At 40.2% G+C, this 72089-nt stretch overlaps 1 protein-coding gene across 1 annotated transcript; it reads right to left on the bottom strand.

Moving 5' to 3' along the window:
• Positions 1-34237: 34237 nt before the first annotated feature.
• On the bottom strand, positions 34238-67309 carry LOC148025834 (clathrin light chain 2-like). Its single transcript, XM_087693087.1, has 3 exons — positions 66611-67309; positions 65916-66069; positions 34238-34941 (listed from the first exon to the last, which is right to left on the bottom strand). Exons 1-3 carry the CDS (start codon positions 67150-67152, stop codon positions 34585-34587), a joined length of 1053 nt encoding a protein of 350 aa, XP_087549213.1. The 5' UTR covers positions 67153-67309; the 3' UTR covers positions 34238-34584.
• Positions 67310-72089: the final 4780 nt, after the last annotated feature.

The raw sequence follows: 72089 nt of genomic DNA, 5'->3' as shown, positions 1-72089 counted from the left end.
ACACTATATAGTCATATATAAGTGAAGATAACAAAGAAGAAGGGTACCATTCATTTGTACTCACATTACTCTCTTGTGTTCTTCTCTCCCTCAAACCTCTTGCACTCCATAGCTTCTATCTCACATCCCACCATTTTTTATTTGGAAAAAAAATAAAAATATCACATAAGAGAGGTAGTGAGAGTAGAAGATTAAAATATCTTGATTTGGTTCATAGTGATCTATGTGGCCAATGCACATGATTTCATTGGGCAGATGATTGTACTTTGTCACTTTTACAGTTGATGCCACAAGGAAGGTTTGGGCTTATCCTCTTCTCAATAAGAGTGATGTGTTGGATGCATTTCAAAAGTTACTGGAATTTGCAAAGAATCCATTAGGCTAGAAACCAAAGTACATAAGAGGACTAATAATGGTAGAGAATACACCTCTCATGCCTTTACAAAATTTTATGTAAGTTATGGTATTAAGATAGCGTTAACATCTCCTCAAAATCCTACTCAAAATGGTGTGGCTAAGAAGATTAACATGACCATTCATAAAAGGGTCCATAGTATGCACCCTAATGCTGGTCTCACTAATGGATCTTGGGTTGAAGTTGTAAACATAGTGGTGCATTTGATTAAAAAGCCGCCTAGAAAGCCATTGGATGGCAAGATACCATAGGAGGTATGGTATGGCAAGAGATCTAGCTATGATCACTTGCGTGTTTTCATTTGAGGCATTTATGCATATACCTAGGGACAAGTAGAGTAAGCTTGATCCTAAGTCTAGGAAATGCATTTTTCTTAGCTATGGAGAATCTAACGAAATGGGCTATTGCTTGTGGGATCCTCAATCAAAAAATATGGTATGTAGCCATGATGTCATCTTTAATGAGGATAAAATGCATAAGCAACCCATTAAAAGAGTTGAGATCTGTAGACTAGTGTTCCAAGAGGATGGATAGCCAACACATAAGCAAATTGTACACCCTATTCCACATGATACAAGGCTTGGATAGCCAGTCAAGATTGAGGTGGGAGTGCCACAAGATGGTGGATTGCCTAATTTTTTATAGGATAGATAGATGGGAAAGCTAGAGGCTCCTCTTGCACCAGTTTTACACATGTCTATGAGGATTTTCAAACCATCAAATAGATATACTTCATCTCTAGACTATGTAATGATCATGGATTGTGTTGAGCCTTCTTGTTATGCAAATTATATGACTAGCAATGATAGTCATAAGTGGAAGAGGGCTATGAAGTCAAAGATGGATTCTTTGGTAAAGAATGCTACATGGGAGTTAGTTCATTTGCCTAAGGGCAAATATGCATTGCCATATAATTCAATCTACAAGTTGAAGGTATCTCCATCTAATGCATTGCCTAAATACAATGCCTAAGGGGTTTGTTGTGGAAGGCAAGGAGTACTTTGTGTATAAGCTACATAAGAGCTTATATGGTTTGAAGTAGGCTCCTAGGGAAAGATAACATAAGTTTTATGCCTTTATGCAATCTAAGGGTACACTAGTAGTGTGTAAGACCAATTCATTCCCTTTACCTGAGGAAGGCTAGAGATGGTAGCCTTATGATCTTGATTCTATATATGGATGGCATGTTGATTGCTGGGAAGTCCATTATGGATGTGGATGCTTTAAAGAAAAGGTTATATGAAACCTTTGACATGAAGGACTTGGTATGCACATTATGAGATCAAGATAAAAACATACTCTATATTTGTCTCATAATAAATACATTGGCAAGGTATTGGAGCATTTCGGTATGGAGAGGGGAGGAGGCTATCAGTGTTCCATTGCCTCCATATTTAACACTTAGCCAAAAATAAATCCCCAAAGTTAGATGACTAGAAGGCTAAAATAGCCAAGATTTTGTATGCATCTACACTTGGTAGCTTGGTGTACACCATGGTTGGTACACATCTAAACATTGCCTATGCAATGGGAGTAGCCAGCAAGTATATAGAAAACCCTAGTGAGAAGCATTGGAGGCAATAAAAAGTAGCTTGGTGTACGCCATGGTTGTTACATGTCTAGACATTGCATATGCAAAGGGAATAGTTAGCATGTATATAGGAAACCCTAACAACAAGCATTGGAAGGTAGTAAAGAGTATCGTGAGATACTTGAACAGTACTAAGTCTATATGCATATGCTTCAAAAGGAATGATGCATCTATTCATGGATATATAGATGTTGATTTTGTAGGGAGTGTAGAGTCTAAGAAGTCTACTATAGGCTTTGCCTTCACTTTTAGAGATGGTTCAGTCTCTTAGATCTCTTGATTGTAGCCATGTACACCTTTATCTACCATTGAGATAAAGTATGTTGCAACCACTAAGGCCTATAAGAAGCTATATGGCTTACTCATCTAGTGAGAGACTTGGGAATTGCAAGAGAGGTACCTACATTACATTGTGATAGTCAGAGTGCCACTCAATTAGGATGGAACCATATCTTTCATATAAAGACAAATACATTTAAGTGAAGTATCACTTCATTAGGGAGGTGCTTGAAGAGAGTGCATTAAGCTTGCTAAGATCCATGCAAATGATGACCCTATAGATCTTCTCACAAAGAGTTTACCTTCTAAGCACTTTGCACACTATAGAGTGCTAATGGGCATTGGATAGTATCTTTACTTTCTTATTATATTCCCACAAAGGCACATTGGCCTTTAAGTTGGAGATCATTGGGGTAGAGGCCAATGTAAAAAGCAAGTACCCCTTATACAGGGTACACATTTTACAATCATTTATAAGTGAAGATAACAAAGAATAAGGGTACCATTCATTGTGTACCCACATAACTATCTTGTGTTTTTCTCTATCTTAACTCTCTTGTGCCCCATAACTTCTAACTCACATCCCACCATTGCTTCCATCTCAGGAACCAAAGAACCACCAGTCAATATGATTCATAGAAAAAATATGTGTGGAAGCAACTAACCCTTCTCCAAGAGTCCTTGAGTCAACACTTTTTGGGAAGGTGTCGAGTGTCACATTGTTTTTCTTGTGGAGGCTCTAGGTAACTTGCCAAGTCGAGGGATCATAGGTAGGGGTTCTAGAATTAGCATAGTTAATCAATTGGTGCTAGAGGTATGGAGAAATCCTCCCATTGGAAACATACATTTTAATCTAACAGTATGTCTGATAGTTATAAAGTTTGACCACTTGCTATACTAAAGAATTGGACTATCAAAATTCTGGAGATTAACTTCATAATGAACTTTTTAGTCATGAAGGGAGTGGATTACGATTTGCTTTTAGGTTGTTGTTGGGTGCAGAGTGCCCAAACTCATCGAAGACTAGGGTAACAAATTGTTCTTCTTAGAGGAATCGGTGGGATGTAATAAGGGTAGAGATGGAAAGTTGGAAAGCCACATCCATTGATATCAACACCATATCTAATGTGCTTAGAGAATATACAAATTATATGGCCACATCAAAGTCCCTTAACAGATATATCCCTTGCTCGAATGGCAAACAAGACTGGATGCACATTCTTGTCACACTTACCATTTATAGAAGAACAAGAGTACAAAAAAGTAAATAAAACACTAAATCAAGCTAGAAAAGATGAGCTTATTGTACACATAGTCCATCCTAGAACCTCTGACTTGACTATACCTATCCTCTTTATAAATCCTGGATAGTCTCGATGTAACATTGTAGGATTCAATATCCTTACCAACCATTGGGTGTTGAGAAAGACTCTTTCTTAATTGTGATGGTGTCTAAAGAACAGCCCCAAGACCAACCTATCAATATTTGAAGAGTTTCTTCAATAGGACGAGTGGGAATGGACAAGGTTGCACCATGCATTCTTTGATTATCATGCCAATTTGGTCGTATCCTTGATGAAGGTCAAGAAGCCAGTAGGAGAGTTTGTAAATGAGTTCGAAGAAATTTTACTGATGAGGAAAGCAAAGACGATGAGGATGATGGTCGTATCCTTGATGAAGGTCAAGAAGCCAGTAGGAGAGTGTAAATGAGTTCGAAGAAAGTTTACTGATGAAGAAAGCAAAGACGATGAGGATGATGAGTCTAGGGAATATGATTCAAGTGGAAAATCTATAGAACAACCCATTGTAGATCTTAAACCCAAAAAGGAGAATGGACTACTTATGGATGCATGAGTTGTGAGAGTGATATCCATGCTAAAATGATTGGAATATTTGGAGGTGCACGAGGAAATAGGGTTTCAGTCCTTAGACCTTATTCTGGCTCTTAACATCCTCGAGATTTCAAAAGCACAAAAGTAAAATGAAATTTTGCTTGAAGAATTAGAGAAGACAAGTTTAGAGTTGGATGAGAGCATGGATACCAATGCAGAGATTCCATAGCTGACCCCAACCAAGCAATCCAACATAAAATTACTAGTACATTTGAGGTGAAAAAAGTTGAAGGAAATACAAAAAAAAACAAAGACTCTGATGACAACAATCAGAAAAAGCCACATGATCTCTTGAAGAGGTCCACTTCCTTCAAAAAGTGAGATCATGTAGTCATTTTATTGGGAGCTAAACATGAAGGGAAATCTAGCGAACCGATTGAGGGACCTACAAAGGTCAAGGAAGTGAATCTTGTTGAGAAAGAACTCCTAAACCTGCATATATTATTGATGATCTTGTGAAAGAGGACCGGAAAAACTTAACACACTTCTTAAGAAATTTTGCATGGAGTTACACCAATTTTAGAGTACCACCAACATGCTCACCCATACTATTCCAATAGATCCAAACATCAAATGCACAAATCAAAGACCATATCCAATGAATGTGAGATATGCCCATATCATGTGAGAAAAGTTAGATAAGCTTCTCAAGGTGGGGCTCATTTATGATATATAATACACAAATTGGTCTCCCATCATGCTAGAACTTAAGAAAAATAGTAAAATCCAAGTGTGCATTAACTACAAAAAGATGAATGCAGCCACTAAAAAAGACCACTATCCATTGCTACCATATACCAAACACATGATTAAGCATCCATTGCTACCATATACCAAACACATGATTAAGCATGTGGTAGGCATGGAGGATTTTCCTCGATGGATTCTCAAACTATAATTAGGTGCAAGTACACCCTGATGGCATGCACAAAACTACATTTGCCACTGAATGGGGGGTGCTCGAGTACTTTGTCATGCCCTTCGGTTTGACAAATGCACTTGCAACCTTCCAAAACCTAATGTGTACCAATTTTAAAGCCATGCTTTGCAAATATCTTGAAGTGTTTGTTAATCGCCATTGCATTAATTCTTCATGGCACAAACACTTAGAGAAACTTTGAGTTTCCTTCGAATAGCATAAGCAATATTACCTATCCTTAAATCCACTTAAATAATAGTTTTGAGTGAATCATGGTATCATTCTAGGGCATGTTGTGTCCAAGAATGGAATAGCAACTAATATTTCAAATATTCGAGTCATTATGGAACTACTGCCATTAAAAAATGCTAAAGGAGTTCAATGATTTTGTAGACACAAGTTACTACAGATGCTTCATGCTCAACTATGTGTCCATTGCAATATTATTGTATAGGTTTTTAGTAAATTGGGAGTCGATTGATGAATGCCAACAAGCTTATGAAGCTCTAAAGTAGATTCTCATCAATGCACCCATCCTACAAGTCCTTGATTGGAAGCTAACATTTCATGTGCACATTGATGCATCCAAGATTTCGATTAGAGCCATGCTTTGCCAACCAAGATAACATAGCATTGATTTTATTGTGAGCTTCACTAAAAATCACAAAAATTGAAATGAACTACTCAACCATGGAGCAAGAGGGATGGGTATGGTGTACGCTATGAAAAAACTCCACAATTATCTCATTGTTGCCATCCCTTTCACCTTCTTTGTAGACAATCAAGCCTTGTTATATTTGGTCAATAAGCCATGTGTCACAAGACACATTGCTAATGGCTACTGTTGCTACTAGAGTTTGACTTCAATGTTGTTGTGAGGAAGAGAAAACAACATTACATTGCAAACCACATGTCGAGAATGACAAGTGGTGAAAAAGAAATCGGAATCAATTATAGTCTCCCAAATTCACAATTGTTTATTCTTCAGTAAGAGGCTTACCTTTTCAAAGCTGACCTAACACCTTATTTTGCTGACAATATTGTCAACATATTAACAAATGGACTACCTGAACGCCTGATAGAAAAGGCTTGCCATGCATACTTACTCATAAAAACAAGGCCTTATCATAGTTGATCATAGAACAACTGTATAGGTTGAGGTAAGATGGATTATTGGGTGAGGAGATGTGAAAGACCTTTGAATAGAATACATATAGTCTAATGGTGATTCCAAAGTCATACAAATGGTTGTTCCATGATAGCTACAATATTATCTTTCACACTACACACACGAAAAGAGTAGAATGTGCAATATTTTGGCCCTTTAGCAAGTGTGAGAGACTGCTTACATATCTTCCATGCATGATTACCAAGTATTACATGATAGCCATAATCATCTAGCTATTTGATTTTCTTTAAGTTTTTTACATGATGTAGATTTCTAAGTACAAAGGAAGAATCATTGGCCAATAACAACTACACATCTCCCACACCACAATATTATAGCAAAGTTATTTCCCAAGTGAATATATCCCTTTCTACCAGCATCATATGTGGAAAACCACTCCTTATGAGGAGTAACATGAAATGATTCCTTAAGAATCCAATCCTAACACATGCCATCATCTCTGTAGCAACCAAGCATGCATCCCCAAGTGAAGAGATATAGAGAACATCACCCTCACTATTGCTAATTGTCCTAACCTCTTTGATCTTGGCCTTTTATTTCTCCTCTTTCTTGCCATCGTCATCACCTTTTTACTTTCCCTTATTCCTGCTTTTCCACTTGTAAAAATCATTCTTCATGTGACCCTTCTTGTTGCAGTAGTAGCATTCCACATCTTTTCTAGTGCGAGACTTACTCCTAAAGTTTCCCCTATCGTAAGACTTCCCCCTTAGACCTCCCTTTAACTATAAGAGCAATGGAGTTTTTAGCACTTTCATTGTTCTTCCTATTCACCTCTTTTATAAGAAAGCTACTTTCCACATTTACGCTTATAAATCCACTATTAAGTGTTAAGGTACTAGTGGTAGTTCTAAAAGTATCCCAGCTTTCAAGTGAGGTGACAACTAAGAGCATAGCCTTCACTAAATCATGAAAAAGTGATCTTTTGTGCTATCAACTAACTGTAAATAGTATTAAAACCATTGAGATCATTGGGCATAGAAGTCCCCTCATCCATATGCAAAGGTCAATGAGCTTCTTCAGTCAATACACCCATGAAACAGCACTTCCTTTCTCATACAAGTCACATATCTTCTTCTAGAATAAATAGAGAGCTCAATGGTCAGACTACTATATCTTTCCAGTCTAGGTGGCAAGCATGAATGTTGCAAAAGAAGCTCAAATCATTAACCTCATATGACAAAGCCTAACCCCTCGCTCTCCTTTCTCTAGCTACACGCTCCCATGGACGCAACTCTATTACCAAGTGAGAGCGAAGCAATTGTGGAATATGGAGTCAAGGATATGGAGTGCAATAGGGTTAAGAGAAAGAGGAAGTACACAATAGGCTTTTTGTGGATATAATGAATACCCTTATTCTTTGTTATCTTCACTTAAATATGACTATATCATGTGTACTTATACATGGCTTCCTTAATGCCATCGTTTGAATGAGGATCTACCATTTTCTTGAAGAAAAAATGTCACCCACCTTGGTATTATCATCACTTGAGTGCACTTTGCAAGGTATTTGACTACCAAGCTAAGCCTTTTTGTTGATCCATACCACACATAAAGTTTTTTAACGCTAGTTTTGAAGGAATTAAGCATCTATTCAAGCACCTCACATATATGTGTTGGCATACAATGCCTCTAGAGTTCCTCAACATTGTCTTTGTAATTTTGTGAATTGTTTCACTATGGACACATCACATGTAAGTGGCGATTTCTCCCTCTCTCTGAGTTTTAAGGGTCACATCATGTGCTCACCATTGCATGCACAACATGATGAGCCTTCACATGTTCATGAAGATGAAACCATGAATGATATTGATGATCTATGTACACATGAACTAGTTTATATGAGGGAATTTGGTTTTCTAGTAGCTCGCACAACATCACTAAAGAGCAAAAAAAGGGATACTCTCAATGAAAACATTGCAAAAATCTCAAATATTTTAAAGAAACTTGTACAAAGACAAGCTTCAGAGGTCTCACCTCATGCTAACAATGTTGCTATTGGAGCCACTCCATTTAATAGGGCCACCTCAAGGTACCGAGGGCCACCTCAAGGCAATGAAGTCTCTCTCTCTCAATACACATGTTGTTAATAATATGTTAAAGAGAATATGAAACCATCTATTTCTCAAGGAGAGGGACAAGATCATAATAAGGATATAGTCAACACTTATATTGCAAAACTACAATGATGCATTAGTTATGTCATACACCAAATTCCATTAGATCCCTCAAGGCAAACCTCGCACTTGAAGGCAAGGCCTACAAGTGGTGGATAGGTCTTGATGCCACTACTCATTCTACAACTTGGACGAAGTTTGAGGAGATATTTCAAAATGATTTCTTCTTGAGATTAAACACAATGTAACTAGACTAGTTGGGATGACTTTTAGAAGGTTGGAGTTTTCATTAGAGGCTTGGATAACAAGTACAAGGCCAAGGTGAAAACTCAATATTTAGAAGAGGCCATCAAGAGTGCACAATATTTATGATATTTAGATGGGAAGAATTCTCCATATGCATCTACACATTCAAAGTCCATATTTACATTAGCATTTAATAACAATAGAAAGCGGAAATTCATTGTTGTATTAAAGGATGATAATGCTAAAAAAACAAGGGGGCTAGAAGGCCACTCTCAATTGAAAAGCTTATGAGAGTATGTGAGAAGAAACTATGTTTCAAATGTTTAGGCCCTCACATAAACACAAGGATTTTCCAAAACTCAAGGATAACAAACTTTACAAGAACAAGGGAAAATAAAAATCAATGCATATAGTGCAAGTGCTTTCTTTAGAGGCTTGGTCTAAGTATTTGATTGTACAAGAAATCCATTAAGCTAAGGACCATGAGTCAAACTTGATTGCCTCTCCATGGGGCAATCCACATTTGGTCCTCATGGGGCTTTTTTAATGCATACCATGATCAACAAACAAGTTTGTAACCTTAAGTACATAGCGTTTCACTAGAGGTGTAAGGGCATACAATGAAATGGAATTTCCAAGTTATGAATATGACTAGGGTAAATATGGTATTAGGCTAAGAGTGGTTGCATATCTTGGGTAGCACACTAAAATAGAGGTATAAGGATAATAAACTTGCATTCAAGGACAATGGTGTGCATGTTTTATTATTGGGTGGAATGTTTCTCCATCCCCTCTTATACATACATCTAAATTTAAATATTTGGCTAAGCATAATAAAATACAAATGTCTTTTGTTGTCATATATTGTTCCCCTTTTTCTCTTTGCTGAATTTTGTGTCTTTTATTGATGATGTTGTGGATATTTCTCTAATCATGAATTAAACACATGATCTCTCTCTCTCTCTCTCTCTCTCTCTCTCTCTCTCTCTCTCTCTCTCTCAAAGAAAATTCATCACCATAGCATTATCTTATAGGCTCTCCTTCTTTTTCTTAACAGTTCATGACAAGATGTAATGATTACTTAAAGAATAAAACGATTTTTTTCTCCTCATTTGCCACTAGTTGTACCTTCTAAACATGTTGTAATGCAGAATATTGGCATTCTACCAAGAAGTAACCCATTAGTTGGCCACCTTATTGACTTAGTGCCAATGAAGCTAGCAAAGTGGAGAAGAAATTGATTGATTACCTCCAATAAGAATGTTCAACCCAATTATTCTCCATAGGCTTTACTAATATTGTTACTCAAGAAGAAGGATGGGTCCATTGGCATATGTGCATAGACTATCATGGTCTAAATGTAATCACAACAAAGAATAAGTATCCACTTTCTCATGTTGATGAGTTTTTTAATCAACTTAATGGAGCATGATATTTCACCAAGATTGACTTGAGGTCAAGGTACCATCAAGTTTGAACACACATAGAGGATATGCCCCAAAACAGCCTTTCAAATGTGCTTTGACCATTATGAGTTTTTGATTATTCCTTTCCGCCTAACTATTGCTCTTGCAACATTCATGACACTTCATTTAGTCTTTGAGTTGCTTGAAAGCATAAATCATATGCAAAGGAAACTAAATATAAAATTTTCAAGGTGAGATCTGATGTTTTCACAGGTTCTGTGATGAGTCTGTTTGGTTTTATTAGGTCTATTTTTCCTCTATTTTGATTTGTTTTATTTATATTTTTTGTGAGGTTGAAATTGTGAATAAGTCTTTTGGGGAATGATTTAGAGTGTTGTTGAATGATTTTGGATGGTTTGAAATGGTTTTGGTTGAAGCTGTATAGTTTTTATGCTTTTTGTTGAGCTTCTATAGAGCTTTTGTTTCTGTTCTATTTGCCTCTGTCAATGTTTTGTGATATGGATGTTTATCTTGGGAATGTTTTTTAATCTTGGAAGAGGAAGAATGCAAGATCAAAATAGCTTGAAGAAGCAAAAGAAGTAGATGAAGAAGACTTGAAGTGAATACTATAGTGATAGTGACAATAGTGAGCTCTTAAGGGACATTGTAGTGGCTCGGGTGACTCTTCATATCAGACATACCTCTTGGGAGGGGTATACATGACTAAGAGATAATTATTGAGGATTATTGATTGTGATTCCATTGTACTATTGAGAGAGGATATGTGTGAGAGAGATAAAGTATGAGAGATAGTCGTTTCTATGCTAAAAAACATTGTATCTACATGAGAGAGACTATGAAGACATTGAAGATGAATACTATGTGATGAAATTCCATTCAAAGTGGAGCATTCTTTTGTGTTTTTGTAGTTCTTTGATGGATTTTTTTAAAAATATGAAGAATGTAATCAATTTTGTTAAAGATAAAGCCATGGGAGATTCTTTATATGATGTTGCATGAAGATGTGTTATGCTTGGCATTTTTTTTCATGTTGTGATTACATAAAGGATAAAAGCAAGCTTGTTGATAAATACAAGATAGATTTTCTAGATCCATGTTTCCTTGGTGTTTTCTTGAGAGGTCCATGTTTTTTATGCACAACCATGGAATCCTGCCATCAACAAGCACCAACAGAGGCTGAAAATGAAAGTAGTGGCACTGTTGAAGGGGAAGAAAAGTAATGGAAGGTTATAGAATTTCTATTATTATTGAAGAATTGGAGATCTTTATTGCCAAAGCCACTTTCTACAAGAAATGCATCCCTCAATGGCGAAAGTATTTCATTATCTTGATGCGGGCTCTATGTGACAAATTGATCCCACTGTCTTCTGAAGTTACAAAAAGTTGTATCACAATAGCCAATTGTTTCCCACAAGAGTGAAGAACGAAGCAAAAACAAAGACAATGACCATCTATGGGAGATTTGGCCTTCATTGAAGAATTTTCATACATCATCAAGTGAGAGATTATGAAGAAGATTCAAGAGTCATGGTTAGTTGAAGTTCACAAGAATAAGAAGGAAAAGAGTTGGAATTTATTCGTGGATTCTCAACAACAAGATACGTGGGATGCTTGGTGCCTTGACAACCTTCTATTTGTCCAATTACCAATCCATTAGAAGCTAGTAGACATAGTGTTCTTCACAACCTATGCTATTAAAACCCTCGAAAGTTGGTATTATCAAGACAATGGCACTATGGTGATCCTCAGAAGAATGAATTTTGATACCTTCAAAACTAGATATCTTCCCCTCCATAGCGGAATGAGAGCCGAATTTAGGGGCATTGCGAAGAAGGAAGTAGAAAAAATTTTGGCAAGAGAGTCCTCCAGAGACTGAAGCCCTTCTGATTCTATCCTATTGAGTACGTGGAACTAACTCCCTAATAAATGACGTGATCAAGAGGCAAGCACAAGATTGATTCTAGAGGTACCTGAGAAGAGAGAAAGAATAAATCAAAGCCAAGAACAAGCTAGCACAGCAGAAGCCTCCTTTGACGCCCTTGTAGCACTCTTTATAGAAATCCCATGGCGACTTAAGGTCCCCCTTCTTAGCCAAATCCATTTTGGCAATATTGATGACAGGCCAACGAATGTAGTCATTGCCCATCTTTAAGAGAGAGTACAATGAAGACCCTGATCTTCATGTAGTTGAGTTCATGGTAGCATGTGTAGCCAACAATATCAAAATCCCCGAGCATTAGTTGGTGATATTTTCCATCAATTTCAAAGGTGCTGCATTTTAGTGATATGAGAGACAAACAATAGGAACTTTTGGTATATGGGATGATGACCTAAAGTTGGCCTTCCTCACTAAATTCAAGCGTGAAGGGTTTGAAGAGCGGATGCAAGAGGAGTTCATGAACTTAAATCAGAGTTCTCCACTAGGTGAACGGGTGGAAGCATATATCTCTCGAATAGAATCCATTCTAAAGAGATGGATCAACCATCACTTGGATGAAGGAATCCAAAAGGGAGTTTTTCTTAGATACCTATAACCAAAAGTTCATAAGTTTATGGAATTGAGAAGATCAGTCAACTTGCAAGCTACAATGAAAGGTGCGAGACTATATGATGAAGTTGAACCAAGGTTGTTAATGACCTCCAAAAGAAGAGTCTTACCTCCTCCCATGCCAAGGATAGTATACCCACTAAATGCAATCCCAAGGATTGTTTCCTATCCCTACCCTAAGATGCACACAGTGCCGCAATATAGTGCACCGAATCCATGGTAGCCATAGACAGTATCACTTCAAATGATGGTTCAACCATAACAATAGTAGCCTCAAACAATTCTCCCAATGGCGACTCAACTAAACAACAGTGGAAACCCTACCAACTGGAACCAACAACGACTAGTCTCCATAGGAGATCTGAATGAGAATCAAAATAGAGGACCCTCTAGATCAAATCATCGATCTATGCAATGATTATGGAGGCTTCCCAAAATCCTACTATAAGTACTCCAAGTGGATAAATTTGAAGTACTATTTGTCTGATTCTGTTAGAAGCATCAAGAAAGAGCTTATGGATGTGATTACAGAACAGTTATAGACACTGAAGGTGAATACTGCCAACATATTCAGTCCTGTAGGAGGTGGAAGAGATGTGATATGATCTAATACATGGCGTGAAAAGTGCCATCACATAGGCATTTAGCCACTAAATGTACCCAAAAACTAACTATCCCTGGAGCCTTCTATTTGTATTGTTTAACGAAGAACCATATAGAAGATATCTGCTCTCTAAAAGGAGATGCGTGAGCAAAGGAAAAAAGATGAGAAAGTAAGATTCAACTTGTTAGAATCCAAGATGACCACCCAAGATATCTAACCAAAACCTAGAAAGTTTTGTCCTAATTTTGGCCCAATGAGATCTCCCTCTCAACGTTACAAAGGACAACAATCTGGCGATGCCTAGAGATCAAAAGTCAAGTGTTATATATGTGGAGAAAAATGACATATATCACCAAATTTTCCAAACCCTCAAAGGTCTATGGACTACAAGCCCTTATGCAATTGATACAAAGGAGAAGGCCACACTGCAAATTACTATCCCAGCCCAGCTCTTATGAAAGCTACCACCATTGATAACTAATAGAAGACCCAAGAACATGCCTCCAACTTGGTGGAATTTGAAGTTGCCACAATAACTTGTGCCAAGAAAAGAGAACCTGCAGTTTCAAAAGAGAATGTTTCCTCTACCAAAACTATGAAGTTCGATCTGCCAAAAAAGAACCAAAATAGTATAGAATAGAATAGTGCATAGTTGAGCAGTCTTGTGCCATAGAAGGATACAGAGATGATTATAGAAATAGGACCAGACGTCCAAGAGATAGAGGATGTAGAAGTATCCCCAATGATTAAAGAAGTGCAAATGTTGCCATTGCTAGAAGAAAAAGGAAAGATAAAAGTGGGTGTTGTCCCATTCCCTAGCCAATTGGAGAAGCCTTTGGATCTTATCAAAGATTATGACTTGGTCAAAGATCTAAACACCTTCAAACAGAACCTAACATTCTGATAGTTGTTGTTGTTGTTGTCCCCCAGTTTTTGCCAAAATAAATTTAAAAGCATATTGATAAGGAGATATGGCGTAAGGACCCATAGCTGCCACTAAGTCTAATAAAGCCCCACCCTAGAGATTGGTATTTGGATTCAAGAATGTTTTATAGCATATGCATTGATTTATGGAGGTTCATCACTGAACATAATGACGAATGTGCCAATGAAGAACCTAGGCCTATAAGGTATGCAGTCTACACATTGGCTTATTAGACTCACAGACCTGAGTAGAAATAAGCCCTTAGGCATTCTCCAATATATGAAGACAACTCTCACAGGATGAGATATTGGATAGCCTATCTAGTGGTAAAACCAAATTCCTACAAGACATCATACCCTCTTCTGCTAGAAAGACCACATCTTTTTGAAGCAAGAACATAAACGGATTGATTCAAGGGAACCCTAACCTTAGGCAAAGGACCCAACAAGGTGGTAGTGAAGTTGTATGGTTCACAAAAAGGTAATGAATCCATCTCTATCGAGGTCTTAATAGACTCTTCCAATGAAGATACAGATGGCACATCAACAAACAAAGAAGCCATCAAACTTATCTTTCCCATAAATAGCGTCATAGTCCTTGATAGTGGGCACTATAAGCCAACTCTTGAAGGAAATAAATTCCTTATCAATGGGAAAATACTAGTTTCATGAACCAAGAATGACTTCAAAAATTACCTCTGACAGTGAGATAGAGGCATGGATGTATTGTTCTCCTTGTTACATGGCCATAGTAGAGCCAGAAATGGAAGCAGAGACAGAGATAGACATAGGAGCAGAACCAAAGGTAGAAGCAGAGGATACAATAGAAGTGTTTGAAGTTGAAGATCCTATGAGGTTGGATAGAATGAATCTAGTACCCTTTGGACTAGTCGCATCATATGCAAAACCTCCATAAGAAATGGATCAAGCAAAATAAGCCTTCCTTTAGTAGTGACTCTTGTTGCTCTAATTTTCCCTTCTCAAGAAAGGAAAATGACAATGCACCTTTCCAACAAACACCAATCCTGCATCCCAAGCAAAACTCAGATTCCTGTTATGTGACGTTCTTAGAGACCTCCTCACAATATGAGTCTTCGAGTCAAGAAGTAATTAACTCCCCCATAAAATTTGAAACAGCCATGATACCATTTTTAACATCCCAAAGAGTCAATAAAGTCTCCATGGAAGAAAGAAGTCACTTCCAGTGGAGCATTAGATGAGGAGGCCACTCCCTTGAAGGATTCGGATCTTTACCTAGAAGTAGTCCATGGGACCTTCATCCACAAAGTGAAAGGTGAAAAGCAATTAACTTTTGTAGATACAGATGGTACTGAACATCACTTGAAGGTGGGTATCAGTCTTCCAGAAGAGGGGTTGTTCAGTTTGCATGACCTACTAAAGGAGAACTTGGACGTGTTTGCATGGTCATATAAAGATCTAAAGGGGATTGATCCCACGATGTGTCAACATCATATCAACCTTGAGCCTGATGCCAAACTTGTGAGGCAAAGACAGAGACATATGAATCCAAATTACTCAGCCCTAGTGAAAGTCAAATTTTTGAAGCTCCTTGAAGCTGAGTTTATTTATCTGGTAGGCCAATAGTGAATGGATCTCACCCATCATGGTAGTACCCAAGAATAATGGAAAGTTACACATATGTGTGGACTTCCAAAAGTTGAACTCCAAGACAAAGAAGGATCATTTCCCTATCCCTTTCACAGACCAACTATTAGACACAATGGTGGAACATGAGCTCTATTCCCTCTTGGATGGATTCAGTGGATATAACCAAGTCCAAATAGCAGAAGAAGATCAATCCAAAACAATTTTCACAACAGAATGGGGAACCTATGCTTACATAGTGATGTCATTTGGGCTTTGTAACACCTCTACTACATTTCAAAGAGTGATGATGGCCACATTCCAAAATCACATACATGATTTCATTGAGGTATACCTAGATGACTTCTGTGTTTACAGCTTAATCCATAAGCATTAGGGACACCTCGAGCAGTGCTTTGATTGATGCTGAGAGTATGGGATCTCTCTTAACCCTAAAAAATGTGACTTCGAAGTCTTTTCAAGAGTTCTTCTGGGCTGCATCGCCTCTACACAAGGGATAGCAACAAACCCTGCCAAGATTGAGAAGATTGCAACTCTAACAACACCAACTAACCTCAAAAAATTGAGGGATTTCTTGGCCATGTGGGATGTTACTTTTACAGACAATTCATTGCACACTTTGTAACCACAGCAACCCCCTTGAATAAGCTCCTAAAGAAAGATGCAGAGTTTACTTGGACTGTTAATTGTAAAGAAGCTTTCAATACCCTAAAACAATATCTAATTGAAACACCCGTCCTGCAACCTCCCAATTACATGAAGGAATTCCATGTGCACACTAATGTATCTATCAAAGGGTTAGGTGCAGTCTTATATCAAAAAGGCTCCTCAAAATTAGATCATACCATCTACTATACAAGCTGAAAAGTCACTGATGATAGAGAAAGAAAAAACTACATAGTGACAAAGCTTGAGTACCTCGCAATGGTATTTGTCGTAGAGAAATTTCAACACTACCTACTGCAACGCATTTCAAATTTTATGTGGACCATGAGGCATTGCCCTTTCTAATGAATAAGGAAAATGTGAAAGGATGAATGATGAGGTGGCTCCTTCTGTTCCAAGAGTTTGATTTTGAAGTGGTTACCAAACCTGGTCACTCCCATATCCTGGCTGATCATTTATTGCATATATTTCAGAGCAACGAAGAGAAGCAGGATGATCCAAACCTCCCTAATGCTTTCTTGTTTCTAGTTGAAAATGTAACTCATGGCATGCAGATATAGCTAACCTCTTGGCCACTCAACAGTATCCTCTTGGCATCTCCAGCCATGAGAAAAAGAAGCTTCTATTGGAATCATCCCTTTACACTTTGTTAGGCAGTGCTATGTACAAGAGAGGTAAAGATGAAGTGCTCCGAAGATATGTTGCAGGAGACAAGATCGGGATAGTTCTAAAAGCATGCCATGATGAGCCCTGTGGTGGACACTTTGCAGGAGAACTGATAGGAAAATAGGCTAAAGGCTCTGCTTGTAGGATACCGGTGGCCTACATTACACAAAGATGTCTATGACTCCTACAAACATTGTAATACTTTGTCAACCACCAATGGGAAAGCCTACAAAAACTAGCACTATGCCATTACAGCCCATCCTTCCCATAAATCTATTCAAAAAGTGGGGCATTGACTTTTGGGGTCGATTGATCCACCAACCAAAAGGAAACAAAACATATACATTTTGGTTTGTACAAATTATGTGACAAAGTGGTGGGAAGCCAAAGCTCTCAAATGAGATGATGGTAACAATATGGCTTTTTCTCTGTATGAGAATATTATTACTCACTTTGGTGATCCCTTAAAGCTTGTAAGTGATAAAGTCACTCACTATCTCAATAAGATTATGGAAGAGCTGACAGAGATTTACAAGATATACTATCGCAAGTCCACACCCTACTACTCTAGAGCCAATGGCTAAGTCAAAGTTACTAATTGCATTCTTTGCTCAATCCTGACAAGGACGATTGTTGCACATCGTCATGATTGGGATGATCAACTTACAGAGGCCCTCTAGGCATACAAAACCTCTTATAAGGCCGCTACAAGACAAACACCTTTTTAGTTGGTGTATGACACAAAAGCCATCTGTCCTATTGAGTTAGAGTTACCCTCTTTGTGCATGGCTATCACCGAGCACTTGGAAGATAATGAGTCACTGCAGTGCCCTCTTCTACACTTAGAATGTCTAGACAAAATCCAAAGGATGGCCTTACAGTGTATGGAAACTACCCAAGCTCGAGGAAAGGCTTACCATGATAGCTTCATCAAGCATAAGGAATTCAAGGAAGGTGACCTCATGCTCACCTATGATTCCAGATTTGGCAAGTTCTTAGGAAGGCTTCAACAACACTGGATGGGCCCCTACAAGATACTTCCTATCAATCCTAACGGCTTTGTTCAGATACAGGCCATGGATGCCTTTAAAGATCCCTTCATAATCAATGGCTATCGCCTGAAGAAGTATTATCCTTCTTGGGATCCTGACAATCATGGCCGACAGCCCCTTCATCCCTTGCACATCAATTGGTAATGCTTTACATATTGCTACTAATAGCCATCATTTTGCTTCTGATGAGGTGGATGACACCTTTTGTACCCTCAATTTCACCTCATGCCCCTACTCTACTACCTTCTCATTTAAACCCACAAAGGTAGTGCATATGGTTTTGATAAGTAGTTTTAGCTCTATGAACAAAAGAAACAAAAACAAAAATTGGTTATGGGAGAAAATGACTTTGGTCCCTGCCATGCCAACCTACTCTTCAAGAAAATGTGACAAGACCCTTGAGAGTAGGGAAAAAGAGAATAGAAAAAAAAACAAAATTGTTATGGGAGAAAAAGAAGCAATTCCTTGTCATAATAAGCCTCGCTCCAAGAAAATATGAAAAACACCCTTGGACAAAAAGCTGGCTATGGAAAAGGTAGCACAGTAGTCAATGAAGATTCCGACATCCAAACCAAGTCCTTGATTTGTTGTCTACCTCCCTAAGTACGCCTTTTCATCAACAGACAAAATTTGACATCATCAATAGGCCAATGCCAATCTTCATCATCAACCCCTTGAGTGATGTGAGCTTTCATCTTGAGTGTGAGATAGAGGGTGGGGTGAGTGACCAGTCCTTGCCCTTTAAATCCAAATAAGAGGTGAGATGTGTGAATGGAGCATTGCATGTATGAGTTGGGCCTCTCAATGCATAGAGCACAATCTGTTCCTGTGCATGGCACTATCATGCTCCCTGGCCTTCCTTCTCGCACTGCGTATGCCAACACACAGGGCAAGATGTACTGTTGGACCATCAATTGCACAGAAGGCATACAAGCTTCACACAAGTGGTAGTGAGAATTAAATCAATGGGTGTCCGTAATCGGATTGCCCTCCTATATTCATCCAATAGAGTGTGAGATAAAGGGGGGACTGAGTGTGACTAGTTTTTCCTTCAATCAACTAAGAGGTGAGGTTTGAGGAGGGACGTTATGACAATGGAGATCAGGTACATTTCTTTTTTTCTATGCACATGCGGGATGGGCCTCTACCATCATCACACGACACATCACTCTATTCTGTGCAACACTACACTGCAAGGCTCCCTGGCCTTCCTTCTTGCACTTATGTGAGACAGGTTGGGACACAATAATGTACCATAAATTGTGCATACTGGCATACTTTCTTTGCATCTTTCACCTTGTCGTTTTTCTAAAATGGGCATGAGATATGGGTTCCATTCCACTCCTCTCTAAGTGATGTGAGTCATGGAGCGAGCAACTGATCTATCATCCCAACATGAGTGACTGTCGAGATTGAGTGTTGTATTCTTCACCATCGACAGCCTACCAAGTCTTCATCAATGATGTTACCTCTGTGGGTGTTGTTGCATGGTCCTTGCCATGTTGGATGTATGTTGTGGTGAGCCATGGTACCTCTTATGGATGACTTCGACTCCCCCGCATATCGTCAATAGTCTACATCAACTAACTGTAGGCCAAGTGTTTCTAACCCTACCTCTTGTGTTTATTTATGTGTATATTATGTCTTAAGTGTGAGGATGCAAGGGTACGGGTCATGCTCGTGTTAGACCCCTATTGATTAGTCAAACTTATATGTTCAAGTTTTAAGTGTAGGGATGCGTCCTTGCACGTCTCATTTACATACATTCATGAACACCCTACTAATTGATCCTTAAAAGACATCATGTGTTCTTTTTTTCCTCTTGAGGTTCCATCCTCACCCACATGCCCTATTCTACCCCATTTTTGTGATCTTTTCTTGCCCTTTTGGTTGTTTTATCATTTTGCCAATCCTCCATATGAACACACTCTACGTTCACCGAAATTAAAATCTAACTTACAGTCATGTTCACCCCTTCGAAGTGGCCGCTTTTCCTTTTAATTGCCCTCTGTTCTGAGCCATGATTCATCAGTTATTAGTTTTTGAAGAATTTTATGCGAATCAGATGTGTTTCCATGCGAATGTATCTTTTGCATGCTGGAACTGCAATTTGATGTGATAGCCCTAATATTCCCCCTTTCTTGGACACTTTTTCTTTTTATAGTCCATCTTTTTTATGAATAGATTGATCGTTACTTATTTTTGCATGTTTGTGGATTTCTTTTTATGCACTTTTTTTATTTTTTTTCATGTAAACATGCTCTTTTCTCTTCAGAATGGCATCTTGTTTGGATAGCCTTGAGCTATTTATTTCCTCGGATATCTTTTCTTTTTTTCCCCTCATTTTGGTCCACTAGTTTTTTGTTATTAGTTTTTAATTGTGTTTTCCTACGTATTTTTGCCCCTTTTTCCATATGAACATGCCTTTCTTCCACCGGAATCATGTTCTAACCTAACATCCCTATCTAAAACCGTTCATCGGACATTTTTTCTTTTTGTTATTCTTTGTTTCACTTGATGGATTGTCTAGAATTAATTTTTGTTTTGATTTTTTGGTGTGTTTTTTCCATGTGAACCACCTTCTTTGTCATCCATCATTGAAGCTCCCTTGCTTCATATCTCACTTGCCTTTGAACAAGACTTGCTGGAGCTTGTTTGAGGCCTTCCTTGGCTTTAATCGGACCCCTCCGAAGCTTGGCCACCATTTTTTGCAGCCCTAGGACCAGCATTTATAGTTGGCGGAATCACGCAGCCCTCCCATATGTGTCTTCAGCATTGACAGTCACAACAACAGCTCTCCCTCTCCATTGGCACTTGGAAAGGCTCCATTTCGAGCATATGAACATGCTTTGATGCTTGGTTTTGATGGTTGATGTGTTGGCATAGCATTTGGACTGATTTAACATTGTTTTGGGTCTGTCATAACAGTCCACATGCAGTTTATGACAGTGTTACACTAACATTTGATGCTACAACTTGTTTGGCATTGTCATTTGATGCCCGGTTGGTCCCGTTTGATGCTTGGATGTTAGGAGAATGTATGCCTATTGTTTGGCAACCATTTGAAGCTGATTTTGGTGCTGAAATTCTCAATTTTGAACAATAAATCACTGCTTTACATAGTTGGGCTGAAGTCATTTTACTCATGTATACTTATACCTATGCTTTTCGGGCTATGTTTCGGACATATATGGTGATATATTGACACTTGGGGCTTGACATAGAGCTTGGTTTTGATTGGGGATCGTTGGTTGAGCTTGAGCTCGCTTTGCAAAGCATTTGGATGCTCCGTCTTGGATATACTTATGGCATGTATATTGCTTATGTCTGACCGGTCTTGACATGCTTAGCCTATGCCATTACTACATGCTAGTTACATTGTTTGGAGCCTATTGCTACTGGAGCTCGGTCTTGCCTTGACCTTGGATTCAAGAGCTTACTTGAGCTATTTATTGGCTTGCCAAAGTTGTATCTTGGGATGTACTTGATGTCTTACATGCTTATGGATGCTCTACCGCCTACATGTTCGGGATGTACTATTGATGTATTGTCTTGGACTTATGTCATTGGCACTGTGTCTTGCCTTGGCTTGAGCTCTTGAGCTCGTACATACGGCTTTTGTGCCAGTGGGAGCATTCTTGAAGGCTTATCAGACATTGAGCAGGTGGTACTTTTATGCATTGAGTCGTTACATACTATTGAGCAATTACAGACACTTAAGACCTTGGGATTTCTTACCATTTGGGATGATACATTATATGTCTTGGTTCACTGTATGCTTATGAGCTTATTTGGATCCGTATCTTTGTGAGTTGACACCTACTTGTGTCAAGTTTTGGTAGTGGCAGGAACACTTTGCCCCGTTGACTGGGGGGTGTGCCTACTCACTGAGACAGATGTTTGTATGACATACTTGGGTGTTGGATTCATGCTTATCGACCATCATATGCTTATGCTATGCCCGCATGATGTCAGCTTTGGTCTTGGCAGTATCTGATTGCCTTGGGATCCGATTTTGGCACTGTTAGCTCTCTTTTACTGAAATCTGAAATTTATTACAGCAAGCATATATGTATGGACTGACATGGATTTTTCATGCTGAAACACTCTGAAATGATGTACTTTCACTAGTACTTGGTGGGCAGCAGCTTTGGTTCCACTTTCTTTGCCATTTTTCCTCGATTTTTGGTGATTTTTTTGTCATTTTTTGCAGTAAACAGTAAGCAGTTTTGAACTGTCTACAGTCTTCCAGCTTGCATTATGGTGAGTTCGTCCACTGATCATGCTATTTTCAACATCACTAAGCTTGATGGTACGAATTACTCTTATTGGAAGAGCCAGATTTGGCAAGTGTTGGTGCAGAAATCGCAGATCAAACCTTTGAGGTTAAGCGCGCATCCACTTGCAACTATGCCAGATGAGGAATGGCTTGAGCTTGATGAGTTATGCAAGTCCACTATTGTATTGTCTCTCACAGAACAGGTTCACTATAATGTCTTTGAGGAAGAACAAAGTGCATGGCAGTTGTGGGAAAAGATCAAAAATCTTTATGACAAGAAAAGTCTAGCAAGTCAGATGTATTGGCTGAAGCAGCTTATGGATCTGCGCATGAAGGAGAATGTGACTATGTCTACTCACTTGAGCCAGTTCCATGCTATACTCAAAAACTTGACTTCGCAGGACATCACTTTTGCAGAGGATGTCACTCCTCTTTTCTTGCTTGGTACTCTTAATGAGTCATAGGATGTATTCCGCACTGCATTATGTGCCTCTACTGCTACCTTGAAATTATCTGATGTTGAGAGTGCTCTTCTGCAAGAAGAGATTAACTGTAAGAATTTGGATGCCTCTCGTGTGTCTCATGCTATGACAGTTAGAGGCAGGAATGATGGATATGGAAAGCATGGCAGTGGTAGTGGCCGTGGATGGGATTCTTAGAAATCTCAGTCCAAGTCTCATGGGAAGTCACGTAGCAAATCCCGTGGCAGGAATGCAAATGTTACTTGTCACCATTGTGGGAAAAAGGGCCATATTAGGCCACAATGCCATGAATTGTGCAATGAAATGCACAAAGATAAGGGGAAAGACAAAGTGTAGGATAAGTCTTCTGTTCGCAGGATAGTACCTGCAAAGTCCAGTGTTAAAATTGAAGAGATCAATGTTATGCAGCCTGAGAATGTTGATGATGATGATTATATCCTAGCAGCTTCTTCTAGTGCTTCGCAAATGACAGAGATACACTCTATGTATGCACAGTGTTGGCTCTTGGACTCAGGTGCGTCCTTTCATGTGACACCTTGCCGAGAGTGGTTTCATTCATACCGTATTGTTTCGGGTTATGTGCGCTTGGGTGATGACAGCTCTCTTGATATTGTGGGCATTGTTGATGTTAGGCTGTAGTTTTCTTCTGGCAACAATTTTGTTATGCAGGATGTACGTCATGTACCTGCTTTGACACGCAGTCTCATGTCAGTTGGATAGCTTGATGACGCAGGATATCATGTATGTTTTGGAGACTCTGCATGGAAGATCACTCGTGGCAGACTTGTGATTACGAGAGGTGCCAAGGTTGGCAGTCTCTACCCCTTGATTGTATCAGCTTCTTCCCTTGATCATATTTTGTCTGTGAGTTCTATCCCACATGTATCTCTTTGGCATGCCCTTTGGGCCATATGTCTTTGAAGGGAATGTAAATGCTTTCTGGTTTGCAGTACTTACCGCCCCTTGATTATGCATGTTTTGATTCATGTGAGCATTGTCTTTATGGCAGGCAGAATAGGTCTATGCACAAGAAGTCTGGTAGGCCACGCACGAGTGAGCCCTTGGCATTGGTACATTCGGATGTCTATGGACCCATGCCTTGTCAATCTATGGGTGGTGCAAAGTACTTTGTTATGTTCATAGATGATTTTTCACGGAAATTTTGGGCTTATCCCATTAAGCTGAAATTCGATGTCTTGGCTGTGTTTCAGAGATGGCTTGCATTGGTTGAGAACCAGTCTAGGTATAGGCTAAAATGCCTAAGGACAGATAATGGGGGTGAGTATGTCTCACGTGCTTTTGAGCAGTTATGTGATGAGAGGGGTATTAAGCGTTAGTTGACCGCCCCCTACACTCCCCTCCCAGAATGGTTTGGCTGAGCGGATGAATAGAGCCATCCAAGAGCGTGTACACAGTATGCTTAGCCATGCAGGCCTACCACAGAGCTTTTGGGCTGAGGCAGTTAGTACAGTTGTGCATGTCATAAATAGATCACCCTCTAGTGGTTTGGATTTCCAGGTTGCAGAGGAGGTATGGACTGGAAAACCTCCCTCTTATGCGCATCTCCGTGTCTTTGGATGTGAGGCATTTTGCCATGTGCCCAGGGACAAGAGAAGTAAGCTGGATCCCAAGATTGTCAAATGCATTTTCCTTGGTTATGGGGATGCAGGCGAGATGGGTTATCATCTGTAGGATCTGCAGGTGCGGAAAGTCATCCGTAGTCATGATGTAGTCTTCCATGAAGACAAAATGCATAGGCAGCCTGAGAGAGTTATTAAGATCCGCAAGGTCATATTTCAGGAGGAGTCGAGAGCTCCCGCACAGCCAGTTGGATAGCCTACAGTTGCAGCAGATGCCCATGGTCAGGGTCTTGGATAGGCAGCTGGGCAGGCAGCAGAGCTTGTCGTGACGGTCTACTAGAGACAGATGTCCACCTGATAGATTTCAGCCCTCGATGCATTATGTCTTGGTTATAGATATAGGAGAGCCTTTCACCTATGATGAGGCTATGCCCAGGGGTGACAGTCACTCCTGGGAGAGGGCTATGCAGTCTGAGATAGACTCCCTGCATAAGAATGACACTTGGGATTTGATTTCCTTGCCTACGAGCAAGAAGGCTTTGCCATGCAAGTGGGTGTACAAGCTAAAAAGTACCCCTAGACACCCCAAGCCGGGATACAAGGCTAGATTGGTAGCAAAGTGTTTTAAGCAGGAGCATGGTGTGGACTTTGACGAGGTCTTTTCTCCTATGGTTAAGATGACCACCCTGCGCTATCTTGGCTTTGGTTGCTCAGCTTGACTTGGATTTATACCAGATGGATGTCAAGACGGCTTTCTTACATGGGGACTTGCATGATGAGATTTATATGGAGCAGCCTAAGGGCTTTGTAGAACCTGGCAGGCAGCACCTAGTATGCAAATTGAAGAAAAGTCTTTATGGCTTGAAACAGGCACCTAGGGAGTGGTATCATAAGTTTGATGCCTTTATGCAGTCACAGGGCTACAGCCGGAGTGCTATGGATCTGTGTCTTTACACGAAGAAAGCCCGTGATGGTTCTTTATTGATTTTCGTACTCTATGTGGATGATATGCTGATAGCAAAGAAAGCTCATGATGAGCTAGATGCTCTTAAGGCTCAGCTCAAGAAGAGCTTTGAGATTAAAGATCTGGGACAACCTGCTCACATACTTAGTATGCGCATTAGACGCGGCAGGCATCAGGGACTCCTCTACTTGTCACAGAGGGAGTACATTCATAAAGTCCTTGAGCGCTTCCGCATGCAGGACGTAAAGCCTATTGGTTGTCCATTGCCTTCTTATGTGAAGGTATCACAGGCTGATTGTCCGCAGATAGATGAGTAGAGGGCCGAGATGGCCGAGATTCCCTATGCATCCACAGTGGGCAGTCTTATATATGCCATGATAGCCACTCGTCCAGATATTGCCTTTGTAGTTGGTGTTGTGGCATGCTATATGGCTACACCTGGCAAGAAGCATTGGGATGCCGTGAAGGGTATCATGAGGTACCTGAAGGGCACTGCACATATGTGCATATGCTATGGCAGCCAGGATATAGGAGTCGTGGGGTACACTGACTCTGATTATGCAGGACATGCAAATAGTAGGAAGTCCACTTCCGGCTATGTATTTACTTATGTTGGAGGTGCTGTTTCTTGGATGTCCAGGGTGCAGAAATGCACGGCCCTTTCTACTACAAAGGCCGAGTATGTTGCAGCCACTGAGGCTTGCAAGGAGGCCATTTGGTTGGGTCGTTTAATTGCTGACCTTGGTATTGATGCTATCCCTACACTGCATTCGGATTCTATGAGTGTTATTCAGTTAGCCAAGAATCCGGTCTTCCATGCGAAGATGAAACACATTGAGGTGAGGTATCACTTCATACATGGGGTTGTTGAGGACAAGTTTGTTGATCTTGTCAAGATCTCGACTGACCAGAATCCTGCAGATCTGCTCAGAAAAGCCTCTCTACAGAGCGCTTTGCCTTCCTCAGGAGGTTGATGGGCGTGGGATGAGATGACGTCTTTCCTCATCCTATTGTACATGTGTACATGTTGTACTGTCTTTTTTTCTTTTCTTTTCACTCCTCACTGGGGCAGATTTGCCTTTAAGTGGGAGGTTGTTGGGGGTAAAGGCGCCTTTGCCTAGCCGCCCGTGTATTATTACACTGACAGTCACCGCCACTGCACACTGCAGGTGGCGGACGCCCATCACTGTCACTTTATTCTTTATTCTTTTAGTGATAGTTTGAATAAAGGAAGGCCCGGTCACACATTGTGAATGTTGGAGTTCCCATTTCAAGTCTCTCCCTTTCTTGCTCTTGCTCTCCCGCCATAGCTCTTGAGTCCAACCTTCGATCCGTCACTCCCTTTCAAAGAGATGAGCACAAGGGTACATGGAGGACCAAAGGGTCAAAGGATTGATGATCACTATGAATGGACTCACTAAGGTGTCTAAATATATAATCCATAGGTCTACCTAAACATACTAACATGGTGCTAAAACGAGCAATTCTCTTAAATGGCTAGGAGTTTAACTAGATTTCTTATTTTATGTGTTTACAAGAAGCTATGGTGACCATATATGGATAACACATCAATAGTTACGGTGCTCAAGAAGAATCACAAGATCCAAATGCATGTCAATTATTAAAAAATCCTCATGCTACCAGGAGGGACCTACCAACTATTGTATATCAAGCCTATGTAACTATGCATGGTAGACAAGGAAGTTTATAGCTTCCCTCATGCTACAAGAGGGACCTACCAAGCCCAACTGTTGTATATCAAGCCTATGTAACTATGCATGACAAACAATGAAGGTTATAACTTCCTTCATGAATTTTCAACTTATAATTAAGTACAAGTCTATTTAGACAACAGGCACAACACTACCTTTTCCATAGAATGGGAAGTGTTTGTCTACATTATCATGACATTTAGCTTGACCAATGCTTCATCAACCTTTTGGAGATTAATATGTTAACCTTAAAGGACATGTACAATAATTTTCCTAAAGTATTCATCAATGACCTTTTTGTTAAGCCTGATTGGATAAAGCACTTAGATAAATCGAGCCAAGTTTTTGATAGATGTAGACACTATCATCTCTCTCTAAAACCCTTGAAACATTGACTGTGGGTCAAACATCCTAGACCATGTTTTTTCATCCACACAAGATATTATAGGAGGTTTATTTTGAAGATTATTATTAATCTTTTACCACCAATAAACAAAAAGGGATTTCAATGCTTTCTCATCCACATGGGATATTATACAAGGTTTTCTTTGAAGATTATTATTAATCTTTTACCACCAATAAACAAAAAGGGATTTCAATGCTTTCTCATCCACATGGAATATTATAAGAGGTTTGTTTTGAATGACACCACCATTAGACCTCTATACAAATTATTCATTATTTTCAAGTTGATGAGGCATGCTAGTGTACTTTGAAAAGTCTTTAACAATCACTCCAAACCTACCATCCTATTTGTCTCATTGATATTCCAAACATGTTCATGCATCTAAGGTTGCTATTGGATCAATGTTATGCCAACCTAGAGAGCATACACATGCATCCTAGTGAGCTCCATAAGCAAAGAGCTTGGTGAGAGAGGGAAGCAATCGTGGGATGTGAGGTAGAAGCTATGGAGTGCAAGAGGGTTGTGAGAGAGAAAGAGAGAGAGGGAGAGAGGGAGGGAGAGACACAAAAGAGTCATGTGGGTACAAAATGAATGGCATTCTTATTCTTTGTTATCTTCACTTATATATGATTGTATAGTGTGTACTTATAGAATAGGTGCAAACATGGCTATACAGCATTAACCTTTACCCCAATAGCCTCCCACTTAAAGAGCAATGCATCTTTGTTGGAGTATAAGAAGAAAGTGAAGATATTTTCCAATGCCCATCAGTATTCTGTACTATGCAAAGAAGGTAAACTCTTTGTGAGAAGATCCATAGGGTTATCATCTATATAGATCTTGATAAACTCAATGCACTTGTCCTTAGGAACCTCCCTAATGAAGTGACACTCCACCTCAATGTGCTTTGTATCTATATGAAAGACAAGGTTCTGTGCCAACTAAATGCACTTAAGTATCATAGTACAATGTAGGCACCTCTTCTGTAATACCCAAGTCTCCCACTAGACAAGTGATCCATATAGCTTCCTTGCAAGCCTAAGTAGCTACAATATATTCTACCTTAGTGGTAGATAAAGTAGTATATGGCTATAATCGTGAGACCCAAGTAATTGCATCAAATATGAAAGTGGATATAAAATATATAGTAGTTCTAGTATTATATGATACTCTTTACTACCTCCCCCAATGCTCCTTGCCAAAGTTTGCCATATACTTGCTAACAACTCCCACTACATAGGCAATGGTGTATAGCAACCATAGCATACATCAAGTTGCCAGTTGTGGATGCATAAGGAACCTTAGCTATTTTAGCCTCCTTCTCATGTGACTTGGGACTATTCTGTTGGCTAAGTTTCAAATATGAAGGCAATGGAACACTAATAGCCTTTGCCCTCTCCATACTAAAACACTCCAATACCTTTCCAATGTATTCATCCTAACACAAATAGAATATCTTTTTGTCTCGATCTCGCATATTACATCTACCATGTATGTAACTAGCATTCCCCAAGTTCCTCATGTCAAAGGTTTCATGCAACCTTTTCTTTAAAGCATCCCCATCCATAATGGACTTTCCAGCAATCAGCATATGTCATTCACATAAAGAATCAAGATCATAAGGCTACCATTCCTAGCCTTCCTAATATATAGGCTATAATAAGTCTCACTCCTAGTGTACACTTAAGACCATATGATACAATTTCCTAGGAGCTTATTTCAAACCATATAAGCTATTATGCATCTTACACACCAACTAGTCCTTACCTTCCACAACAAACCCCTTAGGCTACTACATGTAAATATCCTTATGCAAGTCCCCATGCAAGAAAGTGGTCTTTACATCCATCTAAACCAACTCCATATCCTCTCTTGCGACCAAAGCAAAGATTGTAGAAGGGTGGTCATCTTGACAACTAGTGACAAGATCTCATGAAAGTCAATCCCCTTCTCATGCTTGAATCCTTTGGCCACCAATCTTGCCTTGTACTTAAACAATGCATCAGATAAAGATACCTTCATCTTATAGACCCTCTTTTGGCCACCAATCTTGCCTTGTACTTAGACAATGCATTAGATGAAGATACCTTTAGCTTATAGACCCACTTACATGGTAGTATATAGTTGCCCTTAGGCAAAGGAACTAACTCCCAAGTAGCATTTTTTACCAAGGTATTCATCTTTGACTGTATAGCTCTCTTCCACTAATGATTGTCATCCATGGTCATAACATCAACATAACAAGAATGCTCACAACAATCCATGACTATGACATAGTCTAGAGATGGACTATATGTATCTAGTAGTTTAGAAACCCTCATAAACGTGCATAAAATGGCTCAATAGGAGCCTCTAGCTATCCCAACTATCTATCATGTAAGACATAATGCTATCAACCATCCCATGGCACTCCCATCTCAACATTAGCAACTTGCCAAGCCTTGTATCATGTGGAATAGGTTGCACAATATCTTCATATGCTAGCTATCCACCTCCTAAAATACTATCTTACAAATCTCTACCAATTTGATAGGTTGCTTATGCATCTTATCTTCATTAAAGATAGCATCATGGCTACGTACTACCCTTCTAGATTCAAGATCCCACAAGCAATAGCTCAATTTATCTAACCCTCCATAGCCAACAAATACACATTTCTTAAACTTGGAATTATTATTCCACTCCTCTCTAGCTTTATGCATAAATGCTTTATAGCCAAAGACATGTAAATGACCATAACTAGGTCTCTTGCCAAATCCTAACTCCTCTAGTAACTTTCCATCCAATTACTTACTTTTTAGGAGACATGATCATCAAATGCATTGTTGTCTATAACAGCTTCAACCCAAAATCCATTAGTAAGACTAGCATTAGAGAGCATACTACAAATCCTTTTCTGAATGGTCATGCTCATCTTCTTAGCCATATCATTTTGAGCAAGATTCTAAGAAGCTATCAACTCTCTCTCGATATCACAACTTACACAAAATTTCATAAAGGCATGTAAGCCGTACTCTCCACCATTATCAATCCTCAAGCACTTAAGCTTCTTGCTTGATTGATTCTCTACAAATGCCGAGAACTTTTGAAATGCATTCAACACATCACTCTTCTTGTGAAGAGGATAAGCACAAACCTTCCTTATGGCATCATCCATAAAAGAAAGAAGATATAATGCTCCACCCAATGAAACCATGGGCATTGGGCCACAAAATCACTATGGATCAAATCAAGACATTCTGATCTTTCCCCCCTAATGTGGCATTTTAGTTTACTTCCAAAATAGACAATACTCACAACTACCAAGATCTAAAACTTTTAAATAATAAAAATAACTCAAAAAGCATAAAGCCTTTATTCCATTGACTAACATATGCCTCAATTGGTGATGCCATTAAAAAAACTTATGGTTGTTCAATGACTACTTCAAGATGGGTTTAACACCAAAAATATGCAAAGGATACAAAGTACTAAATTTTGGTCCTTTGGCTACAATAAGAGATACCTTGCAAATCTTCCACACATGATCACCAAAGATCACTCTATAACTATAATCATCAAGTTGTCGTACATTGGCCAAACTTTTTATCGAGTTTGCAACATGTCATACATTCCACAATAAAAGAAAAATCATTTGGCGGTAACAAGTGCATATCCCCAACTCACTCCCTATGCGGGGTAACATGAAACAATGATCCAAAATCCAAAAGCCAATTCTAAAACATGCTATTACCCATGGCAACCAAGAATGCATCAACCAAAGAGGATATGTATAAAACATCACCATCATTACTACTGCATGTATTAATCTTCGCCTTGCTTTTCTCTTCCTTTTTATCATCCTCATTTTTCTTTTTGCCCTTTCGCTTGTTCTTCCACTTGTAGCAATTCTTTTTTGTGTTGCTTCTTACTATTAAAGAAGCATTCTACATCTTTTTTATTGTGTGGCTAGCTCCTTGACCTACCTCTCTCACAAGAGTTGGCTACTTACACAAATGTGATCATATGGGCAAAGATTGCCCACAATGAGGTGTGATCATATGGGCAAGATGGCCCACAATGACAAGTGTGATCATATAGTGCCAAAGATGGTTAATACAGCAAGATTATTAGGAACTATATGCTAGGACAAGTAGCCAATCCATCCATGAATCAAATTTAGATAAGTTTTGAATACCAAAATACTCAATGTCACTTATGGATAGGTGGACATTTCCAACTACAATATAATGGGATATTGAGATCAAAGAGTCAAGCTTGTGTCTCTAAGACTATGATTGAGAGAATGCATCCCATGCTCACATATTCTTTACTTGAATAAAACTAATGGATCAAAGCTTTATCCATTGTAGAGCCTAATGATTTGCTATCGTAAATCCTCTTTAGTAATTATCTTCTACAATCACTTTTGTACTTGGTCTCTCTATTTATTTTCATTAAGCCTCAACATTTTCTAACAATGTAACTTTGCCAAATAAGGTACCATGGTGCCCCTTAAGGGTGAAAGCTTTGCCTCCACTCTTATATTAGCATGCCCTTGTGGCTACATCATCTTGTTTTCTTGGAGATAAATCAAAAAATTTCAAATAAAAGTTTACTAAATAATGATTTTATTGTGACGTGCATTGTTTCAACAATCACCCCTATGCATGCCATCTTGATAGCTCTCTCTCTCTCTCTCTCTCTCTCTCTCTCTCTCTCTCTCTCTCTCTCTCTCCCCACAATGTACTATGAGATTAAAGGATGCTTCCATTAATTTGTTCTGAGAGAAATTCAAACCATTAAGATGATAAACTTTCCAAGTCAATTTTTCCTTGGACCCTTCATTTTGGAGCTACATTGCTATAGAGTCCACCTCTATAGTCTTGAGAGAGGTACCTTTGAGCTCCATGGCAATGCACACTTATTGACTTTTCTAGAGCTATACCTACAGCTATACTTTAGAGCATATCCTAGATGGACTCACTGTTCTAGCACAAGGAGACACCTTAAACAAAGTTGTCAACCAATGCAAAGCATGCCTCCCATGAGCTGCAAATCCACATTCTCGTTGGATGCACCATCAAAGGATACAAGAAACATTAGCATGTCATCAAGTAATTCTACCTCGATGCTTTAACTATCCATGTTGCATAGACCCATGAGATAAGACGCAACTCTAGTGTAAGAGACGAGGGAGTCAGAGCAAAACAAGTGCATAAAAGTGCCTAAACATGCTTAAAGAAGTAACATGAACAACCAACTCTCCTTTGACATAGACAGCGAAATACTCTTTTAGAAGCAACTCTATAATTGTTGGTTTCGTAGGCTAGTAGTAGGATAGAAGATGCGGTCAACCTCTTTTTTAGGTGGTATGAGTTGTTTTTTATCATCGCATAACTCATATAATTAGCTTTTCTAACTTTGAAATACTTTGTAATCCCTTCTCTTCTCCCTATAGCTGATGAACTATAAAGGTGAGATGTAGATGTCCTTTCAACTAGGATATTGGAATCTGGTACAATGAAACCAAGTTAACAAAAATCAAATTTAAAGGTTTACACGTGGACTAAAACTCTCAGTATGCATTATCAAAAACATTGGCAATGTTTCATCATACCAAGCCCACAGCAATGTTTAAAAAGTACTCAATTTGTTTGATGTTTTAATGTTAACATCCAATAATGCTCAATTGAAGCATAGAACGGAAAAACTCTGAAGGATTGGGGTAACATGCTTCAAGTATGCTGTGTTTGATATAATGCTCTCCGGATTAATCATAAGTTTGACATATTCTAGTGATGAAGGGCGTGTGCTCTTAATACTCTTCCTCATCTTATACCTACAAGCTCTGAAACTCTAATTTTAGTACATTTGCTACTCAGGAGAGAAAACAGTTGACCTTCGGTTAGCTTTTGGCTTTTAAGCTGAGTGATTTTTGATATACATGAGCAAATACTACCACCTGCAAATTCAAGATCATCCACACCTTAACTGGATAGATAAAACCAAACACCATGCTCATAACTCATTTTTCTAAACACTCTTCAACTGGTTCTCCAAATACGCTCCACTTCGATAACATTTTGGCTGACCACTTTTTAAACACAAGCTTTCATTCCTTTAAATACAATTACAAGTCATCTCACTCTTCCTTCAGACTGTTTAACACTTTCCAGGCCAAAATCCAGAGTTCAGTAAAATTTAAAAAAAATCCGGCACTAACATAGCCATCAACTCTCATATCTATCACACTTCCATAATCTTTATGCTGTAGGTAGGCCCAAAAACAAAGTTACAACTAAACACTTTCCTAGTGCCATTACTTCATATTAGCGTAAGAGACCTTGATACATCTCGTGCGTCCATGCGTCCAATACTGTTCTTATATCGTACCAAGATGGAAAATCGTGAGGCACATTGAAGGTCATTGCTCCAGCATTCATTTAGACCCCTTCCCTGGCCTACTGTCCAGGCTAGACAAAAGTTGCTGGAGCGCAACTGACAAAGTAGGCCATTGGATTTCCATACCACCTTGTGAAATCACAGGTAGGCGAGTCACCTTAATGGTCACATGTCGACTCTTATATGTGACCATCAACTTAACATCAACACGGGCTTATCTGCACATTCTCACCAACTGTAAGGTCACTCATCCTTACTGGGAATACCACCACTAAAAGTACAACTCATAACCCATTATCATCATTCAACAGTATCAAGGTGTTCTGCATCAACTGTAGACCCAAACTCTTGCATGCACCAGTAACATCAGTTTCAGGGAAAGACCCCATTAGACAGCCACTTATACAGCCTCACCTCTCAAACTTTACAGTTCAAAACATGAAATCAATCGAACATTTGAAGATGCTTTAGTCTCCCACTGTCATGACAATTGCTCTAGTCAATGATCTAACCAATAAGCATCTTATTCTTGAACCTTTCAATGCCAAATACAAACAGCCTACACCTAAGGAATAGGTAACCACGGCCTATGCAGAATGAAAGCTATAATGGAGCAACCTCAGGCTGCAACAGCTTGTTGACCACTTCCTTGTTTCTGAGGTGGAGCTGGAGCCGCTTCTGGTGCAGCTGGCTTAGATTCTGCACCCTCTTTAGCAGGTGGAGGTGGTGGAGGTGCTTTCATATGGGCTGGGGGATTGTGTTTCAGCTTTACCAAAACCTGCCGCATGCGTGTCATATCGGTAGCTTTACCTGGTTTAGGCCCGTGATTGATCACGACAGTAGGTTTCTTCTTATCCTTGTTTCCTCGAGATTTCAATTCCATTGAAGGTAGCTCATTCGGGATCAACTCAGCAACGGCCTTCCAATAATGCTTGTCAGCATTAGCATGAAACTTCTCCTGATTTTCCAGAAAAACCTGCACACATGCATGAAATTACAGAAGCTATGTAAATGATTAGAATTGCACACAAAAAATTGACGGATTATTCATAATTGTCCAGAAGGATTATGCACTTCAAGGACAAACCAATTGTAAGCTCTATCAAGAGAATTCACACCATTCCAGAACTAATATAGAGAAAGCTCATTGCAAGTTCCCCACTGCATAGTTTTAACTCTTGCTATTAGACATGAAGCCTCAATGTCGGCTACCAATTTCATCATTTTGGTTACTTATTCCAAGTCAGCCAACTTTAAGCAGCCCAAATAGTGCAGCAGTCGGCCAGAAATCAGGCTGTCCAGATGAATAAATGTCTACCTAACAGCCACAGATGGCAGCCTACTAAATGCCCAATACAGCCAATAAATTCCATGAAATGCCTAATACTAAGATCAAGTCATAAAAGTACAATTAGATATACAATCATGGGAAACAACAAGCTGTTAAGCTTTTAAAAAAGGTGCATTACACCTTAAACCTTAATAAGCCCAATAAAACAGCCTTAGAACTCAAAATAATTAAAGTTTCTGTGTCCCACAAGCAAACACCCAAACTTCAGGAGGATCCACATCTATAAAGAGGAAGCTGCCCAGCCACTTGCTCCATCCCTTGTTTGGCAGGTTATCCCAATCTATCCCCAGTTCATCACCTGGCTGCCAGCTGCTGCTCCTGTTACTGCCACTCATTCCTCGTCATCTCTAGCTGCTGCCATGATCATCCAAAGGCTGCCCACACCTGTGTTTGGTTCCAACTGCTATAACCATCACTCCAGTCCTCTATTCAACTGCTGCAGCCCCTGTTCAAGTGTTCCCAACTGCTGCCCTGATCATTAGAACTTGGTGGCCTGTTATGTTTCCATCCCTACAGGCAGCCTTGCTGCTGCTTGTCATCTGGAGCACTTTTCAGCATCGGCCTGATCTGTGTGTTTCTCCATCTGCGACAGGTCATCTTTGCATTTTCAGCACTTTTCTTCATCAGCCTCTCCTCCAACTGGTGGTTACCACACTTGGCATTTATCTCCACTTGATGATGCACATCAAAACCTCCCTCATACCATTCCCATGAGAACCATCGCCTGTTGGACAGCTCTCCCCTTGAGAATTCTGTACATTTTCATTCATTGTTCAATTAACTTCATTTTGCATTTTGGCGTTTTTTGCAAGTGTGTGTTTTTGCGTTGGTGTTCAAGTTCATTGTATAACGTGTTGCAGTTGTGGTCGCACCCACTGTGTTTTCTTTTGCAAACCCTAGCATATCTCCACATGGAATCGGAGCCAGTGCTCTTCTAAAGAATATATTATGGCTATCATGGATTTGCGTGGTTTGTTCTTGATTACACTATACGTCCTTTGTTGATTCACAATGACTCAAACCACTCCATCTTCTCATGTTCTATGAGGTTATTCGTTCAATTGAGGCATTATGATCTTGATTTGGAGGACAACACTCCATCTAGAGCATCTCAGTTTTGGAGCACTCTGCTAATGAGACTATCACCTCTCAGTTGAGGAAAAAGTACACGCTTGAGAGACAACCAAAAGTTCAAGCTTCACAATCAAACCCAATGGCAAGTTCCTGCAATCCATTATTGTGTGATCCCTGATCCCGATTATGTCTATGTTGTTCCTTCAATTATGTAGCAACCAACTGTGAATCACCACAAAGATTTAGATCGGTACCAATATGGATTAGATGAAAAGTCTATGATCACAAATGTTCCATAATCTTTTATCTTCTATTTCGTTTGGTACTTACATTCACCCTCACATCTCTCGGCCTTCCCTCCCACTTTAACTTCACATTTACACCCCTTTACATTAAAGCTATTGTGAGAGTGCACAATAGAAGAGAAACGCGAACACAGAGAGAAATAGTGAGAGAGAGAGAGAGTGCAAAAGATGAAGAAAGAATACAGCACTGACTAAAGAAGAATATTGATTTAAAGGGAATGGACTATTGATGACGATAGCAACACCAAGCACAGAGTGTCAAAATGTGCACCTCCACATGACTGAATGAAGATTAGAGAGAGAGTATGTCTACCAAGTGGGGAGGTTAGCTATAAATAGCCATCAATGCCAAAAATTGGCCAACCTACACCAGTAGGTACAAAAAATGCTGACCAACCAGCATTTAATGCTGGTCTCACTAGAAAAATGCCAAAAAAATACCAAGAGGCCACAAAAAATCCTGAATGGCAAAGACAATGTCCAACAAGTGGAGGTAAACCGAGAAAAGTAAAAACTAACCTAGAAATGCACACAAGAACCCAACAATCGAAGAAAATGCACCTAAAACTGCCAGAGCTCCTATGTCTTTGTCGGACTTTGACAAAAGCTCACAATCAAGAGATGAAAGATTGATATGACTAACATAGGCAAGCTAACAACCCCTCTTAAATCTTGGGAGTGTCTAACGACCTAACAACCTCATGTGATGAAGCATAGAAACCTAGGGTAAAGGCTTCATGAAGAGATCCGTTGCATTGTCCGCTATGGGACAGTAGGCCACTGCTAACTCGGAATCCATGCTTGCTCTCAATATAGTGATACTTAACCTCAATGTGCTCTGTGCATGCATGAAACACAAGGTTCTTCGCGAGAGCTAGTGCACTATGATTGTCCACACGCAGTTTTATAGACCAAGCAAGGAAAGGCCAATCTCTGCCAACATGCAACAAAGCCAAACCGCCTCCATAGCTGTAAAACATAAAGCACAATACTCTGCCTCTGCAAAAGAAGGGCCACAATAGGCTACTTCTTATTGCTTAGATAGCACCTAATCCAAAGGAAAAGGCATAACCTGTAACGGACAGTCTCGAATCCACATCACTTGCCTAGTCAGAGTCACTCCAACCAAAGAAGGTAACCCCCTCTCCATACATGATCCAATAGGATGGACTCTGGAGTCCCTTGTAAAATAATGAAGAATGCACAAGGCCACTCTCCCATGATCCTAAGTGGGGATCTTTATGAAAGAAGACAACAAAGCTTCAACAAAAGAGATATTCAACAGAGTATGAAGAAGCCAAACGAGGAAGCCAACAAGATATCTATAATGAGTGGTATCTGTAAGGGGATCTCCTACTACCAAAATCTTGTAACTCTGGATCCATGGGGCATGAAATAGGCCAACAATCAACCATACCAAACTTTAAGAGTAACTCAAGGATATACCTTTGCTCAAAAATAAAAATGGCCTCTATCATCTAATAGATCTCCAATCCAAGGAAAAAGTGTAGGATCTCGAGATCCATCATGTCAAACTCCTATCCCAAAATCTCCCAAGTCCGATCAACCTCTTGAATATAGCTCCCTATGATGATAAGATCATCCACATACCACATGATCAAGACACATCTATAACCCTTAACCTTGTTGTATAGGTTGGGATCGTGAGTTGATCAATGGAAGCCACTCTATAGAAAGAATCAACTAATCCTCTAGTATCAAGCTCTAAGAGCTTGCTTCAAGCCATAAAGAACCTTCCACAATCTGTTAACATGGTCCTCCTTCCCCTGCACAAAAAAACCTAGAGGTTGTGAAACATAAATCTCCTCCTAAAGGACGCCATTCAAGAACGCAGACTTGAAGTCCATCTAATATATAGGCCAGTGGTGGTGGGCTGCAAGAGCTAAGATAGCTCGAATAGTAGACATTCGAGTCGTAGATGCAAAAGTCTCAAAATAGTCCAATCCTACCCTCTAAGTAAAACCCTTGGCAACTAGACGTGGAACCAACTCCCAAGTTTGATTTCACTTGTTGGAATTGAGTACCTCCTACATAGCTTGACATCAAATATCCTCTACAAATGAAACCAACCTTCCTTCCGTGGATGGGTGACAATGCCCCAACCACAACCTAGTTACAGCAACAGCATTTATTACAAAATTGAGAAATGCAAATTAACTTACAATCTTGGACAATGGACACCCTATTGTCCCCAAAACTGACACCCCTTTCGGTATTTCTTTAACTTAATTGAAGAAGAAGTTGATGTACAATGAGAAGCTTCCAATCCCTTTTGGTATTCCAACTCCCCTTGCTGTCCAAAATGACCAACAAGTCTTCAATCTGATTTGCCCCTTCATTCAAGCAGTCAATTGGCCTTCACCACTTTGATGGAGATCGAAAATGCCCCAAATTCATTGATTTACTGGTCCCTCAACTTGAATTTGACTCAAAACAACTTCAGTCCTGTTGAATCCAGTCTTGGAGCTTCCAATTTTTGGCTCACTTCCCAAAGCTGCTACTAAACCCTAATTTCTGCTGCAGATTAGGGTTTACAATAGAGAAATCTGAAATGTCTCAAGCTCTATCTTAATGCTGTAATCTTCGGAGCAAGGCTATAGAAAGTCTAGGAGGTAAGAGAGAATGCTAAGGAGAGAGAAATTTCAAGCTTTCTTTGCGAAGAACCAAAGAAAATCAATCATTTACTATTGCTACCTTGTCTCAACAGTCTATAGATATTGTCACTTGATGTTGATTGGTCTTCTCTTGCCCTTGGCTGCCTCAAAAAGTCCTCCAATGGCTACAAATCAAACAAATAGCACCTCTCTCTTGTAAGGTAAATGCACTAAAAATGCCTCTCTCCAACCTCTGAAGACGTTTTCCAATCTTGCATGGGCATTTTTGACAAGTTGCAGCCTTCTTACATGGTTTTTCCAACATTGTTCAACTTATCAAATTAATTTTCAAACTATTAATTCTGAAAAATTAATTTAATAATTATTCTAGTGCTCAAAAAATTTATTTCACTAGCCAATACTTAAAGTGGCCATGTCAATTTATCTTCCAAGTATCCTTGAGCAATTATTGATCCTTGGACATGCATTAATTAATTAATTAATGCCCAGTCTCTAATGTCGCCATTAACATTAATGGCCAATAAATTGGTCCAGGCCCAAATCTGATACTGGATACCACCTCGTACCTATCACACACAACTTATTATAACTTTAGCCTTTGACACCCACTACATCCTCGGGGTCCTTGGCTTGTTACCATGAAATAACTACCATGTGCATCACATGTGCTAAACAACCTTACACCTTTGATTCATAACTTAATCAAATGTTATCGGAAAGATTAAAGCATTTCAAAATTTCACATCCCATTAACAAGCAAGAGTCTCCTCAATCGTAGTGGACTCTCTATCATGAAGAATTTGTGACGTAAAAGCATAGTTTACACAAAGTGAACTATCCCACCGAGCCGTATTAGCAGAGTATTTGTCAGCTCGTGTGAGTCTGAGCTTGATCTGGGCTGGGCATTTTTATTAGGTATTTTAGGTTTTTTCTGGTGTGGCATTTTATGCCAGTGGAGCATTTTTATGCACCAGTCGGCCAGCATTAATGCTGTCCGACCAGCATTATTGCTCCCCACTTTTTCAGCCTATTTATACTCAGTGCTCCTCCTCAGTCAGTATCATCATCATCATCATCTTCACCATCTGCAGACTCTGTGGAGAGAGGAGCCAGTGCCAGTGCCCACGCAGCCAGTGACTCATTGTTGTATGCGACTGTCTCGTGTTCAGATATATGGATTCCATTTCCCGTGCATACATCTGAGTTCTCATCTGTATCGTGTTCTTTCTTTTCTTTTTGTCTCGTGTTTCAACAGTTTATTTCAGCACATGTTTATGCTTCCACCGCTGCTCCACTTCTGACATGGTATCAGTTTTTAGGATTTGTGTTTCTCCTGTGTTTTATTGCTGATTTCAAGACTGTTTTCCCCTTTTCTGCTCAAGCGGCTGCTGCTCCATACAGGCGACCTGTTTGACCTGCGTTTTCTGCAGTTTTGCCATCGCCTGCTGCCTACGCACCCTCTACTGCCTGCGTTTTTTATCTGCAACTGCTGGCGACAGTTTTCTACCTATATAGCCTGCATTTTGCTAATTCCGCATCTCTCGTGGCTGGGTGACTGTTAATTCAAGCCGTTTTTGCTGTTTTTGGCAGTTTTTGACTGATTTTTTGACTTTCTGCAGCAGATTTTGTCTTCTATTGATTAGATTTTGGGTTATATTGCATGTGAACTCTCATTTTCTGCCGTCTGTGCTTGTGTTTTGGCCGTGTTTCCTCTCTACATTCCATCTCTTCTCTACTTCTCTTCTTATCCTCTCCATATGGCTCCTCCGTGCACTTCCACTGATGATAAGTTACATGGACCTGATTATCTCACATGGAGTGCCATCATGAAAGCTTGGTTTGTGCAGAAGCGATTATGGTACATCGTCTGTGAAGCTACTCCTCGTCCTCTCCGTCCTTTTCCTCTTCCTGAAGACTTTGATGAGGACAACCATGAGGAAGCAGTGCTCACATGGGACTCGGACGATGCCCGTGCTTACTCGGCGTTCCTTCGGTGTATTTCTAAAGCGGTCTTACTGGCGATTACCTCCTATAGGACATCTCCTGAAGTATGGCAGAAGTTGCAGCAGATGTACGAGGCACCTTCCACCATGCGGGCCGTCACACTTTATGGCCAGCTCCAACAGATGAAGTTTGAGCTGAAAGATACTATTCAGTCTTTTCTTCTTCGTGTTACGCAGATACAGGACCAGCTTCGGCACATGCAATCTGCTCTTCCCGAGGCACATCTCGTCGGGACGGTCCTCTACAAGCTCCCCCCGGAGTTTAATGGAGTGGCCAATGCTTTGCGGGTGCAGACATCATCGACTCCTATCAGTTTTACACATATGACCTCGATGCTTCTTGAGCATGAGACATCCTTGAGATTACAGGGGCGCTTCCGGCACATTATGGAGATGAGGCTTATGTAGCTTTAGAGAGGGGTGACGGGAAGAAGAAGTCGAAGGCCCAGTGTTACCACTGTGGCAAGAAGGGCCATTTGCGGAAGGACTGCAAGACGTTAGCGGCTTCCAGGAAGAAGGAACTGAAGAAGAAGCGGGATGTTGACTCTACCGATGAGTTCTCTCCTTCATCAAACTCTGACTCAGATCCTCCGACCAAGGTGAAGTCCAAGGCGCGGAAGGGATCCTCTTCTTCGGATCGCGGGAAGGGCTTGGTGGCCCCTTCCTCAGCTGCTTTCTAGTGGTGGTGATGAGGTCATCCCTCACGACTCTCTTGTGCCAGAGAGGGAGTGTGAGCGGGTGTTCAGATGGGGCAGCCACACCTCATCTATACTTTTATACAGGTGCACAGGTTCCAGAGAGAGACGTCCCTGACCCATCGACTTCAGTCTGGCGGAATCAAATCCTGGAGCTGGGATTGACATCCAGGTTCATGATGAGCTGGTTATCTGACCGAGAGCAGGAGGCTTTCGTCTGGAGCTCACATGAGGGGACACTTTGGCGGTCTGGCCAAAGGTGGGGAATCCATGGTCACATGTTCAGTGGCATTTTTGACAGGATGGTCTTGTATGCTACTGCGAGACATTGGTGATGGACACAGAGACATGCTATGATCTTCTCTATTTTCAGGTGTTTGGTACCATCGACATCGACATCAAGTTCTCTCCGAGGCACCTTGGTGATGGCTTGATCACCCACTGCTTGGGTATCCATGGTTCTACTTGGTGGTTCTATGTTGTATAGTTTCTAATCCCTTTTCATTGTACTATTGTATTGTATCAGATCACTCATGATCTGAGAGAGGGTGTTAGCAGAGTATTTGTCAGCTCATGTGTGAGTCTGAGCTTGATCTGGGCTGGGCATTTTTATTAGGTATTTTAGGTTTTTTCTGGTGTGGCATTTTATGCCAGTGGAGCATTTTTATGCACCAGTCGGCCAGCATTAATGATGTCTGACCAGCATTATTGCTCCCCACTTTTTCAGCCTATTTATTCTCAGTGCTCCTCCTCAGTCAGTATCATCATCATCATCATCTTCACCATCTGCAGACTCTGTGGAGAGAGGAGCTAGTGCCAGTGCCAGTGCCCACGCAACCAGTGACTCATTGTTGTATGCGACTGTCTCGTGTTCAGATATATGGATTCCATTTCCCGTGCATACATCTGAGTTCTCATCTGTATCGTGTTCTTTCTTTTCTTTTTGTCTCGTGTTTCAGCAGTTTATTTCAGCACATGTTTATGCTTCCACCGCTGCTCCACTTCTGACAAGCCGATCTGCATGGACTTGTTACTGTGCAAGAGACTAAGTAGCCTCCGATACTTGTAATACACTTGTCTATGGAAAGAACTCCCCATCACTAAGGGAAGGTAAATCCTCCTCATCTGAGAAGGCTCCCTCTTTGACAACTAAGCATCTCTAGAAGACTTCAAAGGGGAGACTGAAGGGTTGAGCATCCTTCCAAACCTTCTCCTTCGGCTTCAAATGGAGATACTTATGTCAATACTTCACCTCATGGATACTTAGACTTCTTCTCATCCTTCTTGTCCTTTTGCTTTTTTTCCTTGACCTTCTCCTTCCTTTTATTCTCCATCTATACCTGTTGTAAATGCCTTGGTGGAGCTAGAACTATTAGCCCCAACCTCTCTGAGTTGCTCGTCGTACTCCAAGACAATCGATGAAAACTCATTTCATAAGAGTGTCTTGCAAGTCCTCGATGTGACAAGACTTGTGTAGAAAACATCAAAACAAGGAGATGGAAACTGAGTCAAAAGAATCATAGCCATGTCTTCAAAGCATATCATCCGACCAAGAGAGACAAGCTCACCCCTCATGTCCTCCATCTTATTGATGTGCTCCTTCATGAAAGAGGAGTCATCAATATTGAGAATCCGTGACTTCTTCTCAAGGAAAATCTTATGGGCAAGCATCTTGTGCACATACAAAGACGCTAGCTTCTTCCATACTTCGGTTGCGGTCTTCAACCCGCAAACATGCACAAGAACAAAATCTTGCAAACTTGTAAAGAGCACGCTAGCTTCTTTCACACTTTCACCGCGGTCTTAAACCTACAGACATGCACAAGCACAAGGACAAAATCCTACAAACTCATAAAGAGAAAGAATCACTGGCTCATGAGTCAAGCCAATCCTACAAGGCTACATGATCCATAGAAGTCCCATCTACGAGATCCTCCTTAGGACAAGAGATAGGACCAGAAACAAGCTCCCAAAGAACAAATGTGTCGAGTACACACTCCAACTTACACAACCACAACGAATAGTCTAAACCACCTAGTTTATCTACCTTGGGTAAGGAAGGTAAAGCAAGCGCCTGCACTAAAGGTATCATGGAAATCTTCACTTTAGATAGAGCATTTTGTGACAAATGAATAGAAAGGCGACATGTGCGAATGGGAGAATCCTATCACCAACGATAATTGTGCCTCTGCTAAGAAGAGTATCCGAAAAGAAGCTCCTCCTCTGAGTCATCAAAGCTCATGAACTAGTAAGACATCTTCAATCTTGCAATCACCCAAAAATCTGCATTTTGGACAACACAAAAGATAAGAAGCAATCAACTACAGTGAATGTAGATGTGGCGCTTCCACACAAGATGTTGATTGCCACTAAAGGATGTCGGCTGCACCAAGGGTGCTATCACTTGCAAAGAGTACGCAATTGTTTATCAAAAGTTGTCGCGTGGCCAAGAAAGCTACCGCTTCTTGCTGTTTGGGCAATAAATGCTGCCATCTAGCCCTATTAGCTAACGACTGGCTGCGAAGGATGGTCACTCTTGCTCGAAACCTCCAAAGATGGCTACATTTGCAACAAACTGTCAGAGAGAAGCAATGCGAAAGTGAATGACCATGGCAAAGAGTGAGCACAGACAGAAGAGAGAGAGGGAAAGAGACAGTGAAACGCAGAAAATTTGCAGTGAAGAATGTTGTATAAGGATGCAGAATTATACACAGGTGCAGAGAAAATATCTGCATATGTCTCCACCACGAGGACAAAGATCTCCGTCAGCCCCAAGTGCAGCCTCCGTCACCAACAAGCTGAAATCTATCAAATACACGTGTAGAAATCTGCTGAAAACTCAACCTTCTAAAGACTGAAATGAATGCCTCAGAAATGACCTATAATAACTAGGTCGACTACATTAATGCAATAGACTGCAGTTGGACAGTCCAACTGCGGCCACGTGGTAGACTGCCACATGGCATTGCTGACGTGGCAAGAGATGACTCTCAACACCCCCTCTCAGAACTTGGACAAGGCAACAGACGAAGGGATCTGGAGTGTCAATGAAGCAAAGCCTAGGGAAGTGCCTTTGTAAACAAGTCTGCAAGATTGTCTTCAATCTTACAATATTCCACATCGATGGTCGCATCCAAAAGCTTCTCCCTGATAAAGTGATACTGGATCTCTATATGCTTCGTTTGGGCATGAAATACGGGATTTTGTGCCAAGGCAATGCAACTCTCATTGTCGCACCGCAAAATAGTAGGACGAGTCTAGGGGCAGCAAAGCTCCTCCAACAACCGTCGAAGCCACACGGTATCACATGCGGTAGAAGACGCAATCCGATACTCTGCCTCAGTCAAAGATAGAGCTACCCAGCACCCAAGGTAAAACAATAACTTGTAGTAGACCACCTTTGATCCACATCGCCAGCTCAATCCAAATCACTCCAACCTGCAAGAACAAGATCAGAAGCACCTGTACCTGCTGGATAGGAAATCCCGAGGTTCGAAGTCCCCCTCAAATACCAAAGTATCCTATGAGCAACCTGTCAATGCACTTGCCGAGGGATACTCATGAACCCAACCAAGAGACCTATAGCAAAACATAGATCAACCCGTGTGCCGAGGAGTCAAATCAATGATCCAATCAGCTGACAGTAGCGGATAGCATCCACCAAAGGAGAATCTGCGTGTGAAGTGGCCCTCCAATTCGGATCCATAGAAGTAGAAATGGAACGACAATTCTCCATCTCAAAAGTCACCAAGAGCTCTTGTACATACCTCTACTGAGAGATGAAAATCCCCCTCTGAGACTGATAAATCTTGTGGCCCAAAAAGAAATGGAGATGTCATCAATCCGTCATCTCGAACTTCTAATGTAGGGCTGCCTTCGTCTCTTCGACTTTCTAGATAAGATCACCTCTAACAATCAAGTCATCAACATACGAAACAAACAACACACGACAACCCTCGAGAGTGTGCACATAAAGCTGCAGATCAGCCCTAGAGCGCTGACATCCCAACTTGGCCTGGAGAAACGAATCAATCTTCTCATTCCAAGCACACAGAGCCTCCTCCAGGTCATACAAGGCCTTACTTTAACCTATAAACCTTCCTATCTGAGGAGCCAAAGCCAAGAGGCTGCTCTATGTCAAGCTTAGTGATGCAAGGATCAAGACACGCAGTGCTTGCTAGCAACAGAGAGACGGAGAGAGTATAGAGTAGAGAGAAAAGTGAGCACGACTTATGGATACAATGACGAGTGTACCGCTTTAGGGTTTTAGATAGATATATATATGAAAGTACAAATATGCTAAGGGTGTGTTCACACCCTAACATATATAAAAGGCGAGAGGGCCCTTTATTCCCAACAACCTCCCACCTAAAGGCAATGCGCCTTACGAGAAGAAAAGAACTAGCTAAGTCTAGATATGTATAAAGCTAAAATACATATATCTATCCAACTCCCATCATCTGTCGACAATGAGCAAACCTCTCTGCTCGAAGACCCTTCATGAGAAAGTCTGCAGGATTATCATCTGTATCCACTTTGACAAACTCAATACTCTAACTATCACAATGGAGAACAGGTACCTCTGTAATTCCAAGCTCCCCTACCAGACGTGAAAGCCATAAAGTCTCCTTGTATGCCTTAGTGGCAATCACATACTCTGCCTCTGCAGTAGACAATGCAACGCACTTTTGTAGCCTGGAGATCCAAGAGATTGCTCCTCCTGTGAAGGTAAACACATACCCAGAAGTGGACTTTCTGCAATCTACATGACCAGCATAGTCTGCATCTGTAAAACCAATGACTAATGCCTTCTGCTTTCCAAAACAGATGCACAAATCCTTTGTGCCTTTGAGGTATCTCATAATACCTTTCACTGCTTCCCAATGCTTTTTACCAAGGTTTGCCATATATCTGCTAACCACTTCCACTGCAAAGGCAATGTCAGGATGTGTACCTTCCATAGCATACATCAAAATGCCAACAATTGAAACATATGGTATCTTGGTCATTTCAGCCTTCTCATCATCAAATGTAGGATTGTCCTCTGCACTAAGTTTCACAAATAGAGGCAATGAAACCCCAATTGTTTCCCCCCTTCCCCCCCTCCATATCGAAAAGCTACAAAACCTTGGAGATATGCTCCTGTAGAGATAAATAGAGTAATCCTTTTGACCTATCTCAGAGCCTTCACATGCCAAGAATGTGATTTGCATCGCCAAGATCCTTCGTGTCAAAGCTCCCATGAGGACTTTGCTTCAATGAGTCCAAGGCATGAGTATCCCCGCCAGCAATCAGCATCTCATCAATGTACAGAACCAAGATAATCAAGCTGCCATCTGCGGCCTTCTTGGTATATAATCAGTGATTCACTTGACTTCTATGAAAACCTTGAGACTGCATAAATGTATCAAACTTATGATACCATTCTCTTGGTGCTTGTTTCAGCCCATACAAGCTCCTTTTGAGTATACATATCATCTTCTCTTTCCCTTTTGCCACAAACCCTTCAAGCTACTCCATATATATGTCTTCATGCAGATCACCATATAAGAATGCAGTCTTTACATCCATATGTATGAGCTTCATATCTTCAACTGCAACCAAGTCCAAAATGATTCTCAATGGAGTCATCTTGACTACAGGAGAGAAGATCTCATCGAAATCAACTCCATGTTCCTGCTTGTACCCGTAAACCCATTTGCATGGAAGGATTTTCTGCCCTTTAGGCAGCTGCACCAAGTCCCAAGTGCCATTTTTCTCGAGAGATTCCATCTCTGACAACATGGCTTGATACCATTCCTTGCTGCCCTGTTTGTCCATTGCTTCCTTGAAGCAAGACGGTTCACCATAGTCTGTCAGCATGACATAATCAGCCACAATGTTTATAGCAGGAACAAATCTATCAGGTTATCTAGTAGCCCTAGACAAACTCCTAACCCAATGATCATTGTTTGCTAGCTATTGAGCATTTTCAGCTTGTTGTCCTAGCATTTCAACCTGCAAATCAGCATTAACAACTTGCTATCCTGGCTGTTCCTGTACATCTAGTGGCTCATCATTATGTGCGGTAGCTGGCTGATCATTTCCAACATTATTTTCTGCATTTGCAGGTTTAATTACAGCAAGTATTTGCTGCTGTATAGCGGGCACATTTTGCTGTCCAAAAGGTATTTCTTCCCGGAATACAACCCTATGGACCTCCTCATTTTTTTGGGGCTGTTTATGCATGCGATCTTCCCCGAAAATAACATCATTGCTACGTACTACTTTCCTTTTCTCGAGATCCCATAATCTATACCCCACTTCACCCTCGTCACCATATCCTAGGAAAATGCATTTACAAGACTTTGGCTCAAGTTTGCTGCATTTTTCTTTACGAATGTGCACAAATGCCTTGCAGCCAAACACTTTCAAGTGTGCATACGAAGGTGGCTTGCGTGGCCACGCTTCTTGGGGAACTCCCCTCCCCAAAGACCTATTTGGTGACCGATTAATCAAGTGTACGGCTGTCATAACAATCTCTACCCAAAAACCATGGGGTAATGCAGCATGAGACAGCATCATACGGACCTTATCCTGTATGGTCCAATTCATATGCTTTGCAACTCCATTTTGGGGTGGATTATGAGAGGAGTGAGCTCCCTTTTTATCCCTTTACTGTCACAAAATGCCTGAAAGGCCTTGGACATATATTTCCCACCATTATCAGAGCAAAGACACTTAAGTGTCTTATCGGTCTGATTATCAACCAATGCCAAGAATTTTTAAAACTTGTCAAGCACATCATCCTTCCTACGAATAGGATAAACCCGTACCTTCCGTGTAGCATCATCAACAAAGGTGACAATATTTCTTTCCCCCTAAAGATAACCCTCGCATTTGACATACACAAAATGTACTAACTCTAGAGAATAAGATTTCAACAAAAGAGACTTCTTATGAGACATCTGTGCATGTTTACCATAAACACAATGATCACAATACTCAAAATCGGCATAACGAAGACAAGGCAAGTAACCCAAATGAGAGAGCACTTTCATTCCAATTTGACTCAAGTGTCCCAACCGGCCATGCCACAAAGAAACACTTGGCTGCTTAATCACGGTAACAACATGATCACTCACACTAGATACATGGAGAGGATACAAGGTATCGCTTTTACAACCTCTGGCAATCACTCTAGATCCCTTACAGATCTTCCATTTCCCATCACCAAAGGTGGTATGAAATCCATCGTCATCTAGCAGAGCTGTGCTAATCAAGCTCTTCTTGAGCTGAGATACATGTCGTACATGTTGAAATGTGAAGATAGAGCCATGTTAAAACTGCAACTGCAAACTACCAATACATGCAATGTCACATGCATAGTTGTCCCCAAGATGAACAACACCATGTTGACCCCCTCTACAGTCAAAGAACCACTCACGATGAGGGGTGACATGAAAGGAAGCACCTAAATCGAGAATCCAAGTATGCATATCATCATCCGTATCTACAAGTAAAGCATGTGTACCAAAGTGTGAAGAGACCAAGAGTACGTCACTCCCACTGTCACTGTCATGAGAGACTACATTCACCTCTTCAATTTTGACACTGCTCTTCTTAGGCTAACTCTCTTTTTTCTCTTCCTTGCTATCATCTGTCTTCTTGCCCTTTCCTTTTTCTTTCTTCCATTTGTAGCAATCACATTTAAAAGTGACCCTTCTTGCCACAATGATGGCATTCAACATCCTTACCACGTGATTTATTAAGTCCCTTCTTATCAAATTTGTCTTTCTACTATGATCTACCCCTAGTATGCAAAGCACCAGAAGAGTTACTGGATGCATTGTTCTGCCGATTCATTTCTTCCATGAATAGAGCACTCTCTACATCAGCATACAAAAGAATCGCATTAGAGTTGCTCATAGCAGTCCTAAATGTATCCCAACTATCTGGCTGAGTGCAAAGCAAGAACGTAACCTTGAATTCTTCATCAATCAAGAACTTCAAGGCAACCAACTGGTTGAAAATGGAGTTAAACTCACTCAAGTGATTAGACATTGTTGTATCCTCTTTTATACACAAATCCATAAGCTTTTTCAGCCAATATACTTTGGTTGCGGCACTCTTCTGTGCATATAGTTCTTTCAATCGAGTCCAAATAGCATAGACAGAATCCAAACCTTCAATGTTAAACAGCAAGGCATCAGAAATCGATAGCTCAATGGTTGAGCTACAAGCTCATTTAACTCATCCCAATCTTCGTGTTCCATATCTGCAGGCTTTGCCCCTTTGGTGTTAATCCGCTTTGCCTGCTTCTTCTGCAATAGGATAGATGTCATTCTCCTCATACCCTCAAGAGAGAACCTTCCTCGATCCACAATCAAGGACTCGAACATCGTCACTGTCAAACTCCACCAAGAGACCAAGAGAACAAATCTTATATACCAAAAGCAAATGATACCCTAAATCTCTCACGTGCAACACCTTAGAAGTGTGGGTACCACCACGTCCATCTGGAATCAGATGCATCTCACTCCGCGCAACAGTAGACACAAAAGAGCTATCTCCTATGAGAATCTGCCCATGCGAGGGTCGCAAATGGGCAACACCAACTGTCGAAGAAGTCATGTGCTGTGAGACACCACTGTCCACGATCCACTCTCGAGCCTAGGGAGCTGTCATCGCAACGTCAGAAGTCTTCAGTGTAGAGTCCTCAATGACCACTAAGTATAGAAAAGCAATTGATGAGGGTACAGCCACCGCTCCAAAATCCTTCGTGTCCTTCTTCTTGGTGTCCTTCTTGTCCTTGTCAAGGCAATCCTTCTTCCAATGACCGGTCTTACCACAAATATGACATGTCGATTCTTTCTCTTTGTCCTTCTTGGATTTGTTGTTCTCATTCTTCTTCTTTTGGTCCTTCCCCTTCTTCTAAGAGGCTTGACCAATCAATGCCTCCGATTTGAAAGCACTCTGTCCCTTCAATTGTTCCTCTTCGTCCAAGACCATAGGAACTAACTCTTCCCAACGAAGAGTCAACTCCCGCCCTGAAGCAATAAGAGTGGAATAAAAAGCATTGAATCGTGGGGGCAACTGGGACAATAAAGTGATCACCATATCTTCAAAGGAAATGGGCTTCCCCGCATTTTGAACCTGCATCTGAAGCTGCTGAAGCTTGTCGATGTATTCTCGAAGCGAAGAAGACTCCCTCACGGACAAGGTCTGCATCTGCACCTCCAAAGAAACCCTCTTCATAAGGATCATCCGGTTGTACATCTGATCAAGCTCTAGCCATATCTCCCAAGCCACCGTCAAGTACTCTATTTGGGCTATCGCGCCTATTGTACAAGACAAAAAAAGAAAAGAACGAAACCTTGCACTCAACTTGTCCAAATGAGACTGGGCCTTGGTCAACTCCGCACGAGCATTTTAAGAGAGTTTGGACTCATCTCTCACCGAGGGCCGATTGATCTCCTCCATCACAAGCTCCACCAAATCGTAAGACTCCAATATGGCCAACATCATCACACGCCAGATATGGTAATTGTCGCCATCGAGCTTTTGATCTGATGAAAGAGCAGATAATACATGCGCCTTCCAATCCATGATCGCCCGAAACTCCACATCAATCTTTGTAGACATCTTCACTTGCAAGGCCTACACAAATGCAAAAGAAACCCCTTTGACTGTGAAAACGCAACCTGCTAGGGCTTTTGTCTCTGCATCCCGAACCTTCTTCAACCTCCGGAGGCGATGAAAAGGTAAAATCTGCACTTGAAGGCCAAAACCGCACCTTCTTCCTTCTCTAATAGCAAAAAAACAGCAACAACTTCAGCAAATCTTCTCTTTTCTCGCACGCACACACTCACTTCAGCCTTGTTCTGATGCGCAGCCCACTTGCTTGCACTTGAACGCTGAAAACGCAGTCTTGTGTCGTGCTGAAAACTCCTCTTCAGATAGGTCAGTCCTTCAATGCTCTGATACCATGTCAGAGTGAAGCAATGCGGAAGCGAATGATCGTGACAAAGAGTGAACAGAGAGAGGAGAGAGAGAGAGAAAGAGACAATGAAACGCAGAAATTCTACAATGAAGAATCCTATATAAGGATGCACAATTATACACGGTGCAGAGAAAATATCTATGTATGTCTCCACCGCGAGGACCTCAATCTCCGTCAGCCCTAAGTGTAGTCTTCGTCACCAGCAAGCTGAAATCTGTCATATACAAGTGTAGAAGTCTGGTGGAAACTCAGCCTTATAAAGGCTGAAAAGAACGCCTCAAAAATTACCTGTAATAACCAGGTCGGCTGCATTTAATGCAACCGACTGCAGTCAGGCGAACAGTCCGACTGCTACCACGTGGCAGGAGATGACTCTCAACACAAACACATGCTGGAAAACCTATGTCCTGGGGATTGGGCTGCTCCTCGGTGAAAGATCACCCGCTCCTCTACAAGAAAACTCCAAACTGTGTCCTCACTTAAGCTCCGATACCATGTGAGAGTGCACAACAAAAGAGAAACACGAACATAGAGAGAGAGAGAGAGAGAGAGCATAAGATCAAGGAAGAATACTACACTAACTGACGAAGAATACCTATACAAAGGGAATGGACTGATCAGTCCTTCCATGCAGCCCATAGCATCAGTGAGGGCACCAAATCAAGCTGATGACAATGGTAGCACCAAGCACAAAGTGTCAAAGAGTGCACCTGCATATGACGAAATGAAGACTGGAGAGAAAGTGTGTCTGCCAATTGGGTGGCTATAAATAGCCATCAATGCCAAAAATTGGCTGACCTTCACCTGTAGGTGCAATAAACGTTGGTCGCACTAAAAAATGGCAAAAAAATACTAGGAGGCCACAAAAATCCCGAATGGCAGGAACAATGTCCAACAAGTGGAGGAAGTCTAGGAAAAGCAAAAACTAACCTAGAAATGCACACAAGAAGTTGACAACTGAAGGAAATGCACCTAAAACTACCAAAGCTCTTGTATCTTATGACAGAAGCTCACAAACAAGAAATGACAAACTAACATGACTAACATAGGCAAGCTAACAGCTAGAATCCTACTTTAGATGTACCATAGGTTATCCAATCTTAGCTCACATTGTCTTTGATGCACATTTAGGTTCCAGACCGTCATTAGATACTCACAAGAGTACCACTTTGTACCATGCCACTCGTGCATTATGCACTTTTCCCAAATCCAAAGTATGTCATTCTCTCTCCTCTAGTCTTTTTTGTGTGGGGACTCCCCCTCCTGCATACTGTACCACCCTCCCTAGTTGCTCAAATACATGAACCTCCCTCATGCTGAAGAGTCCCTTCCTCAGGAATCACCTACACACTTCGACCTACTGCAACCCTCCTCGATTGATCCTAAACATGGATCATATTCCAATGTCGATGCTCAATCTCTTTTGAAGGAAAAAGGGAGTGATAAAGTCCGATCATCACACAGACCCTTCTAGTATTACTTGCCTAAAAAGAGTAGGTTTTATATCTTGTGCCAGAAACCAAGCCATGTAGATGACAATTATCGTCAAAGGCCAAGGATGTTAAGACCCACACCCAAAATCACACTATCCACACCAATGAAGGATATTCTACCCACACCAAAGCTGGATCCATTACCAATTCCTAAACCAACCTCAACCCCTTTTAGTAGTGGTAGTGTCACTCAAAGGGGGTTGAGAGGGGCTCCTCCCCAAGGGGGTAACACAATTTCTCCAACCCCAATATTCATGTTCAATTGGCCACTCGTGCGATGAGCCCTAGATTTCCCCCTCTTTCAATGCCTTATGGCATCTATGACGAATTCAGTCATTACCTCCCACTAGGCTAGTTTCTTAGGAGTCCTAGGTCAACCTTAGGAGCCTTAAGCTATTTAGAACTAATTTCCCTTAAGCATTGTTGTACTTTTCCTTTTCAGGCCTTTCATTGCACAAACAATCACTTAGTTTTCTCTCTCTTTCCATAGCATCTACACTCACTCACCTTTATCTTTCACTTTAGCACATTATCCAAAGCATCTCAATATAAAACATTCGGTATGCAAATTCTATTCTAATCCTTTCATGCTAGGTTATTTTAATTTAAGACTAACATTGCGGGTATTTATAGCTGCAAACTAAGCTAAAGGTTTGGTTTTTTGATTCTTACCTTGGTAAGTATTCCCTCCATCGTATTCAACATGCAGACAAAGTATCTTCTCCCCCAAGAGAGGACATGTTTCTCTCTTATCCTAGCATCCACCTTTCTTTCCTTTCAACTGAGGTGTTTTTTCATCATTTACTACACTACTAGCTTGCTTTTTTCTCCTATCAAGAGGATTGCTATTTTAGTGGTTGTGCCTACCACACTTAGTCAACACTAGAACTATCTTCAAAGATCAAATGCAAGCCCATTTCGACTACCTAGTTGGCTAGCTCTTCCAATTGAAAAGTGTCAATTCTCCCTCCTCCATCCATTAGATCCATTTGCATGATAGATTGATTCTCAACTAGCACTAGAGCTCTCTCCCGAGGTTCAAAATTGAGCTTCTCTATGCCACTTGATCAACATAGCAACCCTCCCCCAAGATCAAGTACAAGCATGTTTTGTGTAGCACATGGCTAATTCTCCTTCAGCTCTTCTAACTAAGAGGTGTCAGGTCTACTTTCCTCATCAAATTACATCTTTTCATATTGATTCTTGACACCAAACAAAAATCGACATCAAATCATTCTTCTCTTTCCGCATCGACATCCATCATTGAGAGGGGGTTTATATCTTTCACATCAACATCCATCATTGAGAGGGGGTTGAGAGAAGGGAGGAGGGAGGATGTGTGGGTCGATGTGAAAGTTTTTGGAATAATTGGGATATTTGTGAAGCTTTCAGCCTTCTTCCAAGGAGGTCAATATATTAGTTATCTTTGTTCCTTCCCCTTTTGTCACATATAAAACTAGCATACTCTCAATTGAGGTCATACCAAATCATCCCACATAACACACAATTTTTCTACGACGAAAAATACATATATACATGCATGCACATGCACATGTTCTTTGGTAGTACCATTCACTCACATCTCCACCCACTACATCATATACATATATTTGGTAACTATGAAATTTCAAAAACTATTTATGTATGTCATCTCCTCTATACATGCATGCACATGCACATGTTCTTTGGTAGTACCATTCACCCACATCTCCACCCACTACATCATATACATATATTTGGTAACTATGAAATTTCAAAAACTATTTATCTATGTCATCTCCTCTCCATTCCAAGTCTTTACAGACAAAATGATGCCTTGAACCACAACATGTGCTGCCTCCACAATGAATCCACTTGTCATAACATATGTTGGTTCCTAGTACCTATAGGCATACAAAATTCAGCTCTTGCACGATCTCTTCAATGCATCTCCAATGCTTGACATTATCATTGCATTCCAAAGCAAAGACATTGGCAAGTAAAGGAGTAAGATCCAATTTTCCACCAAACTTTCCTATCTTCCAAAGGAGCTCTAACTACATTGTTGCATGTGGATTAGTAGCCCAAGAATGCCATGGAAACTCTACAAAATTGAGTAACGTAATTTGCAATAACCATCCCCTTGTGTTGGCATTGGATGTATCAGCATGCAACATAGAATCTACCAAAGGATAATGTTCTTAGGTAGTACACATTCACCCACATCTCCACCTGCCAAATCATATACATACATTTGGTAACTACACTTCGCATATATCTCCATCTGTAGCAAGTCGTATTTGCATTTTCAACACTTTAATTCATCCATCTTTGCTCCCACTGGTGGTTACTACACTCAGAATCCATCTTGATGGATGATACACATTGAAATCTCCCTTAGCCCACTCCTACAAGAGCCATCAGCTATTTGGCAGCTCTCTCCTTGAGCATTCTATACATTTTCATTCATTTACTCATTCATTACTCAAGTATACTCATTTTGGATTTTCCCATTTTTTGTGTTTTTGTGTTTTTGTGTTAGTATTTGAGCTCATTGGGTTTCAATTGTGGCCATACACTGTGTGTTTTCTTTTGCAAATCCTAGTGTATCTCCACACAAGCTTATAGAACCAATCACGATGTTCCATACCACAACAATGATCTACCAAAAAACATGTAACATATAATAATGATCAAATAGGACCGTGGAGACCCAAGAACAAGTGATCAAACCACCACCATAGTGCCTTGAAGAGACACTAATATCAATAGCAATATCAATCATATCAATTCTTGACCACAAAGAATAGAAATAGTTGTATCTTGATGCTTGTCACAAAGTAACTCTGTGAAAAGTGCATCATGATCATGGATTCCTCACCTTTAATCAAACAACCAAAGGGGTTCCCTCATGTGAGAACATACTAGAAGCAAGCACCACTAAAACCAACCTTTCTTCTTGGGTAGGGTAGTAACAACCATATTTAACAATAATTACATCAAGTAATTAATCTATGTAAATTGAAATGCACACTTTACCTATTAGATCTTGGAAAATGGACAAGCTATTAGTCCCAAAGCCAGCACCCCATTCGGTGTTTCTTTATCTTTTATTGCAAATGAATGGATAATATCTGATTTTCACCGATCTCCGCTAATTCGTGTACTACTTGCTATCGTTAATGACTAGCAAGCCTTTAAACCAATTGACCCTTTGGTTTGATTAGAAAATTGGCCTTCACCCTACTCCTTGCAAGACAAATTTAGCACAAATTGAAATTGGCTTGCTGGCCTCCTGAATCTCCCTAAAATTCTTCAATTTCACCTGCTATAATTCAAGTCTTAAGCCTTCATAACAAACATCCTGAAGCAACTGTCAAAATCCTAATTTCTACTATAAATTAGGGTTCATAACAAAGATGAATCAAAATCTCCACCTCTCCACCTCTAATGACTCAAATTACTAGATTTTGCTGAAAATTACTAAGGGAGGATGCGAAAGAATGCTATCGAGAGAGAAATTTCTAATTTTCTTCGCAAAAATCACCTCCAATTTTTTGCTCCCTAATCAAAGGAGTCCAACTTGCAACCACCTTCATGATACCAAGTGTAACAAGCAAGCCCTTGGAATCCCATGAGAGGGCCTCACACAACCCTGTCCAAGCTCCCAAAGAGCTCTAGGCATGCCACAGTCCATGGCGACATCACTTGCACAAGGCAGCATGAAAGCTCACAAGAGAATGCTTAGAAGGCACAGAAGGCACACAAGTTTGCAGAATGGCCCATCTTGAGGGTAAGAGCTCATATTCATAGAAAGGGACTAGATACAAGACAAGCCACAAGCAAAGGGTGGCAGTATTAACACGCGATGCAATTGGCTCAATACCGTGGTATGAACTGTCATCTGCTAGTGTAGGCCTTGAAACAACTGTTTACAAGTACAGCTATGTGATGTTTTATAATTATCTTTTTTTTTTTTGTTAAAGAAGATTAAAAAGCTTAAAGGAAAGCTTTGAACGTTGGGAAGCCTTAAGCCTATATAAAGGGGGGAGAGTTAAGTAGTATGGGCCATTCTCTTCACTATGAAATTCGCCTCTTATTTGAGAAGAGAGAAAGGTCATACACAAGTATATGGAAACGTGTACATCAATTCCTCGATCATCACGTTTACAAGCTAAAAGGTTAAATTCTAATCTTTGTCATTCGTTCTTTTTAGGATTAGTTTAAACAATTTTGTCATTCGTTTTTTTAGTTTATTAAGGTTAAAAACGAAAGCGTAACAAACTTTCAAACGTATTGAAAAAAACGAAAACGTAAAACTTCAACAATCAGGGTATTTTGAATGGACAAGGAAATGCCACATTCTCCCATAATTATTTAATTACAAAGAGATTTGTGCCAACTCTTCGGCATGCTATATAGCATGTTTTCACATTTCATTTAGTTTTTTTTTGTTTTTGAAGTATTGTTATTGTTTATTGATTTTATTTATTTATTTTATTAGAATTACTATTAAAAAGAAAAAAATCATCATCCTTGCACATCAAAAAAATAAGCTATCTTTTTTTTAATGAAATTACAAAGTACAACATGTTTTTTTGTAAACAAGTGTACTGCAATTTTATGATAAAAACATATTGTTCTCATCAACATCAATGGACGCTACGAAGAAATAAAGTCACAAGGCATCCTTCAAGACTTCTAGAAAAGGGAAAACTATGGCTTCTAGAAAAACATCACTAAAATCGTTGTTGCAACTTGACATGACATAGAAAAATCCGAATCATCTTGGGCGATAGAATGTGAAAGCATCATTGGAAGACTAACAATGTGCACATCCTGTGGTATAGTCACAATGCAACATCATGCTGTCAACTCGCAAAAGAACGATCCATCTACAGAAGAAATAAAAGTTACGACGGCTTTGTCAAGCACTATTCTCATCCTTGCATGCCAACAACACGGAGTCAACATGATGATAACTAAATGCTAACCATGTCTTGCAAAGAAAGAGAGAAACAAATACATGGTGTAACTCTTACTAGACTACACAAAACGAATTCTCAATGCAAAGCCATTGCAACTTCAATTATTGAGCATCCTTGATATATCCATCTCAATCTGCAAAACAACAGGAGCGATTGCAAATGGAACCTTAGACGATCGATCTATTCTCGATAACCGTCTAGTCTCTTGGAATGATGGATCGCTTTCATAGCCATCTACTTTGCGGATGTGTTTACTTTCAACATGCTACATAATCCGTTGATCTAGAAGCACATGGCTATAGCAAAACAGCCACATCCAAGGACAAGGCTTCGCATCCTCAACAGGCAATCCATCGAAAGGATTATAGAGCTCCATCGTGAAAGTTTTCCATTTGACCCAATGCTCCAAGTAGATCATGAGAATGAAAGATATTACAATTTGCTCGAAAATGTAGCCAAGTCTACCCGAAGAGCCGATCAGCACGAGTTCGCATGCATCATATTATGGAATAATAATCATCTCATTGAAAGAAGAAGGACGTTCAAGACAGGCGGCTTGCCTACAGGAACCCCACCCTACCTAGATATCACCTTGGAAAATGCAGTGTTTGCGTCCTTATTCCTACTTGACCATGGCGCCTATGACCAAAAGAAATGTGAAAATTTAAAAACACGATCAGTGACTCGAACTACATATGCATATATATTCCCCTTTCGACATCCTCCATGTATTTAACCAATGCAAAAACTTATCTACAAACGTAATTCACTTCGACACATGATGCATGTCTAAACACCATCAATAAAACTCCTACGTAATAGACAAAACTGCATATAGAACTTCAAACTCCTTTACTGAGCAGCACATATCAACCTAGTTCGAGCTTTTGGATAAGTTTAAAATGTTGTACAACCATTCAACCTCTCCTTCCTCTCTAACCTCCTCCTCCTCCTCCTCCTCCTTCTCCTCTCTCATAATGGCTCAAATAGACTTCCATCAATCCCCTCAAAAGCGTTTTTTCACTTGCATAGGCAAGTTTTACCAAAGCAACCTTCTAATTTCATTTTTCAACATTATTCAATTTATTAAATTTTTAAAGTATTAATTTTTTTAATTATTTTAATAATTATTTTTAGCCCCCAAGAAAATAATTTCACCAACCAATATAAATTGACTAGACAAATTTGTCTCTCAAGTGTTCTTCAACAGTTATTAAACCTTAGATTGATATTAATTAATTAATTAATGTCTAATCTCTAATGTCACCAAACTGACATTAATGGTGGCCAATAACTTGGTCTAGCCTCAAATCTAACACCCAGTACCACCTAGTATCTATCAAGAATAACTTATTACAACTTCAATCTTTGGCACCAACTAATATCTCAAGGTCTAAGGTTCCACATTGTGAAATCATTGACACGCACCTCACATGTGCAAGTCGCATTTGCACATTCGATTAGCTTTTAATCAAATGCTAAGCAAAGTAATAAAATTCCACGCTCTCGTGACAGACTACCCCCTTGAAATCCTTGCAATCATCCTTGATTGCACTACAATATACCAAAGAAAAACATACTACACTGGAATTTTTCAAAAGACATCATAGTAAAAACAACGTCAACCATTGTTGTTGAACCACACTAATACCAAACACTTGCTGAATTTTTCCAACAAGCATATATAGAACATAAGACTCGTAAAGAATCTAAAATTGCTTCCAAGAACCCATAGAATACATTTTTCATTAGCATCTCTCAACTATTCTGGCAAAATAACCATAGCAAAGCATAAACCGAGCGCGAACCATATCTGAACTATCAATGGCATCCATAAAACTTGCTTCTATCTACAAAACCAGCTGAATTCCATTGAGAACTAATGATCATCCACTTAAAACCAACAACTGATAATCAATCTTTGATGATAATACACTAATGTACATTGATGCAAATGTATAGTTTCAAAGCTACAGTGAAAACCATATCCATCTGCATACCAATTGTAGTGACTACTGCATTAAAGTGACTGGTATGCCTCTTGAATCTCCTTGAAATTCTTCAATTTTACCTGCTCGAATTCAAGTCTTCGACCTTCAATTTCGACCATGCATCCTGCGACAACCATCAAAAACTAATTTTTGCTATAAATTGGGGTTTATAAAAAAATTAACCAAAATCTCCACCTTTGATGACTCAAATGGCTGGATTTTGCTGAAAATTGCTGAGGGAGGATGAGAAAGAGTACTATAGCAAAAGAGGTTTCTAATTTTCTTAGCGAAAAACACCTCCAATTTGCTATTGCTCTGATCAAGAGAGTCCACTTGCAATCATCTTTAGTCTAGGAGTCCAAAATGCTTATCACCAACCTCCAACTACTGTCACCTGCCTCGTTTGGCCCTTCTACGACTGCCAAGTGCTGCTAAAAGCCTTCAAATAGCTGTTTCCAGCTTTTGGCCACGACTCCAACACTGTAGAATAGTTCAACAACCTCTTCTCCCTCTCCAACAATCCCGTCCTCTCTCATTATGGTTGGAATAGACTTCCATCAACCCCCAAAAACGTTTTTCCCACTTGCATAGGCAAGTTTTGCCAAGAGTCAGCCTTATAATCCCATTTTCCAACACTATCTAGCTTATTATACTGACTTTAAGAATATTAATTATGAAAATTAATTTAATAATTATTTTAGTGTCCTAGAAAATTAATCTTACCGGACAATAATTAAATTAGCTAGGCCAATTTGTCTCCCAAGTGTCCTTGAGCAATTAGTGGCCCTCAAACTAGCATTACTTAAATAATTAATACCTAGTCTCTAATGTCACCAAGCCAATAAATTGATCTAGGCCCAAATCTAACACCAGGTACCACCTGATACCTATCAAGCATAACTTATTGCAACTGCCTTTGGCACCAACCTGATATCTTGGGATCCTGGGTCCCACACTATGAAATAATTGACATGCATCTCACATATACAAGTCACATTTACATATGTGATTAACTTTTAATTGAATGTTAAGCAAAGCAATAAAATTTCATTTCATTGTGACAACCACTCTCTATCTAATACTTCCTTGTGAATCTAAAAGTCAAACCAGCTCCAAGGTTTTGCTAGACCTCAACCAAGATATGTAAAAAGCCCTAAATATGGATGAGCTAGTATGCCACACCTCCACCACCCTCTCACACTCGCTCTATAGCCCGAAGAATTGAAGGAGATGACAACACCACTTGGTCTAGAGAATCAATTCCTTGGTTACTGTGGCCTTGGCCACATGACCTAAATCCAAGTAGAATCTGATGATAATGAAGAGTCCAAGGAGTCCTTGCCCTTCTTCTCCTTTTTGTACATGGCCACTAGGTCCATACAATCCTTTTCGAGAAGCCCCTTCTTACCACAAGAGTAACATTACCTCTTCTTCTTGGACTCATCCACTCTAAAGCCTCACGTGCTTGATCATGGATGCTACCAGAATTAATATGAATGATAGTAGTAACAATGGAAAAGTTTATGCAAATCTACATCTCTACTAGGCAACCATAAAGATAAACAACCTAAATAGTGGCATCAAAACAAACTCTATATTCGTCCTCAATTGTATAGGCAACCAAAGCATCCTACTACTTGCTATTCCAATCAAACTTGTTGAGAGTCATTCCCTGTGCCACATCAGCAATGCCACGTGGCAGCAATTGGACTGTCCGACTGCAATCTGCCGACCTGATTATTTCAGGTTATTTTGAGGCTATTATTTTCAGCCTTTATAAGGCTGAGTTTTTAACAGACTTCTACACTTGTATCTGACAGATTTCAACCTGCTAGTGATAGAGATCACTCTCAAGGCTAACGGAGATCAAGATCCTCATAATGGAGACATATGTAGATATTTTCTTTGTATCCGTGTATCATTCTGCATCCTTATACAGCATTCTTCACTACAGATTTTCTGTGTTTCACTCTCTTTCTCTCTCTCTCCCTTCTCTCTGTGTTCACTCTTTGTCATGGTCATTCGCTTCCACATTGCTTCGCTCTGACATGGTATCAGAGTATTGAAGGACTAACCTTGGGTGGATCTATCTGAAGAGGAGTTTTCAGCGCGACACAAGGCTGCGTTTTCAGCGTTCAAGTGCGAGCAAGTGGGCTGCACATTAGAACAAGGCTGAGACAAGTGTGGGCGTGCGAGAAAAGAGAAGATTTGCTAAAGCTGCTACTGTTTTTTGCTGTTAGACAAGGCAGAAGGCTGCATTTTCGGCCTTCAAGTGCAGATTTTACCTTTTCATCACCTCCGGTGGGTGAAGAAGGAACAGAACAAGCGAACCTCAACCCTAGCAAGCTGTATTTTCACAGACAAAGGGGCTGTTTTTTGGGTTTTGTGCAGGCATTGTAGGTAAAGATGACTCCTGAGGCCAAGACAAAGTTTCAAGTGATCATGGACAGGAAGGTGACCATCCTACCGGCTCTTCCTTCAAATCAAAAGCTCAATGGTCTACTGCATCTGGCGGGTTATGATGCTTGCCATATTGGAGTCCTATGATTTGCCGGAGCTTGTTATGGAGCTATCAACTGTCCTTCGCGAGACAAGTCCAAACTCTCTTCTAGTGAGAAGGTGGAGTTGGCAAAGGCTCAAGCACATTGGGATAAACTCAATGCACACATTCACTCATTTTTATTTCTCTCATGCACTGTCTCTCACATAGAGCATTTGACAGTGGCTAGGGAGATATGGTTGGAGTTGGATCAGATATATAATCGGATGACCGTCATAAAGCGTGTGTCTTTGGAAGTGCAAATGAGAACTATGAGTGCCAACAAGTCATCATTCTTGTGGGAGCATATCAACAAGCTAAGGCAGCTTCAGATGCAAGTTCAAAACAAGGGAAGGTGATCACTTCTGAAGACATGGCGATAACTCTCCTTTCACGGTTACCACCTCGCTTCAGTGGTTTTTAATCTGCCTTGATTGCTTCAAGGTAGTCTGAGACTCCTCATGGGAAGAGTTGGTTCCTATGGTCTTGGACCAAGAGGAGCAACTGAAAGGAACCAATGCTTCGAAGTCTGAAGCTTTGGTTGGTCAATCCTCTCAAAAGAAGAGGAAGGACCAAAAGAAGAAGAAGAAAGACAAATCTAACCAGGACAAAGACAAGAAGTCTACTTGTCACATTTGTGGAAAAACGGGTCACTGGAAGAAGGATTGCCCCAACAAGGAAAAGAAGGAGAAGGAGAAGGGGAAGAAGAAATCTTCAAAGGATTCCGGAGTAGTGGCTACTCCCTCATCAGCTGCTTTCCTCCATTTGGAGGTGATTGAGGATTCGACTAGGCTGGCTTCTGATGTTGTGTTGACTGCCCCATTTACTGTGAATTGTTGACGGTGGTGCCTCTAGGTAAATGACTCCTTCAACAGGTGTTACTCATTTGCGGCCTTCTCATGGTCAAATTCTTATTGGAGCTAGTTCGTCTATTCCTATTCACAGACGGGGCAACATGCATCTTATTCCAGATGGGCATGGTGGTAACCATGCTTTTGAGGTACTCTATGAAACAGCATTGGGGTATCATCTTCTCTCAATGCACAAGATTTGCGCACTTGGCCTCTTGGTCAAAATTGATGTGGATTCTTTTTAGATTCTTGATGGAGGATTGAGAGCAATTCTTTCTTCAAGTTATGAGAAGAGTGGAGTCTACAAGTTGCGGTCTTCTTCTACCTTGACTTCTCTTCTTCTTACCTCTTAGGCATACACCAAGAGTTTGCCAATACAAACACCCCTCAAAAGAATGGCATTTTGGAGCGGAAAAATCGCAGTGTGATCGAGATGGCCCATACTATGATGTAGCATCGTCAAACACCTTAGTGTCTATGGACTGAGCCACAACTCCGTGGAGAAGTCCTAGGAGTATTAAAAGATTGTGTAGGGACACCAATAGGATAGGCAAGGTCGAGTCTAGAAATGAAAAGCTAACTAGTTGTCCGTAGTCTGTGATCATGCTCTTCCAAGGGAGTCGAAGCCTTGGGAGGCTATCATGAAGATGATGATTTTACAACACAAGCAAGGAGAAGAAGTTAACTCCGATTACTACAATCTAACCTATAAGATATCTCTCTCATCAATATCATATCTCTCTAGACCAAGATCTTGTTTGCCCAAGAGGTCAAAGAAAGTCTCTCAAGTTTGCAATGCAACTCTAGCATGGTTTCATATACGAGTTGTATCAACATCCCCAAAACCCATTTCACCCATCCCCCACACTATGCTACACCTATGATATTATGCTTGAACTAAATAAAGTCAAACTATTTATTCAAATGCATAAAATGCTCCCTCTTAAATTCATTGTTGCTTGGTGAACTTGTCTTTGTGAAATTTTGACATCAATTGTTTCACATCAACATAGCAATCAAAGTTCAAGGATGGCCTAGTATACAAGGACACAAAAGAGTAATATATTGAGCAACAATGATGCCAAATTTAGCATGCACTTTAAATAGTAGAAGGGCCATGATGCTTAAAAGAAGTCCAAAAGTAACTAGTCCACAAAACTCATTCCCCACAATCAAGCTAATCACAAAACATTTCAGCCGCAATGATTTCATCCTTCAAGCATCTCATTTCATGCTTCATTCCTCAACAAGTCGTAAGTAAAACACCAACTAAAACAACTACGAAAAATATTTCATATGTACGTTGACCTATACATGCTTTCTAGAGCCAAAAGACTAGCCATTTCACACCGAGGTTAAAACATTCCAATAGTGAAACATATACCACGTTTAGCCCTTGGTGACATGTGTTCTTATAATACATGTCTCACTCTATCTAGCTAATAGCAACATGCTTGACTTGCACATGAAAAAACACCCCAAAGATGGGGAACATTAATGTTGTGTTGATATGAACCATAGACATGATGAATCAAACTTCTCTCTAGATGAAAATATTGGATCTATTGAATCAAAAATCGATTGGCCCAAACTACCCTTTAAAAAGACTTTGCTTATAACAATGCATCGAGATTGTACTTGTTGACTTGAAGACAAAAGATGGCATATGCAAGAATATGTCCTACTATCAAACAAGATGATTCCTTGTCTTCAATGCAAGCTATTTGCATGGATCTTGAAAACATATTCAAGAACAAAATCCACGTAACATCCCCTAAAAATAAGGTTGGCCATGCCAAATTTTAAGTTATTTCTAACTCCTAGCTACAAAAGAGCACCCACTATTTACGTTTGTAGTGAGAGACTTGGCAAAAGTTAAAAACATGTGTGCCAACTTCAAAATGGACAATATTAAGACTCTTAAGTATAACCAAGCTAGCTAAACGAAGAGTAGCTTACACACACACACACACACACACCCCAAAAAAGAAAATAAAATAAAATCTAAATAACATAGAACCTTGAACAGTAAAGAATCTCTACTCAGCATATCTATGACAAACCTTCTCTTTTTCACGATTGTTGGTCTTTGTAGTCTCACAATGCCTTCTGCGCTTCTCGTAGAACTCATCCTTGAAAGCATCTGCTGCGTCAATAATCTGGGATAACGCTTCTCTTTCTTGTCTTGACTTCTCTTCAAGACGGATGGCATTCAGGCTGGCAGCAGAGGACAGTATTATTTTTAATGTTGGGATTGGACATCACAAGTAGAACCAAGCCATTTGCCCCCTATGAAGATACTGCCATACCATGTGCTTTGGGAGTTAAAGACCAACTTTGCATTTTTCTAGAATGGAATTGGGCACAACAAACAGACACAACAGATAGAGTTTTTATTAAATCATGACCTTGCAGTGTGTTTAAAATCAATTGCAATTACTAAAAACTGTTGAGTTGATGACGGTACCTAGCCATATGCACATTAAACTGAACCGTTTGGAGATGGACACGCAGGAATCAAACCATCAAGATACCAATTCTATGTATGCATGAAGTGTTGTGGATATGAAACTGACATAGAGTATTATGGATATGAAACTAAATCAGATCTTGGTAGGTGTTGTGCAAGGCCTAAATCTAATAGAGATACATGCTTTCCTTCGCATAAATAGATGAAGATCTGATCCAAAACTGAAGTGCAACCAAGCACAACAGCATTTGTGACTGCATTTAACAAGAACACCAAAAAGTTACATACCGCTTCCACTCTCGTAGCATAAAGCCTTCCTCTGGCTGCATTTCCTCCGGAGGAGGTAGCACAGCACCATTCTCAGGCTCGCCGGATGGAGCAAAGAACAAGCTTTCCGCAGTTTCATGGCCATATCCTTTACCATTTGATTCGACAGATGGTGAGAATGCATCCCCGGGAGCAAACTCTGGCTGCAGTCTAGATTCGAAGGACTGGCCGAATGTAGAAGACGTAGCAGGGGACTGGCTTTCTCCCAGGTCATCATCAAATGCGCTTTGGTACGGGGGAGGCACGTCCACGCCGAGATCGAATCCATGGTCATGGCCATTGCTGCCTTTGTACTCATCCTCCTCCTCGAGCTCTTTATTATGCTCATCAGGCGCGTACTGATCCTCGCTGTAACTTCCATCTGCCATGTGGAAAGAAGACTCAAAGCGCTGCGAGGGCAAGCGAGGATCGAAACCTAGGTAGCCATCGCTGTCGAAGGGGCGGCCGGAGTCGCTGCTGTGGAGGTCGTCTCCTCCGCCAACGTAATGGTCGAAGCCCTCCATTGGAAGCGACACGGATAGATCTCGCAGATGCGATCCCGGGAGTTATAAGGCAAACTCAGGTTCCACCCCGGTATGGCAGCAGCTAAGAAATAGAGAGACGCGCGCATACACAAAAGGAAGCAGAATCAGAATAAGAAGAAGAAGAAGAAGAAAGAAAGATGTGTCTCCTTTGCGCCCTTGTCGTGGGCGCCTAGCCTCTCCTTCACAAAAAACTAAGGTTTAATGTAAAATAAAATTCAAAAAATTCAAAAGTATTTTCAAAATTGAAATAAATTTTATTTAAAAAACTTTACATTTTACAAAATCTTTAAATTGTAGGAACTATGAATGGGGATACTTTGATTCAAACTTTCCTCTCAAAGATAGGCCGAGCTCAAACGATGACAACAACAATAAGAATTATCCTCTCTATCTTTTCCACCTTGCAAGTTTATGAGAGACAATAGAAGAAAGAAAGCTCATGTCGATCAATGTGTGCACCATCAATTCTGGTAACATCAATGGAGCTCTCTATATTTGCTATTGAAAAGAAAGCATTAGAGGTTGAATTCAAGGGGAAAGGGACGCTCAAGTAGGAGTGGATCCAGAAGAGAGAAAGTCTTCCACCAATCACAGGCAGTTATGCAAGAACATGCCCCGCCCCTACAAGCACTTCCTATCTCAGCTCATATGAACCCAACCATTGATGTCCAACTAATTTTCTCAGTGAACACTGAAGTTTAATGTAGAACGAATTACAAATTTTTGAAACAACTTTCAAACGTAAAATAGAAGGTTTAAAACCTTGAACTGTGCAAAAATTTTAGTTATGAAAATGGCAAATTTGTAGAATATAATTGGGAGCTCAACAATTGTTCATAAAAAATCAAGGTTTAATGTAAAATGAATTGCAAAATTTTCCAATAGACTTTTAAATTTTCAAGAATAACATTTAAAACCTTGAACCTTTTAGTCATAAAGATAACAAATATATGTAATTTGATTTAGAAATCCCTCCAAAGTTTTGCTTTAATGTTTTTGTATTTGGTACCCCAAGTGTTCTCCTAAATGCTTAGCCTAGAGGTTGAAATGATAGAGCAAGAGGGAGAGAGAAGAAGAGCACAACCGGAAGTAAAAGTAATGGCTGTGGAGATTTGAACTCAAGAGAGCAAGACCAATGTGTAGAAATTCTAACATTCAAAATATGTGACATGGCTTCCCTTTATTATTCTATTATAGTAAGGAATAAGAAATAAAGATGACAGTGATGGGTGGCCATCCTGTACAGTGTACAAATGTGTAGGTACTCAGTACAAGGTAAACATAGGTGACTAGGCACAAGTAACCTTTAACCCCCAACAACCTCCCACTTTTAAAGGTGAATGCTTCTTGAGTGAGGAGAAAAGTATAGTATGTACATATGAGTACAACTAGATGCGGAAAGACATTATCTCATCTTTGCACATCATCTTCCTAAAAAATGTATAATATTCCATTAGAGACTTTTAGTGAGCAAATGAGGAGGATTCTCATCTTCTGTAGAGATCTTGACAAGATTGATGTGCTTGTCCTCAAGATGAAATGTTAATGCACCTCAAGGTGCTTGGTCTTCACACGAAAGACCGGATTACACATCAACTAGATGACACTCATAAAATCCAAATGTAGGGTAGGAGTCATAAAAGTAATAGCAAAGTTTGTAACCAAGCGGCCTAACCATAGGGCCTCCTTGCAAGCCTCGGTATGGCTATAATATACTCAACCTCGGTAGTAGGCAAGGTAGTATTTTCATATCTTCCACTACAAATGCTATGTCATGTCTAGTGGTTATCATGGCATACATCAAGCTACCCACTATGGATGTATATGAAATCTTGGCCATCTCGGCCCTCTCACCACCAAACTGGGGACAATTTACCTAATTGAACTTCACATGAGAAAGTAAAGTGGGGGTGCCGATGGGCTTACTACCCCACATACGGAACCGCTTAAGAACCTTGTGAATATACTCCTATGATAAGTAGAGAAGTCGCTTAGATCGATTGCGCATAATATGCATATCAAGTATATGACAAGGATGCCCCATGTCCTTCATCTCAAAGTTCTTACCGAGCCAAGTCTTTAAAGTATCCAACTCATCACTCTCAACATATCATCACCATGGAGTATCATGATAATAAAGGTACCATCACGGGCCTTCTTCATATAAAGACACTAATCCATAACACTACGGGAATAAGATCGTGAATGCATGAAGCCATCAAACTTATGATACCATTCCATGGTGGGTGCCTGCTTAAGTCTATAGAAACTTTGCCTCAACTTGCATGCTAGGTGTTTCCCACCCTTTTTCACAAAACCCTTAGGTTATTGCATATAAATGTCCTTGTGCAAGTCTCCATGTAGAAAAGTTGTCTTGACATCCATCTAATATAAATCTACATCTAATTGTGCAACCAATGCTAGAAATAAGTGAAAGGTAGTTATTTTAACCACAGGAGAGGCAATCTCATCAAAGTCAACTCCCCTTTGCAACCAAACAGGCCTTATATATTGGCTTTCAATAACCAATGGTAATCTTCAGCTTATATACCCACTTGCATGGCAATGCGTATTTTCAACTGGGGGAAAAAAACCAAATCCCACATATGCATTTTCTACAATGAGTCAAACTCAGACTACATAGCTCTCTCCCAATAAGAACCGTCACCTCTACACATATCTTCCTCATAGTAAGGGACTCATTAGAGTCTAACACCATCACATAATCCATAGAGGGCTTATAATGATCCAGAGGATATGCAGCTCTAGAGCATTGCAAAGCTAGCTATGGAGCTGGCACATCCAGTCCTCTCTATTCATCATCAACATGATATTGCACAATGGGAGAATGTTGGGCCACTGGAGCATCATCAACAACCAAAGATTGTCTAATGGAGGTTGGCGATATAGTAATAAGAGGTTCCTCCTAAAAGATCACCTTACACATCTCAATCAACTACTCAGGTTTCTCGTGCATCTTATCCTCATAAAACAAAACATCATGGTTACAGATAACTTTCCTAGCCTATGGATCCCAAAGGCAATAGTTCATCTCACATATATAATCATATCCAATAAATATACATTTAACAAACTTTGGATTCAACTCATTGCACTTGTCTTTGGGAACATGGAAAAATGCCTCACATCCAAAGACTCTGAAGTGTGCATGGGAAGGAGGTTTATCAAACCATACTTCTTTTGTAATTCTACCATCGAGAGTAGTGCATGGGATCTATTAATCTAATGAACTATAATAGTAATTACCTTAGCCCATGTAAAGTCTAATATGCTATGCATGGGGACAAGGGAGTAGCTATCCTATGTCATAGTGTTTCCCGTCTCGTGGGATTGCACCGGACCACTACTACTACTAGTATTTGCCTTCTCGAACACACCAAAGGTGAACCTTTAACAAAACCTCTCTCTCTCTCTCTCTCTCTCTCTCTCTCTCTCTCTCTCTCTCTCTCTCTCTCTCTCTCTCTCTCTCTCTCTCTCTCTCTCTCTCTCTCTGCTACTACTGCTACTACTTCCACCACCACCAACATATACGAGGTAAGCCTGCATGATTGTGTTAAGTATGCTCGATGTCCACCCTTGTAAGGTGGTGCCAATGATCCATGGTGCTCTAAGTTGTAAGGCTCCCATTATGAGAAGAACCCATGTGTGAGGCCTTGGATCCTGTCTTGTATATCAAATGAGGTCTATGTGATTGGATAGCAAAAAGGTGACCTTTGTGGATCTAGCCTCTGGGTTAGATAGAGTAATTATATTGATAGCAACTCAAAGCACAATGCCTTGACTAACTGGGTAGTTTGAAGGAAGCCAATGGCCTCCCTAACAAGGGTCTAGGAACAACACCCTTGACCCGATAGTAAATGATATATTCATCAAAATATTCCTTGATCGATTAGAAAATGTTCATAATATGGTCAGACTAGTTGACTAGACTATCTTTTCGGGCTATAAAATGAAGATCTCTCCAAAGCCATTATCGATCTATCTTTCACCCAGTCAGAGTTCTTCTAGCTACCCTTAAGCTTTTTGCCTATCATCTATTTGGATCATCATCTAAGCTTTATAGTGGAAGCATATAGGTGGGCATGGCCATCTTTGTATCAATTTATTGAAATTAAAGTAGTTTTTGTTTTCCTCATATTTATTGTGTATTCTCTACTCCTTACTCAAAGTCTATCTACTACACTGTGTAATTTCTACATATTGGGTATACCATGGATCCTCTCCTAAATAGTCCTATTCATGCACTCAAGAACACCATTCTAGGGTGGGATATAGGGAGTGATCAACTAACACTTAATGCCTTGATCATCACAAAATTGCTCAAAAGCCTATGAGATATGTTCACCCCTGTTATTTGATCCTAGGCATTTCAGCCTATGCCTAGACTAGTTCTCAACTAAAGCAACAAAGCATTGAAATGTAGCTAAAACATTTGAGTTCTACTTTATGGGATACACCCAAACTTTATGTGAAAAAACATTGATGAATGTAAGACAATACTTAGCGCCACTGACATGGCATGGAACCACAAGCATCAAAATCAACAAGAGTTGATGCCTCACCCATGCACATATGAGCATCACAAGTCTGGTTGCCATACAAGCAATGATCACAAAAATTTAAACAAGAATAGTCTAGGGACGAGAGATACTACAAATGAGTCAAAACTTTCATTCTTTTAAGTGACGTGTGCCCAAGGCAACGATGCTAGAAAGATACATGAGGAAGATCAATGTGATGGCTAATACATGATCAATAGATCCAAAAATAAGCAAGGGATAAAGACTACCAAGTACAACACCTCTACCAAAAATGAGATTACCACAAGTAATCTTCCAAGAAAAATCACTAAAAGATATATGATAACAATATCATCTAATTGTTGAGTAGAGACT

The sequence above is a fragment of the Lygodium microphyllum genome, chromosome 14 (genome assembly GCF_053477565.2).
Source record: "Lygodium microphyllum isolate KBCC chromosome 14, Lygodium_microphyllum_v1.1.10, whole genome shotgun sequence".
In the NCBI taxonomy this organism is placed as follows: Eukaryota; Viridiplantae; Streptophyta; class Polypodiopsida; order Schizaeales; family Lygodiaceae; genus Lygodium; species Lygodium microphyllum.
Note: the sequence above shows the minus strand (reverse complement) of the source record. Positions and strands in the feature narration are given on the sequence as shown.

What these genes read in the sequence shown, in the direction of transcription:
- LOC148025834 (XM_087693087.1), bottom strand. Translation starts at nt 67,152, where the DNA reads ATGGAGGGCTTCGACCATTACGTTGGCGGAGGAGACGACCTCCACAGC. An exon ending in ATGCTACGAGAGTGGAAGCG is followed by an intron (nt 66,070 to 66,610) that starts GTATGTAACTTT and finishes CTCTGCTGCCAG; the next exon opens with CCTGAATGCCATCCGTCTTG. An exon ending in ACAATCGTGAAAAAGAGAAG is followed by an intron (nt 34,942 to 65,915) that starts GTTTGTCATAGA and finishes GCATGTGTGCAG; the next exon opens with GTTTTTCTGGAAAATCAGGA.